Raw genomic sequence first — 72089 nt, 5'->3', positions numbered from 1 at the left:
CCAGGCAAATGTCTCAACATTTCGTTTGAAATTCCGTCTAAACCAACTGCTGTTTTTTTGCTGCTGAGATTTGAGAGACATTCCTTTATTTCATCTGGTGTTATTTCACTATTTATATATAGGTGATTTACGCTCTCTGAACCTTGGTATATTTCATTTTTCTCTTGGCTTTCTCTGAACTTTCTATTTTCTTCTGACAAACCAGTGATTCTACTGTGATTACCAAACATGTCAGCAAAAACTTCTGCCTTTTCAATATTTGAAGGTAGATCTGTATGGTCCAGTTTAATTGGGCATTGTGGCAAATATATTCCATTTTTCATTGATTTTAGTTTTTCCCATACCTTTTGCATATCTTTGTGATTGAAAACTTCATTTGTGCAGAAAGACGACCAGTACTGCCTTTTCGCTTGTGCGTTAACACTATTTGCTTTATTTTTAGCCTTTTTCATCTCTAAATGATTTGGGATGGATTGTACTTTTAAGTATATTTTGAATTTTGACTTCTTTTCTTTCTTTGCTGCTTCACAAGCCTCATTCCACCAGATATTACCAGATTGCTTATGATCTTTAACCGATTTGTACTTGGGTATAGATTCATTTGCAGCGGTGATGACTACATTTGTAAATGTCGAATATAAACTGTTGATGTCTGTGTCGTTTATGTTGCAAATTTGAAACGATGAAAGTAAACTTGTGAATTTATCCCAGTTCGCATGTCGGTAATTATATTTTGGGATCTTATCCTCGTTTGGATCTATTGACTGAGGCATTTTAGATTCAAGTCTTATTATAATAGGCAAATGATCACTATTAAGAGTGTCATCCAGTGTATTCCAGTCACATATTGGTGCCAGATCTGGTGAGATTAAAGTGAGATCTATGGCAGTTGCTCTATGACTTGGATTGTCTGGTATCCGTGTTATTCTGCCATCGTTAAGTAGGTATAAAGAAGTATCTACAATGTTTTCAATAAAACGATTGCTAGTGATCGACTGGCAGTCTTTCTCCCAAAATGGCGAGTGTGCATTGAAGTCTCCCGTGATGAGAACTTTTTTGTCCTGGTCTGTCCGTAATGTTCGAATCCACTCTGTATTAAAGTCATTTGGACCCTGAGGTAGGTATACAGAAATGACAGTTAAGAGTGAAGAATTATACTGGACTTTTACAGCACAAGAATGAATATTTGGTATATCTGGTGGAACGGGGCTGGGGCATGGAGTGTACTTGACCCCTTCTCGAATGTATATAGCTGTGCTGATTTTCTCATTGGTATCCACCTTCTGATGTAATGGCGGAAAGTAATAGTGATCAAATTTAGGAAGTTTATCTCGCTTTACATTTAGAGATTGAAGGGCTAGCAACTGGTAATTATGATTCGCCAGATGCTGCACTAAGTGATCACAGTTTGTACCAATAGATCGACAGTTCCACTGAAACACATTTAAGTTGTTGTTGACCGTCATTGCTCGAGAAAGTTCAGTGATTGTCTATTGTTGATCACAGTTCCAAAAAGTTTACTAATTTAACGCAACACAAAAAAATACATTAAACTATAATACCAAAAATTGTTCTAAAAAGACTTGTTCATTATTGTGAGAAGCATAGTGTAATTCCTGTAAACCAAGCTGGCTTCAGAAAAGGTAGATCCTCCACAGAACATCTAGTCAAACTGACTACACAGGTAAAGCAACAGTTTGCAAGGCGAAAAAACGTACTAGCGACTTTTTTTGATGTGAAAAAAGCATACGACCAAGTGTGGCACGCTCGACTTTTATATAAACTGAAAAATATCGGTATCACAGGCAACATGTATGATTATATTAGAAGTTTCTTATCAGATAGATTTATACAAGTAAGAATAGGAAACACCTACTCAAACCCCAGACAATTACATATGGGGTTACCACAAGGATCAGTAATTTCGCCAATTTTATTCAATATATTATTAGCAGATCTACCTAACAAGCTAGCTAAAGATACAGTCTTGGTTCAATTTGCTGATGACATTTGTTTATGGATGAAGGTGACAATGAAAAATAAAACGCCTACTAGGACACTGAATTACATAAAGAAAATATACCAGCGGGAACTTGATAAAATCAGCAACTTTATGACGGAAAATGGCTTATCATTGTCCTTAGAAAAAACAAATATGATGCTATTTAACACAGGATCAGACCCAGAAAAGCTCCCTGTGTTTACAATAAATGGTTCTATCATCAGATATACACAATATGTTAAATTTTTGGGAGTTTATATTTCTTCAAAGCTTTCGTGGAATTATCATATTGACTATATACTAAACAAAGCAAGAAAAGGTCTAAATTTCCTTAAAATAATTTGTAAACAGCACTGGGGGCAAGATACCAAAGCGTTGATATCTCTCGCAACCTCTCTCGTACGTTCACGCTTGACATACGCTCAAGAGGTATTTTTCAGTGCTCCACTGCATTTGTTAAAGAAGCTGCAAAGCATCGATTGTAAGGCTTATAAACTTGCTCTAGGTGTGCCCATTCGTACATCAAATTTAGGGACCTACAGAGAAGCAGGTGTTTTATCTCTTGATGAACAAAGGAAAGCTTCAGCCGCGAAATTCGTTATCAAATCTTTAGCATATGAAACCTTTTCAAAAGAAGAAGTTAATTTAAGTTCACAAAAAGATTTTGCTAAACGAGCTAAGACGATACAGTCTATGACATCCATCAATACATTTGCATCAGATATCATTAGTGCTACGGAATCAAGAGACAAGCAAATTGCAAAAATACCTACTTTTTCACCAGTCCCTGAATGGGAGCAGTGTAAAGCTACCTTTGACATGGATTATACAGATTTATCCAAGAACCAGTCACCATTTTTGTTAAAACCTGAAGTGCTCTCCCATATAGAAAATCAATATTCTAATTATCTAAAAATATACACAGACGGATCTGTTCTAGAAGATGGTAATTCAGGAGCGGCTTTTGTAATTCCTTCATTTAGATTAGAAAAATTATACTATATTGGTAGACAATATTCCATTTTCACAGCTGAACTTATAGCCATACTTATGGCCTTAAATTATATTTCAGACATTCCGAAAACTGTCAGTGAAATTCTATTATGTGTAGACTCGAAGTCAGTATTAAAAGCTATAGAATCTCCAAATTCAAAGAAGAGAATAGAGATGACAATGGAAATAAAACATATTATTCACCAACTGACAAAACAGGGCATTAAATTAACTTTCTGTTGGGTACCTTCGCACTGTGGAATATCTTCAAATGAGTGGGTAGACCAAGCAGCTAGAAGAGCAGCACGTAATTTCGAAGGCGCAATACAACTTGACATCCAGTTAGATCTACATGAATACATTAGTTGTATAGAAAATGTCTCTAGAAATCGATTTAAGAAATTACTTATAGATTCAAATAATCAATATTACCAATGTTGTGTAAACACAAAGAATGCAGCTAATCCCAAACATTTTCTAAATTTGACACCAGCAGCACATTCAAGACAAATTACAAGTCTAATGTATAGAATTCGTTTAAATGCCTTTCGTACAAAATTTTCTAAAAATATAAAATGTGTATGCGGTAAGCAAATAACTGTAAGTCATCTACTCATTCATTGTCCGAGCATAAGACCGTTAATTCCTAAAGATGTAGTTGATGACTTTTCTTCCAATATTTCATTAGCCACTGAAAAGATTTTGAATGATTATTCATTGCTTAGAATGTTTTCGGAAATTTTAAACTCCAGTCCAGTTGGTATCCTCCTTTGATGTGTTATAATTAATGTTGTTATTTATATTTACATTGTTATAGGTTAATACTTGTTGATATGCATATACATATTCTCCTTCCCATGACACCTCATTCAATACACACCACAATCTCTTTAGACCTTTTTCTTATAATATACTTTTCCTCTGTTACATAACATGAATTTTTTTTTTTTTTTTTTTTTTTTTTTTTTACACTAATATTCACATGCATTCCCTTTCCTTTATCCACTTCTTTACTCCTTTCCGTCTAAAAACACTTATAGTGAATAGACGTTAAACTGAAGATAAAAATACACACACCACACACACACACACACACCACACACACACACACACTCACAATGAAGTTGCTTAAACATACCACACACACACACACACGCGCGCGCGCGCGCGCACACACGCACACACACACACACACACACACACACGCACGAACGCACGCACGAACGCACACACACACATGCACACACACTCACGGGCGCGCACATAGCTAACCAAAACACAGGGTCAAATAACTCGTATTACTGATTTGTCTGGAAGTTTTCAGTTCATAAATTCTAACATTTGTTGTTGGGATATTTTGGCGTTTTTATTTCTTACCCATACAAGTGGGTCATATGTGGCGAAAGTTAGGGGACTGAGCTAACTGGCAGTACTAAGTGAGATGATGCATACATTCACGTTGTGTGTAAACACATACATGAGCACGTGAGCCAAAATATAATCAACTCTTTCTCCTTGAGGCACAGTTCATGTGTCAGCCTGAAGTGGACACTAGTCACACAGAAAAAGGTGCAACACAACCCAGTCAATACGCATAGCAGAACTGAACAGTGGAAAGGATCACTGCACGTGCAAACCATGTTTAGTCTGAACACAAATCAGCCAGTTTGCAAGGTCTTGTGGGTTTTTACAGTCGTGTTTGAGACACACCAACAACCATCCCTCCCAAAACAACAGTCATGTGACGCTGACAGACGGCGGTCAATTACGTGGCTGCAGAAAGGCGAAGAGGTTCGTTAAGTTGGTCACAGTGGAGTGATGGCCTAGAGGTAACGCGTCCGCCAAGGAAGCGAGAGAATCTGAGCGCGCTGGTTCGAATCACGGCTTAGCCGCCGATATTTTCTCCCCCTCCACTAGACCTTGAGTGGTGGTATGGACGCTAGTCATTCAGATGAGACGATAAACCGAGGTCCCGTATGCAGCATGCACTTGGCGCACGTAAAAGAACCCACGGCAACAAAAGGGTTGTTCCTGGCAAAATTCTGTAGAAAAATCCACTTCGATAGGAAAAAACAAATAAAACTGCACGCAGGAAAAAATACAAAAAAATGGGTGGCGCTGTAGTGTAGCGACGCGCTCTCCCTGGGGAGAGCAGCCCGAATATCACCCAGAGAAATCTGTTGTGATAAAAAGAAATACAATTAGAAATAACTGGCAGTCACCCATTCTGTTTTTCAGACTTTGCGGGACCACAACAACTAGACAGGCAGTGTTGTTGACAGAAGAAGATTGGGACGATCACGATCGGCTTCGAGACAACAGGACAGGACAGGTTTGTCGTTCTGTCATCACACTCCGACAAAGAACAGCCACTACAAATGTTCTCTGACTGGGGATAGATCCGAGAAGCCGACCACATCACTGTCGGTGACCAGACGATTCGGAACGGGTTGAGAGAAGCAAACTTGCATTCCAGGTAACCTCCCGTCTTACCTGCCCTGACACAGACTTGCCACTCTTCTGGCCTGGCTTGGTCCCGGCGTCATCTGACCAGAACAAGGCATCAGCGGGCCAGGGATCTGTTCACTAACCAGTCCTGGTGTGCCAGGGCCTTTCAAGATGGCAGACCCCGCGTCTTGCCACGACGACAGGAAGAGCACTACCACAACGCCGCTGTAAAGGAGTGTGACTGCTTTGGTTGTGGGTCCATCGTGGGAGGCGGGGGCGGGGCTTGGGGGGCCGGGGGGGGGGGGTGGAATGGGGATGACCTACAGAACACCATTGCACCGAGAACAAGGCAGCCTGAATGGTGAGGACGACAGGGATGACATCTTGCAGCCTGTCTTACTGCCAGCCCTGCAGGCCACCGTGGGACCGGGCGTCATTGTCCAGAATGACATTGCCAGACCCCACACAGCTTCAGTCGTCAACATCTTCTGGCATCACCATCAGCAGCAGGTCATCCACATGGACTGGTCAGCAGGTTCACTTGGTCTTCATCCCATTGAGCACCTGTGGGACGTGTGGGGCCGCCGAGTCCAAGATAACCATCCTCCGCTAGATGAATTCAACTAACTGTTCCTCCTCCTTCGGTCTGAGCAGCAGACGATTCCCCAGACGACTCAGGACACTGGTTCAGTCCGTGAGACAACGGTGTCTCCATTGCACTTCGGGGCACACACGCGTTTGACCATGTTTTTCTGTGCTGCAGCTGTTCTGTCTTTTGTAAATATGGGTTGTATCAATCAAGGCAGGTCAGTTTCAGTGTCTCAAGGAGGCGTCACTGCGTTCGGACAAATCCATATGCGCCACACCACATCTGTTAGGCAGATGCCAGACAGCAGCATAACCCAAACTGCTTGTCAGGTGTTGAGTGCATGTTTACATATTTGTGTACCAGTCAGAGTGGATTTCTTTTTCTTTTTTTTTTTTTTCTTTTTTTTTTTTTACATCATTTTGCCAGATGACAACACTTTTATTGCCATGGGTTAGTTTTCAGTGCGCCAAGTGCATGCTACACATGGGACATCGGTTTATTGTTTCATCCGAAAGACTAGAGGCTCAGTTTGATTTTCCAGTCAAACTTGGGAGAAAGGGCGAGAGCGGAATTCGAACCCATACCCTCACGGACTCTGTGTATTGCCAGATGAGCGTCTTAACCATTCTGCCACCTTCCTCCAGCCAAAGCAGAAAATATTGTAAGATATTTTGATTTTAACAGTGACTTTTGTTGTTAGTCTTCTGAACAAAGACTGAAGTACAGTTATGTGTGATCGTAATCAACTGTTTATATTTGGGCAGAGAGTAGTGAGATGGTTTCTAACTGGCATTTGCATTGTTTAGAACAGCCTTCTTCTTCTTCTTCTATTTCTTCTTCTTCTTCTCCTTCTTCTTCCTCTCTGTGAAGAGTATTGGGGCGCCGCCTAGAAAAGCTGTTCACCAGATTCTTCCCGGTCTGTTGGTTGTGTGTCAAAAGCCTGCGTTCTCTGCAAACGGTATTTCATGATGCGGTGTGTCTTGGGCGAGTCAGTCAAATCTGGCGGAGCCCATCCCTCTCCAGATCAGATTTTCTGATTGAGTTTACTCCCCACATGCGGGAGGTCGTACTGAGTTACATGAGCTTACCGACAGAGGAGAACCTCTGACTGCGCAGTAATAACAGCAGTTCACCAGAAAAACAAAGTTATCTTGTCTTTCTCTTGCCTACCTGAGCAGTCTTTCACAGTCCTCTCACACTTATTTGAACAAATGCATGCGTTCGAATATACAGACACACACGCATGTACACACATGCACACACACACACACACACAACGTACACGCGAGCACACACACAACGCACACGCGAGCACACACACACACACACACACACACACACACGCACACACACGCACGCACACACGTGAACACATACACAACGTGCACGCGAACATACACACACACACACACACGCACACACACACACACACACACACACACACACACACACACACACACACGCACGCACGCACGCACACACGCACGCACATGCACTCACACACGCTCCCGCATTCAAGAATTATTAAAAATTTTATCTTGAAACACTCATTCACACATACAGAGATACACACATTCAGCACATGCATTCTCTCATAATAATTATACGTATACATTTAGGCACTCATAACTTGCGCGTTTTCTTTTCAACTCACCAATCCGCTCTGGATATTATTCTCCCCGATCAAGTGCCTGCCGAACAGTGTGTAAACTGCTAAGAGAGACTGCGTTATTGCTGGTAAGATTGCGTTTCATTCTGATAATATTTCTTTTTTGGGATCTTCCGATTTGCTACTTGTGATTCTGGTTCCACGTTTGTACAGTTTATGATTTGATTACATATATACGCTGGAATGCTGAACCGCCCTTCCACCATCAATGATGAAGCCATCGACCGACTCCCCCAGGTGCCAGTCAGTGAGTCGTTGGATGCCATTCCAACTTTGGAGGAGACCCAGAAAGCTATCCGTCTGCTATCCAATGGCAAAGCCCCTGGCTCAGACTCCATTCCAGCTGAGGTCTACAAAGAAGGTGGTATGGCGCTGACTGAGAAGCTTCATCACCTGTTCCAGCTCATCTGGCAGATGAGGCAGTTCCATAGGACTTCAAAGACGCTTCCATCATACACCTGTACAAGCGCAAAGGAAATCGTCAGGTCTGTGACAACCATCGTGGAATATCCCTGCTGTCCGTCGCAGGCAAGACTTTGGCCAGAGTGCTACTCAACCGTCTCTTAGCGCACCTTGAGCAAGGTCTCCTACCAGAGAGCCAGCGTGGCTTCCGGAAAGAACGCGGGACTATCGACATGGTGTTTGCTGCCAGGCAGCTCCAGGAAAAGGGTCAGGAACAGAACGCCGACCTTTATTCCACCTATGTCGCTCTGACCAAGGCCTTCGATACTGTTAGCAGAGCTGGCCTTTGGAGAATCATGGCGAAGTACGGATGTCCCAGAAAGTTCATCACCATCATACGGCAACTACACGATGGGATGCTGGCCCGAGTCCAAGACAACGGAGAGACTTCAGAACCATTCCCTGTCTCCAACGGAGTCAAGCAAGGGTGTGTTCTTGCCCCCACCCTGTTCAGTCTCATGTTTTCAGCCATGCTGACAGATGCCTTCAGAGACGCTGACGTAGGCATTGGCATCAGGTACCGCACAGATGGCACACTCTTCAACCTCAGGAGGCTTCATATTAAAACCAAGGTGAAAACAGACACCGTCAACGACTTCCTGTTTGCTGATGACTGCGCTCTCAACACTGCCTCCGAAGCTGACATGCAACACAGCGTCGACAAGTTCTCTGCTGCCTGTGACAACTTTGGCCTCACAATCAGCACAAAGAAGACTGAGGTGATGCACCAGCCAGCTCCAAGAAAGCCTTACGTTGAACCAAACATCTTCATCAATGGGCAACGACTGAACGCGGTGGACAAGTTCACATACCTGGGCAGTACACTCTCTCGCACAGTTGTCATCGACGACGAGGTGAATGCCAGACTCGCCAAAGCCAGCCTTCGGCAGAGTCCATAAGAACGTTTGGAACAGGAGAGGCATCACACTGGAGACGAAGCTCAAAGTATACAAGGCCATAGTTCTCACCACACTGCTCTATGGATGTGAATCATGGACGGTCTACAAACGCCACGCCAAAAAGCTGAACAACTTCCACACCACCAGACTCAGAAAACTTCTCGGCATAAGTGGCAAGAGAAGATCCCTGACACAGAGGTGCTCACTCGTGCAAATTTGCCCAGCATCTACACCATCTTGATGCAGGCCCATCTGCGCTGGGCAGGCCATGTAGTTCGAATGCCAGACCACCGGTTCCCCAAGAAACTGCTGTACGGCGAACTCCAACATGGCAAGCGCTCCCATGCAGGCCAAAAGAAGCGCTTCAAAGACACTCTGAAAGCTTCTCTGGAGGCCTTCAACATCAGCCACGACACATTGGAGCTGAATGCAATGGACAGACCAAAGTGGCGTTCAGCTGTCCACAGTGGCGCCAAATCCTGTGAGGCCAACAGAATCGCTGCAGCAGAGCAACGCAGACAGGCCAGGAAAAGCAGTGCCAGCAAGTCCCCGACAGCCGCCACCATCCCCTGTCCACACTGCGTCAGAACCTTCCGGGCGCGGATTGGCCTGACCAGTCATCTGCGCACCCACAAAGCCCAACCCACCCACCCCCAGGATGACTAGATGGTCCTCGTCGTTCCCGACGGACGAACCACCCCCATTTCCTTTTTGGATCTTCCGATTTGCTACTTGTGATTCTGGTCCCACGTTTGTACAATTTATGATTTGATTACATATATACGCTGGAATGTTCTCATTTCTTTTCTACATTTTTCTACTTTGTTCCCCCTTCTTCATTTCTCCTTACCCTCTCTCCCTCTCTCTCTTTACGTATGTGCTTTACGTAAGTATTTGTGTGTATCCGAATGTCCTGTGTGTACTTCATCATCGTCATCATCACTATCATCACCGTGTCTCTCTCTCCCCCTGACCATTGTATTATTGTGCTCCGTGGAGTACTTCTTTATTTTACAGATTTCTGTATTAGCCACGGGGGACAAGAAAACAATGGTCAGTGTGTGTGTGTGTGTGTGTGTGAGAGAGAGTGTGTGTGCGAGCGTGTAAGTGTGTATGTGTGTGTGTTCCTCCCACGTTTTTCTTCTTTCCCTGTCCTTTCTCCCCCCCCCCCCCCCCGCCCCCCCCTCCCTCCCGAAAAGCCATTTTGAAAGGTGACGGGTCGTTGTTGTATCTGTCGGATCCAGGAAGGCCTAAATAGGCGAAAATTTGACATATCAAAAGCATGTGGGTTGACAAGCAAGCCGTGTGTTCTTGTTTTATTGATGTCAGCAGTCTCCCTGCTGGATCTGAGATGTTTCTGTTGTTGTTGTTTTGTTTTTTCGCTTCAAAGTTATTTATATGTATTCACATCAGCGTTTTTTGTGTGTCTTTTTTTTTCTTCGTTTCCAGTGCCTTGCAAAATAGTTCTACCAGTGATTATGATGGAAGGCACACAGGCAAACCATTCATTCATTCCTTTCTTTAGAATATGTAACATATAAACTTGAGCAGAACAACCAGAGCACCACCACCATTGCAGGGGACTACTATACAAAGTTATCAAAAACAAACTTGTCTACGTGCATGTATCTATAAGTGTGTGTCTGTTTGTCATTCTGCTAATGTTTATTCGTCACAGACTCACATAATTTCATTCTGCTAATGTTTATTCGTCACAGACTCACATAATTATGTTGCTAATATACATATATATGTATATGCCCTTAACAGAATCGTAAAAACTGCCACCAAGATTACCGGGGCTGATCTACCTTCTCTAGAAGATATATATTACAAGCGGCTACTCTAAATAGCAAAACCAATCAGCCAGGACGAATCACATCCTGCTTTTGGGATTTCCGAGATGCTCCCCTTTGGTCGACAGTACAGAAGTATAAGGACGAAAACCAATCGCTTCGCAAATAGATTTTTCCCCAAAGCAGTCAATGCCCTGTCTCTCGAACAAATCCAGTATGATAAATAGAACTGTGCAATCAATAACCATCTACCTGATGATCTAGTCATCAGCCCCATCCACATGTAATGTGCAGCTTCTGTTCAAACGTGTTTGTGTGTGTGTGAGAGATTGAGAGAGAGAGCTAACAGTTCAATTCCTCCACCTCTGTTTCATGTCATAACATGGATCTGTCTGCACAGCAATCCTGAGGAAACTGTTAGTGAAATCCTGTATATAGGGCCTCTCTTTCAGTTTTTCTTTGTTTTCTGCAAAGCGCCAGTAATGAAGTCCATAATTGGTGGCCTTAGTCTCTAAACAGGACGTGAGCAATGGAAAGGATTGGCTTGTCATGTGGGACATTTGCTCTTCTCTCAACGTTCAAAGGTGGAGAAGTAAACTGGAGCATTTTAAGTCTGATTTTGTGGGACATGAATTGATGTCATGCAAGACAAACTGTATGTACCATTAGATGAAGATTCACATCTCTTTGTTCGTTGTTGGGTTTTGGGGTGGTTGGAAATATTATGTCATGTTGAAAATGTAAACATGCTGTCACAAATATCAAACTCTGGATAGTCTGTCATGTATGTTTGTATCACACAAACAGTTTTATCAAACTACACACACTCCTTCTCAGACAAATCACACAGATGTAAATGAGTTGTGTTTTAAAGCCTGAACAAAACAACAACAATACTAGATTTTTTTTCCAGATTGTATTTTTTACTGGTGGTAAATACTTTAATACATTTCCATAAACTTGCAGCCTTGCCATTGCATGTTAAATAAATATAAAAAAAATCACCTAAATGAGTATGAATATGGGGTGATTTGAACTGATACCAATCAATATATGTAAAAAAAAAAAAAGAAAAAAAAAAGCAGCAACAAAACAGTAAGCACCTTCATACAAACATAAAAGAATAAGCACGAAACATGCTGGACGGAATGTTCCAGACCAACCCTTGGAATGAAAGGACCAGTTGTTCCTCTTCAACCAGCAAAGAATCTTCACAAATAAGTCTATTCCCAACATTTTCCGGATGCTTTGTGTTTTTATACTTTTACCAACAGTTTTTGCTTTGGTTTTTTGTTGTTTTTTTTGTCTGACGTTTTCAAACCGCTGAAAATGAAAACAATCAATGGTCTGTATTTGAATAAAAGCTTTCTTGTTTTTCTTTAAAGGGTTATTTAAAGGTATCATTTTTGTGACTGTGGACAAAACAAACCAAATCAAATGAAACTTGAACACTTATTTGGCACACAATGCATGCTATTTGCTGGGTATAAATTGTATTGCATTCTGCAATGTATCTTACACTCATATCAGCTTCTCAAAATACACAAGTCAAGAAATTTCTTAATTTTTCATCAGGAAGAGTGTACTGAAATAATGCAAAATGCCACCTTCTCCACCATTTTTGTTTGTTTTTTTGCCTTTTCCCCTTTTTCTGCTTTCAGGTTTGTTCATCCACAAAGGTGGGTTTTTTTTCAAACTGAAGAACTTACTTTCCTTCTTTCTCTGTTCATGGGCTGCAATTCCCATGTTCAAGCATGCACAAGTGTGGTTTTACGTGTATAACATTCACCATAAAGGCATTCCGTCTTCTGGGGTGTGCATGTTGGATATGTTCTTGTTTATTTCAACTTACCCAATGCTGCCATGGGTAACAGGATCTTTATCAGGAATTTTTTATCTTCTGCATATGTAAACACAAGAAGGGGATCAAGACACTAGCAGTTCTGAACCAAAATGTACCTGGGAGACCAGAAAACCCTCCACAATTAACGCACCAGCACTGACATCAGAATAAAACCCAGGACTCTCAGATTGAAAGTCCCATGCTGTAACCAGCTGGCTATTGCACATTGCCTGCGCTGCAATAATTAGGACCAAAAAACATATCTAAACTGGGTGCATATGCGACCTGAGCAGCACTTAGTTTGCCAGCAGTTAATAATTTTCCTACATCAACACTAATCCCAAAGACTTTCGAAAATTCTAAGTGCTGCTAAGATCGCTTTTGCAACTTGTCACAAGAGACAAAATTTTCCCAACTGGTGTTGTAACACTGAAACCTGTTGCGTTTTAATCAGTCCTATTAAAATGAACTACAATAAACATACATTTCATAGCCCACACATCTCGGTTACAGCTATGAAGATGTAGGGTGTCATTCTCATTGTTCTATTGGTGCTATTCTTAGAAAAACAATAAATTATCAAAAACGTTTATGTTCCTTTCAACCAGGCCTTGTAAAAGCCGGAACATATCTCCCTTCATTCTTGGTCCTTTGCCAGTCCTGATAAAATAAGCTGAAATAAAGCAGTGCTCACTGGCCCTGAAGCCTCTTGCGCTGTGGAGACAAAGGCAATTTTTAAAATCTTTACTTTTCACTTTTCTGGTCACTGTGAAACACTTTCCTCTTTTCAAATTTCCCCATAAGTGCTGAGCGTATGTTGGCCATCATTTACATCTCCCACTTTATCTTATCATCATCAATTTACAACACACCAGTGGTCCATGGCTCTGGCTTCTCTGCTGCTGATGTTGATGTGAACATGCTGATTATCAGATCCCTGTTTCTTGTGGTGGCACCGAGTTCATTACACTCCACTGAGTCAGCAGGCTGACAGGGGTGGATATTTCTATCCTGCAAGCAGGTTCAAACTCCGCGAGTCAAGGGAAAATATTCCATTGTGGCTTGGTCGCAAGAGTGAATATAACCTCTGAGAGAGAGAGAGAGAGATAGAGACAGTGTGTATGTGTGTGTGTGTGTGTGCATGCATGTGTGTGTGTGTGTGTGTGTGTGTGTGTGTGTGTGTTGGTGATTTGTGTCACAGGCCTGTGAAAAACACATGTTTACATAACTTTACAGGTTTTTGTTAGTTTTTGTTGAACGAATGATCAGTTCCTACAGGGGAAACAAACATTTTGCTCGCAATGCACATTATTCAAACACAGGAAAACACCTTTCAAACACTTGTTACATGCAACACAATTGGTTTATCAACATAACTCACGGCAGTTTTTTCCCTTTATTTTTCCATTGATCCCCTTTATGCACACTTAAAAGTGTGAAAAGAGGGCAACACTGATCAGTTCTGCAGACATTGTTTCAAGCCTTTGTACACAGGTCTGGCTCAACTTCAAAATTGTGAATATCGCTACAACTTTTTATTTCTTTAATTTTACAAGTGGTATGTACTGTTCTCAAGTCAGTACTTTTTAAGTAAGACAAACTTCAGCAAACGAAAGCATAACCCAAGGACGTCCAGATCTATGCAACTCGACACTAATAAATAATTTGTTTCAAAAAAGGGACTGATGGTAAGACAGCACCCTGACCCAACACCTCTTTCCTCACAGACATCCTGTGTCTTGATTCCAATTTGAAATTTCAATTTCTCGTCATCATCAACAGCTGACAGTGACCCTTTTCCCACCCTTTCTTATCCAGTTCATCTCATGGGAACAAGAGAATCAAAGACCGATGCACATGAAAGACAGCATTAAATTTCCCATCAGCAGTAAAATCCCCACGGATGGTTGGGAATGTTACCAGTGACAGTTACGCACTCAACCGAGACAGTGAATGGCAACAGATTCCAATGCCACTTCCTGCCTCCTTGATGTAGCTGTTGTCTGTTGTGGATAGTGAATGGAAAGTAGGCAGTGACACCCCCCAGACCCTACCCTCTCACTTCACGTGTCCCCCTGCTGTTGCTGTGGCACTGTGGTGGGCAGTAACACCTGGGTAGCTTTCAACCTGAAACACACACATCATTTTCTATCAGTCCTGCTGTTGAAAAAACAAAACAAAAACAAAACAAAACAAAAAAAGCAACAACTGATGGCCACAGACAGATAAAAGCAAAAAGTGCAGCTAGAGCTGAATACCAGTTTAGAAATAAGTATTTTCACACCTGTACATGCCACAACTTCTGGGCTACAGTCCCCACTATCCACACAATTTACACACAGATTAACACAAGACTCAAGAGATCTGGGCTACAACCACACATCTAAATCATTTTTTCAGTGCATTCCTGTTTTACCACACCCCTGCACTAACTACCTTCCTGCGACTTTTTTTCAGTCAGAAAAATGGAAAAACACTTCACAGCCTAAGACAATCAACATAAACAAGTTGGCAGACAATCAACACAAACAACAAAAAGAACACATCAATAAAACCACTATCAGATGGTGACAGGCAGCCAGTAATGTCACACTGACATTGAAAAATGAAGGTAATCTCTTCTTTAAAAAAAAAAAAAAAAAAAAAAAATCAAGGAAAGTTTGAACAATAAAGGGCTCCAAACCCTCCAGAACAACACCTGAAACTCAACTAAGATAGTTCCATAGTAGACTACATAGTATCATTCCAACCCAAAAATTCCTGGAAAAAAACGTGTCAATTCACAGATTCTCTGATGCTTAACTTTTGCTACCAAGAAACACAAACTATTCCAACATCTTTCTCGAACTGTCTGTGCACAAAGTTCTGGGGTGAATTCTTGTCCTTGTTACAGGGTAAATGCCCTCATTCTATAATGTTAACCTTGTGCAGATAGCTTTTTCAGTTTGGATGTGCATAAAATGGAAAAACAAGATTCAACTATAGATTTCTTTGTGTGTGTGTGTGTGTGTGTGTGTGTGTGTGTGTGTGTGTGTGTGTGTGTTAATTTATTCCTTAAGGATTAATAAACACAACAAAAGAACATAATGAACAAAGAAAGATATGGTTATCTAAGACGCATGCAATGATAAACATAGGTGGCTAGTGTTTTCTGACAGTCATCGCAATTGAATAAATCACTAGGGTTCAGGATGTTGTCTAGCATCTGTCTATTGAGCACACCCGATAGATGATTATATTCATTTATGGTTGTAATTAGATGGTTTCGCAAATTTTTAAATAAAATACACGTATCTAAGAAATGGAATTCATCTTCAACGACTTTACATATATTACATAATCTGACTTTACAGAGAGCTCGTTTGAGAGCAGGATCGATTCTATTAATCAAATAATTCTCAATTTGATAATTGTCTCTTTTAATTTTGTTGCAGAAATCTATCTGTTGTATTCTGTTGTTTTTTTGCTTCCAAAATTGTATATATCTATTTCTTAGTTGTTGACGTAAAGTGAATTTAAGTCTGCAGATACTAAATGTAGACTGATTGATCAAAACTTGACCTAACCCTACACTGTGAAGAATATTCTTTACAAATATTTTGTGTGTGTGTGTGTGTAATTTACAGATGTTAAGTGCAGTGCTCTAACTCCACTCTCAACAATTTTATTACTGAATCAAAGATAAGATTCAGAGTGGAAAATATATGTCAACAGTCTCAGGGAAACTGATTCAGTTTAATGTCTGAACAACCACATATTCCTTTGCTTACTTAAAATTCAAACGACGTGAACAATGTGAATGTGAGAATGGTAGAAAACTGAGCAGACTTAACTTACTATTCTGCTGCTTATATAAAAGTAAGAATAGTTATACAAAATAAAATTTTTAAAAATTTCATGCAAATAAATGTTTAAATGTTCATTCATTATGTCATATGAACGGTTTGTGTCACCAAAATCTTTACTCCCATATTTTCCTGGTGTGTCATGTTACGTTCATTCTTTTTATTGTTGAGCTTTGGAACTGAATATCCATGTATTTCAATTCTAAAATCAACACACAAACAAACAAAAACATATCACAAGTGTGTCATGATGCATTCATTCTTTTTGTTGTTGAATTCTTTTCAGTGTATGCCTACGAATTTCACTTGTAAAATGACATTTCTTTATTGCATATTTTTGTTGTTCACAGCATATCTGAGCAAACAAGGCCAGATCAGGGCTGAAAACTGCAGTCACTGGTCCCCCAGACTAAAAAAAAAAAAAAAAAAAAAAAAAAAAAAAGGCACAGTCACATTTCATGCACATGAACCTAGGACAAGCTTCTAACACTGTTGACCATTCCATGTAATTGTCCATCATATCATTACAAAAAGAAAAGAAAAAAGTACATAGTAGTAGCAGGCCTCCTTCGGTCATGGCTGACCATGGATAGAGTATATCCGACCTAATGTCTAACAGGGCTGTCTGCTTGGACCAAGCAGTGTCGCCTGTGACTGTAGAGACTGATGCGAGAGAGACAGTGTCTGTCGCAGCGGTCACATGTGTAAACTGATGCTGGTCTGTTGGTTGCCGTCCATTTTCTGCGAGCTCGCTTTTCTGCTGCAGCAACTGACAGTCTGTCCTCACCAATCTGTAGCTGATTATTGAGAGTGCTTCTTCAGCTGTTGCGGTCATCTGCAAGGTCCTCCCAGGACTCAGTGTAGATCTCAAGCACCTTCATGTCACGTTTGCAAACGTCTTTGTATCTCTGCTGTGGGCGGCCGATGCCTCTCTGCCCCGTGGCGAGCTCTCCATAAAGGATGTCTTTTGGGATGCGACCATCTTCCATGCGGCGAACGTGGCCCAGCCAGCGCAGCCAACGCTGTCTCAGCATGGTATACACGGTTGGGAGGCCAGCGCGAGTCAGGACTTCAGTGTTTGTCACCTTGTCTTGCCAGGAGATGCTGAGTATGCGCCGTAGGCTTCTCAGATGGAAGGCATTGAGCCTTTTCTCCTGACGAGCATGTGTGGTCCATGCCTCACTGCCATACAGCAAGTTGCTGAGGATACAGGCATTGTATACAGCCATCTTTGTCTTCGTGGTCAGCTTGGAATTTGTCCACACTCTTTGTGTGAGGCAGGCTAGTGTTGTGGCTGCCTTCCCAATCCTCTTGTCGATCTCAGTGTCAAGGCAGAGGTTGCTGGGGATGGTGGATCCAAGGTAAGTGAATTGATGGATGGCTTCAAGCTTGTAGTCATCAGGATGTTTGTCTTCTTAAGACTGATGGTCAGACCGAAATCTTTGCAGGCCTGGGAGAAGCGGTCCATTAGTGACCACAAGTCCCGCTGGGTGTGGGTCACATTTGCAGCATCGTCGGCAAAGAGCATGTCTCTGATGAGGGTTTCGCGGACTTTTGTCCTTGCTCTGAAGTGGGCGAGATTGAACAGCCTGCCATCTGATCTGGTCCGCAGGTAGATCCCTTCTTGAGCTGTGCTGAACGCATGCCTCAGGAGAAGAGCAAAGAAGATTCCAAATAGGGTGGGAGCCAGGACGCAGCCTTGTTTGACACCACTGCGTACATCGAAGGGCTTGGAGAGGTTACCATTAAACTGCACCGTCTTTTTCATGTTGGAGTGGAAGGACTCAATCAGGCTGTGCAGCTTGGGTGGGCAGCTGATCTTTCGAAGAGCCCTGAAAAGGCCGTCTCTGCTGACTAGGTCAAAGGCCTTGGTGAGGTCGATGAATGCGACATACAGGGGCATCCTCTGCTCCCTGCACTTCTCCTGGAATTGGCGAAGGGAGAAGATCATGTTTACCATGGATCTCACAGACAACATAAAAAACAACACAAAAACATACTTATAAAAACATGCCAATAATCACATTATGACAGGGCCTCCCACATAGTATATCTATCTATCTATATATATATATATATAGCAAAACAGACACAGCGGTCAATAAACCCACATGTCCTTGATCCTCTCCACCTGCAGCTGAGTGGAGGAGTCCAGGTTGTCCCAGCCAATGGTGGTGTTGGCAGCACTCACTGCCACAGCCCTCTTCTCTGCCTCCCCTGTGCTGCTAATGCTGCTGCTGCCAGCGCCACTATGAGGGGGAAGAGGTCTGGTGTTGAGAGAGTGGTTTGGAGTGCTGGACAGGCGCCGATCCCCGTCATCATCGGCAAAGCTGGCCATGGTGTCAATGTCATGGTTGTGGTTGTGGTTGTTGGTGGTGAAAGGGCTGAAGTCACCCACATCTTGGCGGATCGGGGAAAAAGTATTCACCAGGCTCCCAGGAAAGTCTTCTGAAAGCAGCGGCAGTCTGCAGCCTTTAAAAGCACTGAATTACCAATGGAACTGCAAGTCATGATCATTCACTCACCTATTTTCATGTCATGTCTGCATTTTCATGTCTGCATCTGAAGAATTCAGTTTATCAAGGAACTGTTTCATTCCACTAATGCAGTCCCATTCCCACTCCCTGTATTTTTTTTTTTTTTTTTTTTTTTTTTTTTTGTGAAAGGTGGTGTCCACGTGTTTCTATCAGATTGTGGAGGTGGTGAGGCAAACATGGGTGGGAGTGAGAGACTTTTGTAATACTGTGGAGTTTGGGGCCACATGGTGGGGAGCTAACTAAAAAATTAAATAATCAATTTTAATTGTTGTCTTTTTTTTTCTGTTGCCAATATGCTAATACATAAATCTGTAAAGTACAAAAGTACTCCATGGAGGACAAGAATACAATGGTCACAGAGAGAGAGAGAGAGAGAGAGAGAGAGAGAGAGAGAGAGAGATTAATCTGAGTTTTTTCATTCATTTACGGACACACTGGTAAAGAGAACCATGCCACCATATATGATCTGTACTCAACTAAAGGACATGCTGCATACAAGATGAAAAAGGATTTTTGACAGTATGGAAATGTATCACAAGGAAAGCTGAAATTTTCATCAACTTTTTTTTTTTCTCTTTCTATCATTCTTTTTATAGACACAGATGATTATATTCTTTTACTGCAGTCATACTTTACCAAACAACAGCCAAAAAAGTTTCATATGTAAGCCCAAGCTCTTCAGTCAACAACTATATAAAACCCAAAGCAGGCCTTGTCAAAGAGTTTCATTTCCAGATTCTGTTTCAAGGAGGCATCAAACCAAACAGACTGATCCATATACATGACACCACATCTGCTGAACCTTTTTTTTTTTTCCTTTTTTTTTCTTTAAGGAAGCAGATACCAGATGTACACATAGACCCAACATGCTGGTCAAACCTTTAGAAAACATCAACCTAAAAGGAAATAGGATAAATATAAAAACTATACATTACAAAAAACAAACTCCACCTGACAAAGCACAAAATAAAAATATTTCACTAATGCAATTCAGAGACAAACACCAAAGTTTGCTGCATGCTTCTTCCAGATTCAGAGGGTCATTCAATCAAGTTATCATGTCAAAACCATGCCAAACTGATCCTCCACCCCCAAAATGTTTATACAACAAACTCAAACACAGACTGGAACTTTTTGTCAAAATTAATGAAATAACCAACCCAACATAATGATAAACAAAAATGAAATCCAGTAAGATTTTCAGCACCATGCAGGGGAAATCCCATTCAAAGTCAATTACTTTTTATGTTGAAGAGAGAATATGTAAATTCATGCACACAAAGCTGTTCAAATATGGAGGCTCTGGGGCAGCTCTTTTCTCATGTCAAAACCCTCATTCGTAACAGTTTGGATCTGAAACCGATGTCGGAGTAAAGATGATACTTTCACAGACCTGCTAACACTGACAAATCTGTAAATTCAATATGAACCCGATACAAGTCATTCTCATGAAATGGTAAACCAAGGTCTGTGTGCAATATGCATTTGATACACATAAAACAGAACCCATGGCAACAACAGAGTTGTCCCTGGCAAAATTCTGCAAGAATATCCACCCTAATATACATGTATGTATGTGTGTGCGTGTGTGTGTAAGACTGACGCCTGACAATGACTGTACAGGAAACGAATGGCGAGGCCTAAAGGCAGCTGTCAGCTGGCTCTAACCAGGTATGCAACCCGTTGTGCAAATGTGTCTGTGTTGGTTCAGCACTTACATGGTCTCCGACAAAGGATAGGTGCTTCATTTCTATCTATATCAATCAATCCGCAATGTAACTGCAAGGATTTAAGTCATTCTGCTCCATGCCTGCACAGACTGGGATGGCAGTGTGTACATTTTCATGCCAATGCCTGACCAGTGCTCAGGCACAGAATCCCAATACATCAAACTCATTTTTCAATCTGTCAACAAAGTGTAGACAATACACAGCTCTTGAAAATCTGACTGGCAACTTACTGACAAAGTCTGGGTGAAGCTCAAGCATTTTGCTTTTTAAGTTGGGTTTTTTAATGACAATAGCTCAGACAGTCATGTTTCATTAAAAAAAAAAAAAAAAACTGTTCTGAGATGTATACTGTGCCACTGATCCTGACAGCAATTTATGATTGTTGTCAATATAGGTTACGTAACGTGATATGCATATAAACTGTCCCATCTTTTTAAAATGTTTATCATCTAGAAATGTCTGCAAAATCCTTGTTGGTGGGGAAGGATGCACAAGCTGAATGGTGCTGAAAGAGTTAAAGAAGTGAAAGAGGTCAACCCAGCTTGGTGTCAGACGCAGCCTGTAATGGACTGTCCATGAATCATTATATTGTGTCATATTGTGTTGTGTCATATTGTGCTGTGTTATGCTGCGTTATATTTTATCACTTTTTTGTTACAACAGATTTTTCAGTTGCGTAGGGCTGCTCTCCCCAGAGAGAGTTGTCACCACAGTGCACAGTCACCTATTCTTTTCTTTTTTTCTGTCTACAAGTGTATCTGCTTTACTATCAAAGTAGATATTTTTACAGAATTCAGCCAGGAACCACACTCTTTGTGCCGTGTATTCTTTAAGTTTTATGTCTGCTAAGTGCACGCCACACAAAGAACCTCAGTTTATTGTCTCATCTAAATGACCAGTGTCCAGACCACCACTAAAGGTTTGATAGAGAAGGAGAAAATTCTAAGTGTGGGATTTGATCACGCACGCTCAGATTCTCTCGCTTCCTAAGCAGACACGTTACCACTTGGCCACCACTCCACTGAACATCAGTCTGGTTCCCACTGACAAACCACAGTTCTGTGTCCACAGTCCTAAGTGCTCTGATATTCATTAAAGGGGTAGGGGAAGATCATTCACACAGTAAGACACCTTTCTGCCGCAACCTAAATTTTGTCACACACTGTACATAACGGTCTGATGGCAGTAGGATGCTCAAAAGCCCAAGTCCTCAGTCCAATGTTTCAATTTTAAGGCACATCATTTAAAGTGTAGACACACAATTTTTCACTCACAATGAGCCCCCTATGTGTCAAAATTCTCATGAAGTCCAGGACTCTCTTGCCTATTTTCAACACACTGGTTGACAACCAATACAATTACAATGAATCAGCAGTCAACTTTTATTTGCTAATCTTACAACACCAAAACACAACCAAAGAAACATGAGGCAAAGCCTTCGAGATTCACTTGTGCTTCGCATTTTATCCAGTTAAGGAATGAGGAGAGAAAAAAAAGAGATTAAAAAATCATTGAAAAGTGCTCTGTATTAAATATGATATAAAAAAAATAAAATAAAAAAAACTCAGGAGAAAAATTATGGGAAAAAAAAGGCATTTGAGCAGGATCGAACCATGCATGTTCAGTTCCAATGCAAGCAGACTAATCCCCAAGGCACAACTGACATCCAATGACTATATTTAAAACTTAAAGCAATGCTGACATTTTCTTCTTCGTGCGATAAATAGATGTGATTGTAGTGGACGTAATAACGCCGTTAAAATCCTGTTTTTTGTGTGTTTTATTATATCTCGATTATTCTTTTGTTTCAGCGGTAAAGGAGATGTTGCTATCTCCTTCAAGCACATCGCAACACATTGTAGATCTCTAGATCTACACAAACCAGTCTACAACGGGCTGAAAGAAATGATTGATTCAATTTTTCGATTATGTTCATTCCAGATAATTCAGTGTCCACTTTAGAATATTTATATGCAGTGAACATGTCAATGGTGTAGTTAGTATCACTGTAAATGTTCTGTCCAGAATTTGTGTTTCTTTCCTTTTGATTGCTAACATTCCAAGAAACATGAGGTCATGTCATCTTTGAACACAACCTTTCTTCTTGTCGGCCAACTCAGTGGAAAGCGGTTTTCAGAATTTTCGGATTTCGGAACGCATGTCAACAAAATAAACCATTAATGATTTGGAAATGCAGCTTAATTCGACTTACAACCTGTTACTGGTATGAATGTGAAGATTTTTTTTTCATACTATGTTTAAGCCATTTTGGTATTGGCAGACAAAGTATTTCCAGAGAAAATGGCAATGTTAAAGTTTACCACGGACACACAGACACAGACAAACACACTGACAACTGAACACCCGGTTAAAAATAAACTTGCTTTTTTTTTTTTTTTATACAAGTGAGTCAAAAAACCAGCAAAGACATAAACATGAATGGCAGTGAAAACAGAGACACTTTTATCCCTAATGCTCACTAAAAACTAATATATAGACACTTTTATCCCTAATGCCCACTAAAAACTACCAGCTGGTTTTGACTGAGGGAACAAAATCTACCGCCTCTCCTGGGAAGAACTTACCCCCTCTCTCCAGAGAAACAAATGGGCAAGAGGTGTAGTCTGCTGATCTCTTTTCATCCAAGGATGTCATAGTTCTGACAGATTCAGGGGGCCCTGACGCTGGTAGCTGTGCCAGACGAAAAAAAAGTTTTTCAAAAACAGTCTGATAGGATACAACTACACCAAAAAGCAAAACAGATGAATCCTTCATGGCTGAAGATTCCTGAAAAAAAGATTAAAGGTCCCATGGCCTTTTTAGGTCATCAGGGCAGAGAGCTCTTATCCACAGTGCCTAGGGCTTGACACAGGAAGGTGGGGCCCTAATCCTCTCCTTTCGCTATCTTTACCTTCCTTTAACCGAAATCAGGTTCCCATTCACATCTGGGTGGAGTGAGGAAAATCAGAGTAAAGACCCTTTACCCATGGACACAGCATCAGACCAAACTGGGGGCTCAAACCCTGATCACTGTTGAATACTGGATCAGTAGTCCAATGCCCTACCGATTCTGCCTCTTATAATTCCTACTGACCAAAAAAAAAAACACACACAAAAAAAAAAAAATGTGCGCTTTGTTATTGGAGAAAGACTCATTCAAGTATATATTTTCTGAAAGGTAGATGAATAAAGAATACAAAACACATGAAGTTTTCCAATTTTATATTTTTCCAATGACATGCAACTGTTTTGAAAACAGTGTCTTGTTTTTGTCACATTTTCAAGTTTCTGGTCATTTGCACAGTAATCTAATATTTTCTGGACAAATGGATAATAACTGTACACACAAAACATACCAGAACAACCACAATAAAAGAGGCATACAAATGACAATTGATATACACGATTCATTTGACTATCTAAGAGATAACAACATAGATGTGATTGTCCAGTCCTTTCTGTCAAATCAGTGTTCCTGAAAAAATCATATGCCCTTCAGTAAAGTCAGACACAAGAACTGTTTCATTTCAAACATGTTTGTATCTGTCCGTGCTGAAAGTCTGGAGTAGCCTACTTTTTCCCACATGCGTGGGTTTGCCTGTACCTGTTGGAGTGTCTGTTGTGCAAACAAACTGGTTTTCCCAACAAATTCCTGATCTAGATTTTCATCTAAAAAAAAACATAAAAAAAGAAAAAGACAGAGAGAGAGAGAGAGATAAAGTCAACAAGTCTATGTCGTGTGGGTCTTTCGTCAGTCTACTGTCACCAGTAAAATCGGCAATAACAAGCTGAATGTTGTTTGTTGGCCCTCCATTGATCCCCTCAAACACAGTAAGGCCACAGCCTCCACCCCCCTCCTCTTCCCCCTCTTTGACCCGGTAAACTTTGTCCTGTTTCCCTCAGAACCCTCACCCTCCGTTGGTTCAGTGTCAAGAATATTGCTCACACTGTGTACTGCTGCTATTTATGTTGCGTCATGGTCAGTCATGTGGTCATCTGCTCTGTACACCCAGCATCACTCACTGTTCGTCAGTCTTACAAATCTCTTCATTGGTCTATTTTCTATCGAATCATCCGATGAAAGCTCATCACTGTCTCCTTCTCCGAGTTGACTCTGCAATTCTTTCTGAGCATCAGCTAATGAAAGTAATTTTGGTTGGTTTTGGTGCAGGTCGATTTCAGAGTTTAAGCCGGGTGTCGCCACTTTGCTGAGCATGCAACAAGCAAGCCAAAACACAGCCAGTAACTCAACCAGAGAAAATGGCAATGTTAAAGTTTACCACGGACACACATACATACATACACACACACACACACACAGATTACCAAACACCTGGTTATTGCATAGACTCATATTGTTTACATAAACGTAAAAAAATAATCTGTGATCCATTTTCAGGTGTTACATACATCACTGCTGACAAGTCAACAAATTATAAATGGAGGATCTGATGTGTTATCCCACTTGAGAATAACTAGATTTTAGTAAAGCCTTCAACACATACTCCATGGTAGGCTTAGCCACAAGTTGACAAGGGTCAGAAAAACAATTCATGGGTGGATCAAAAACTTTCTGACCTGTCACAGGATAAGGGTAGTGCTTGAGAGAAAGAAGTCAGAGGAAATGGTAGCATTATCAGATATTCCCCAAGGGCCAATGCACTGATCTGTGTCCTTTAGCTTTTCTGTGCTAAAAAACAACCTGCTTCAGTCCATTAAGTCAAAAGTACACTTCTTTGCAGACAACTGCCTCTTGTACCAAGAAATATCCTCCTTTCAGGACCACATTGCCCTACAGAAGGACTTGGAGAGTAAAAGAATGAGCACAAGACTGAGAGATGAGCTTCAATGCACAACATGCTAATTCCTATCCAACAAGAACACGTCTTACTTCTACTGACTGAATGGAGTGCTCCTCAAACGTTTATGTCCAGCAGAATAACTATAAAAATGTCACAGTAAACTAACTGCAGGAACATTTCTTTCTTTTTCACAACTTTCTGTGCCCTTCCCAGACACACTCACACACACTGACTACAGTGACCTGAGGCATCATTCCACACACACACACACATACAGATGACAGTGACCTGAGGCATCATTCAACACACAATCTCACACACACACACACACACACACACCTTGTTCTCCAGCAGAGTGACCCTGTTCTCCATCAGCAGCAGACGGGCCAATACGGTGTCCATTTCTTTCTTCAAGTCTGTGGAAAATGTAAGACCCTCTAAGGACCTCACACCGCCCACAGCAGACTCCATCTGGTCCATCCGTTCCTCAATCTTCTGCAACCGGTTCTCCACCGCCTGACCAAAACAAAAATTCCCAGTGCACAGGATGGATGAAATGGCATCAATTCACACACCTTGTTTTGTTTTTTGTTTTTTTTTAAAGCTTATGAGAACAAGAAATTCAACACAGCATTCAAGTTTATGACCTAACATGATTTATTCACTCAAATCGTGTTTGTCAGGTCACTTCATACACGCAACTTTAAAGTTTGCAGTAAATGTTGTGTCAGATGCTAGGTTCCTAAACTTAACCCATCAACGACACTGCTACCTCAGACCATCCGCTTTCCTGGCCTGAGGCTGAGTAGAAAAACTGATTAAAAAACAGGTATTTTGGGCAGACTGGCCAAAAACTTGACACTATTATAGTTGCTATGCCAGTTGATGGAAAGTCACTTTCTGTATCAAATCACTTGAAATACTTCCTCCACAGTATACCTAAGATTTTTCAATATCTTGAATGTTTCAATCTGAACAAAGACTGAAAAACACAAATCAAATGAAAGACCAAAGACTGGTGAAAGGAAGCAAGGGAGCTTCACAATAATTCCTGAGGGAAAATGACAGCTGTTCTCTAGCAAGGAACACTTTTAACAGAACCCAAGTATTCCAGCACACACATGCGCGCGTGTATGCACGCGTGCACACACACACAGACACACATGCACACACACAGACACACACAAATCCTGCACTTAATGAGTTACATGTTTCGAGGACGTATTTCACATCCATCAAAAGGACATCAGTAAACCTTGTACAGATAACCAGAAAACAAATATCATCTTTTTTCTCTAAAAAAAAACAGATATACATCATATGTCATATCTCTGGCATCTGATATTTTTCCTATAGAAAAACAGAAAGTAAAAAACAGAAGGAAAGAAACCATGCACACAAATTCAAATACAAAGAGAAAGAAGAAAAGGAGAGAGAAAGAGAAAGAAAGAGAAAGAGAGAGAGAGAGAAAGAGAGAGAGAAGAAAGCTGTTTTAAGTAATCAAACAGAGAGATGTTGCTCGAGTTGCTCTCTGCATTTCCTTTCCCTTTCATTGTTCTGGCTCAACTCACTCCCTCTCTCAGTCTCACTCTCTCTCAGACCCTCATGCATGTGCATCTTCGCTCACTCTCTCACATATCATATATAAAGCAGAAAAAGCACAAAGTTCATTTTCAAGACATAATGTAGTTAGTGATTGTGACTAAAAGGAAATTTTCTTCTTAAAATTACGTTTAAGTAACATACTTACGTGACCCACTAGTGCAGACTCCGACAGGGGTCTGATTCCTGTCCTGTGCAAACTACTACCCGCCTATGCAGAGAAAACGAAAGTAGCTACGGCCAATAACCTCCCAAAGTAGGTTACCTCCCCTGTGTATCCCTGACTAGTGCCCTCTTTTTCCGGCAGCCATCTTGACTCCTGATCCTGTGCTCTTCACACGGCTAAGTTTTTTCGTATTTCTGTCTGTACTAAAATCATTTGTAAGACTGGGGATTTGCTTAATCAAACACATACACCCAAAGGATGTGATAATATGTATGCATACATACATGCACATATACATTCCAGTATATAAACATACAACTTCATCAATCTAGACAAGCTGAAGCTGAAGGTTTTTCTCAATTTCAAACCATAAAATCTGCACTTGCGGGCCACCAATGCTTCTGAGGTATTCCAACCCACAGAAGACAAAAAATCAGTCCAATTCTTCCTAAACGGAAGTGTTTTTGCTTCCAAACCTGTAAAGTCAGCCTTGGGGGCATGATTTTCAAAATCGTGTCTCGTGTGTGTGTGTGTGTGTGTGTGTGTGTGTGGTTTCAATGCAACTCTGTGAATGTGAGAAAGAGAGACAGACAGACAAAGAGATTGAGAATAGGGGTCGGGCTGGACATGGGAGGAAAGAGTTAAAGTTCATGTATGTACACTGCTTTAAATATAACTCTCTGTGTGTTAAACTCTTTGTGTGAGTGAGTGAGTGAGTGAGTGTGTGTGTATGTGTGTGTGTGTGTGTGTGTGTTTTCAAGGAAGATGTTCTTGGCACACAAGTTTGCACTGTACCAATATAACTGACCACCTGGTCTCTTCAGCTGTAGTCTCTGTTCCACTGACATGCATGTGTGTTGGTTGAGGAAAGAAAGGGGAAAGTGGAATGACTGGAGGGAGGAGGGGGTGGGTCTGTGACTGGTTATATCACTTCAAAGCAGTCAAAGATTCTCAGCTGGAGCTAGTGGTCAATGTCTTGGCTCAATGCCAAAATTGCCAGTGTCATTGACAGTGGTTTCATACCCCCCACCCCCTCCACCTCCCTTCCCTCAGCACTGGTAGGAGACTCAAGAGAGAGGGGAGGGGTACCTCAGCAAATCATGAAAGTGAAGTCTGCAGGAGGGGGGCGGGGGTTTGGGGAGTGACTTTTTTCTCTCTGAAATCAACCCCTCTTCTGCTGAAAGTTCCCCAGCATGGACTCTGTGTGTGTGTCTGTGTGTGTGTGTGTGTGTGTGTGTGTTCAGGGGAGAAAGAAAGAGAGAGAGAGACAGCAAGCGAGTGTGAGTGTGCACACGCGTGTGTATGTGTGGTTTCAATTCAACTGTGTGTAAACATGAGAGAGACAGAGAGGGAGGCAGACAGAGAGGGGAGATGGTAGGAGGAAAGAATGCAAGTTGTATTTGTGCATGTGTATGCACTGCTTTCAAATTCAATAGATCCCTCTCTCCGTGTGTGTGTGTTTGTGTTGGTGTGTGTGTCACTATGAGTGTGTGTGTGTGTGTGTGTGTGTGTGTGTGTGTGTGTGTGTGTGTGTGTGCACATTTGTGTTTTCAATACAACTCTGTGTGTATATGCAAGAAAGAGAGAGAGACAGACAAAGAGGGAGAGATGGACAAAGAGACAGAGAGGGGGAAGAAGGTGGGAGGAAAAAGTGCAAGTTTGTATGTGTGCATATATGTGCATTGCTTTAAATACAATTCTCTGTGTGTGTGTGTGTGTGTGTGTGTGTGTGTGTGTGTGTGTGTGTGTGCATGTGTGCGTGTGTGTGTTCAATTTCTGTGTATTTGTGCTTGAAAGAGTGTGTGTGTGAGTGTGCACGCGCATGTGCGTATTATTAATCTCTGTGTGATTGTGTGAGTGCTCATATTATGTGTGCACATGTGCAAGTGTGAAGGAGAGAGAGATAAAATAAGGAACAGAGTATGTGTATATGTGAACGCATTCATGTGGTGGTGTTGTTTTTTTTTCAAAGTGTGCGTGTGTGTGCGCGTGCACGCGCATTCAATTCAGCTCTGTGTCTGTGCATGCGTGTATAACTTCAGTAATCTGGCTGGCTATTGGTCTCAAATCTAAATACACTGACTCTTGCCATGAACTGTCTGTACTACAGAAGCATCGGCTGTGTCAGAAAAGGCACTGACATCAGTAAGTTGCTACAAAGTTTCTGTTTCAATCCCAACACTGAATGTTACTTGTGCATACAGTGGCAAACATTGGCGGCTTCTGCTGAATGAACAGAGGGTCAAGCAGATGTATCCATGGCCCTTGTGGCTTGACAGGGATGGAGATCACGCGCACTAATGTATCTGTGCGTGCGCCCAAGTTTGTTTGTGTGTGTGTGTGTGTGTGTGTGCGCGCGCGCGCGTGCATGCGTGCGTGCGTGCGTGTGTGTGTGTGATCGACGGCATGTGTGTGCGTTAGGAAACTTTCGGACTTCGATTTTGGTGCTCTGACAAGTCACTGGATCTCCTCTCAAGGGGTCAACAAACGACGCTTTCGAAAGAGCATTCCGTTTTCATTTTTGACAGATCATCGGTAAACGATATAGAACGGCCCACTGGCTTTTTCTTTCTTTCTTTTTTCTTCTAGAAAACGGACGCTCCGTTTTTAATGCAAACCTGAAAACACATTTTCGTGCCTAGACTGAAGAGTTGCACCCATACAATCTGACAGCAATCGCACTTGGCCTTGCCCACGGTGTCAACTTTGTGAATGGCGTCGCCTACCCGTAAAGCTATTTTTTTTATTCTTCACTTCTGTTTTCATGATCTAATCTTGCCAGACCCAGTTCCACTTATTATTCATTCCTTTATCGATCTCTACTGCAAAAATCCTCTAATCCTTTGTGAGTTTTCTCATTTTATCAATGACTGAAGATGATCGTCAAAATCATTGCAAGTCGTGAAGCCCGCGAGCGAGTTTTGTAATCCCGACCGAATACGGATAAGCTGAATGATGACAGAGGAGCAACGGAACACTTATTCTCAATTGGTTCGCTTATCCAAACATGGGGTATTTTAGCAAACGCTGTGGGTCTGTCTTGTCGATCAGTCGGACAACGTTCGTGCAACCTTTGTGGGTCGGAAAAAAAAACCTCACCCCCCCTCCACCCCTCTGATTTTCTCAACGGATTTACGCGAATCTCAAAAATGGCCTCTGGAGCCAATTTTCAGTCGGAAATCCGACTATAGTCGGAAAAATCTCATGCCTGAGTATATGGTGTGTGTATGAACATAAATTAGCGTTTGAGTTAAATTTTACAGCGCAAATAAGCATGGTGTGCATGGAAAGGCACTTTTCAAACAGTTTCAGTTTCTCGAGGAGGTATCACTGCGTTTAGACAAATCCACATACGCTACACCACATCTGCTTGGCACATGCCAGACCAGCAACATAACCCAACGCACTTAGGCCCTGAGTGCATGCATGTAATATTTGTGTACCTATCAGAGTGGATTGCAAGAAAATTTTGCTACAGGACAACACTCTCACTGCCATGGGTTCTTTTTCAGTGCACCGTGTGCTGCACACTGGACCTCAGTTTATCGTATCATCTGAAAAGCTAGATACTCAGTTTGATTTTCCTGTCAAACCCATGAGCGAGATCAGGATTCAAACACAGATCCTCACGGATTCTGTATTGGCAGATGAGCATCTTGACCATTCCGCCACCTTCCTCCTTAAACCATTATCATTATTATATCTTCCCCTGCTCCCCTCCTCCCCCATTTGTGCCATGCAGGTACTGACCTTTATGAAGCTTGTGAGCTGTGTGGGAAGGTCACGTACTTTGGCCAGGATGCACTCCACAGCCCCTGTGGGGTCCCAGTCACTGTGGGGATGGCTCTGGCTATGGATCTCCTCCTTCTGGCCTTTCTGCTTGTCTGCAATGACAATAAACATCTCCACCAAACACAACATCAGGCTCCTGCCAACACTGGTTCATTCCACCATCCTGTGTGGTGTGCAAGTGAGACATGGACCCTCATGGCGTATCTGGAAAGAAGAATTCCAGCCATGGCAATGAGGAGCTGTCACAAGATACAAAACATCACATACAATGATCAAGTCACCAATGAACAAGTGCACCAAGCCATCAAGCAGCATACTGAACCACAGGAAGATCTGCTGACATCAGTTAAGAAAAGAAAATGACCCTGATATGGCCATGTGCCAAGATCTTGCTAAAACAACCCTCCAAGTGACTGTTTAAGGAAGAGAAGACAGACAAAAAAATGATGGATTGACAAGACTGCAGAACAGTTGTGTGAACCATTTGCAGGCAGCCAGGCTTTTGACACACAACTGACAGACCTGGAGGATTCAGGTGAACAGATCTGCTATGTGGTGCCAGAGTTCAGGGAGAAGAAACACAGCAGTCTGCACACGTCACATCCATTAAGTTCCTAAAGCTTACAAGATCTTTACAAATTTACACACACACATGCATGCATGCACGCACGCACACACACACACACACATGCTTGCATGCATACAACTAAGCACAAACACATACACATGCACACACATGTACAATTCTATACACACAGGTACATTTCTCTAGCTGAGATAATAAAAGTTATTCTAATTTTGATTCTTAGGTTATGTCAATGTAATGTTATGTGATCTCTTTTAATAATCAGACAGGTATATATCTTAAGAGTTAATATTGTTCTTAATCAGTAGAGTGCTTATACGATGTCAGCTGTATCCTACAAAAAAGTATTGCCATCGTGCCTATAAGACATCCACTGACGTCCTGCATATGTTCTGATTTTTCCTTTACTGGAGTTTGGTTCAGTTAACATAAACAGACTCTGAACAGTTAGTTTGATGTGTCTGGATTATAAAAATACTATTTAAATGAACATAAATCATGTAGAAGACCCCTTTCTACTCGATAACAATTTGCTAACTAACCATGTGATATGCACATGGAAAAGGGGGTCGCATCATGTGCAAAAAAAAGGCACTGAATACTGTGTCCAGTATAACAAATAGTCACTGTCAGCAGATTTACACAATTCTGAAATCTCTGCTTTTTATTGTGGACAGCTTTTGTGATGGAGAGGGATCTCTCTTGTCTGATGATTGGTTTGAAAACGGTGATACAATGACAGTGATGAAACTGACAGCCCATTTGATCGTAATTCAGTCAGTCCATCTATCCAATCAAACAGCGTTTTTGAACAAGTGGCCATAACTGACAGCATATGTGCAGTGAGCGTTGGAAGACGGGGAGGAGAGGGAGAAGAGTGATGTAAGACGATAGGTCGAATGCCAGCCAGAGTTCATAAAGGGGGCATGGCTTTTAGGAATGAGTGTACTTACATATCAATGCAGACCGTAGGAACTCAACAACCGTCAATGCTCCACGATTTTCACGAAATGCAGGGTGAAACCTGCACTGGACGTGAAACACATGCTTTTTGTTTTTCACTGAATCAGATGGTTGACTTGTTTGAAGAGGTGGTAAGCCGGATACACAGCAGACACTTTAATTGGCCCATGTGCAACTTGAAAGGAGTGAATGTCATCAAAGAACTTCACCCTCTCACTCCCGAACGCTCTTAGCTGTCGAAAAGCTTGCCGGCTCAGTTTCTGAGACAGTGACTGACCTTTTACGTTGACTTTACCCACCTTGTCATTGTTGGGACAGTGATTTACTTACATGTCTGCACAAGCTGTGATTTGTTTTCATAAAGTTAGAGCTTGTTTTAATTTCTTCTACAGGTATAATCTGACAATAGGCATGCTATTTCTAGCTGTATTTTGTTTTTCTTTATGGATGTTATTATGTAGAGGTGGAAATAGACTTTTTTGTTGCACAAAAATTATTATCTTCACTTTACATGCCTGAACATGCCTCTACAATCAACGTAATTCGGAAGAAAAAAAAAACAGAAGCAGAATCTACACTCATTTTCCTTCACAAAAACGTTTACTTTCTTTCTGTATCTCCCATAGCTTTTGTACTAGAATTTCTTGTGATTTATTACCCCTGAATCCTCAAAATTCCCTGGCAAGGGGAAAGCACTTTTTCACAAAATTCTCTGGCACTGAACTGGTTAATACTTAAGGTGTTCATAGATGCATCAATGAAAAATGGGATTAACTTTGTTATTCTATGTGATCTCTCTCAATTACTTAAACACATACCTGTCTTTCAAATGTTTATTTCATATTTGAATTTTGATCATAAGCAATACGACAAACATGAATTTCTCTTTGAAGATAATGAAAGTTAACTTGATTAAAATGATAGTGAAAACAAAAGAAACAACATATTATGGTAAGTAGATTCCTTCCATATGAACAAAGGTACACTACAGATGAACAAACAAACGAAAGGCAAAGCCGTCATGGCTCACATGTGATTCATACAGATTTGTTAAAAAAAAATATAATAACAGTGATAATAAAATGAAGAAGTGGGTAAAAAGATACTCCCCTCTCCTCTCAGATCATGCTGGAAGTGTGTCCTTGCTCAAGTTCACTTGGCACACATCAAATCCATACCTTAATTCTATGGAACATCCAGGCGCAGCACATCTCTGTAATCATGTTTTTGCTACATGTGCGCATTCATTTTCTTTGCTCAGTCAGTTGGGTCAGGATTAAATAACCAATCCCCCCAAAAAAGATCTGTTTCATTTTCTGAAATAATAATATACAAGTCCAGTTAAAAGAAAATGAATTAAAAAATCAAAAAATTATAAATGGCGGAATGGATCCGTTCTCCAACTGAACATTATCATCAACATGGTTATTTCCTCCATGATTCAAGTCAGGGTGATCTAAGAGAAAATTCACTTGTTCACACTTTGACCACCAATGGAACACAGGTATTCTTAGATGCCATCTTTTCTATGCTTCTGGCACCAGAGAGTGTTGCACTCTAAACTGACTAGCAGTGAAGAGGCTATTAAAGTTTATCACAGACACACACATACACACAGGTACAAAGATGCATGGAACTGAAACCAGGGATACATACAAACACACACACACACAGACAATTGAACACTGAGACTAACACTGTTTAACACAAGCCAGTCAAAAATAAATAGAATGTTAATGCAGAATTCCATACAACAGAGAAAGTGTTCCCACCCATGGAACCCTCTGAACATGCCCACCACCTGTGTTGTTCTCCCAGCCCCAGACCCGGCCCCAGTTCAGTCCCAAGCCAGCTGGGACAGGGACACTCACCCTGGGGCATGTCTCCCCCTTCCGACCTGCTCCTCCCAGGCACTGGGGACCGCTGCTCTCCTCGATCCCCTGTCTGCTGCTGCTGCCCCTCCTTCCTGCTCTCCTCTCTGTCCATGCACTCTCGGTAGCTCCTGTGTTCCCTCTGATCCACGTTGGACTTCCTCTGGTCGGGCCGCAGGTAGCCCAACTTCAGCTGCCAGCCATTCTCCCCAATGCCAAGCAGCGTTGACATGGGCTTGCTGCGGAACTTCTCCGATGAAACTTTGCGGTTGGGTACCCCGCCTTCTGAAACAAAAGCATGGTTCTGGTGGTTGGTGGTGCTGCATTTCTTCCCCCCCCCCCCTGTGCCCCCCCCTTCCACCCCCCCCCCCCCCCTTTTTTTTTTTTTTTTTTTTTTTTAGTTGACAGAACTACAAGATTTCCTCCTCCAAAATCATGTGCCTAACTACAGTTTCAGTTTCAACGAGGTACCAAAGAATGTGGACTGATCCATATAGTGATATACCTGCTGTGAACAAAAAAAAATTTAAATGATAAAAAACAAGAAAGGCTGCAGGTAGCCCAACTTCAGCTTCAAGACACACTTTAAAAATGAAAAATTCAAACAATATAGAATGTAACTTAATTTCAGAAAATTTTTTAAATCATTAAAATGTGTTCTGTATTTGATATTATAAAGCTTCAGGTATTAAAAAAAAAAAAAAAAGAAAAAGAAACCATACAGCAGATTCATATTAAGCATGTTAGGGCGAATGGAAACATGAGGTGATAACGCCATTTAAATCATGTCATTTTGGTATGTCTCAGGCATTTAAGAAATTCTTTAAAATCCGTAGTAAAGGAGATGTTGCCATCACCTCAAGCGCACCACTTTCTCCACATTTGTGGCAACTGTGTTCAACAGGCTCACACGCAGCCGGCAGAAACTACACTACAGTCCATTCGATTTCTCTTTTATATATACATTCTAGTTAATTCAGTATCCACTTTAAAATATTTATATGCAGTAAACACGTTGACGATGTAGTGTCACTTTATCTATTCTGTTCAGAATTTGTATTTCTTTTCTTTTAATTGCAAACAAGAAAAAACAAGATCTGCACAGACCAGCCTAGCCCAGACAAGGCTGACCAAAACTCTGAAATAGTTGATTCATTTTTTCTTTTATATCCATTCTAGTTAATTTAGTGTCCACATTAGAATATCCATATGCAGTAAACATGTTTATGGTGTATATAATGTCACTGTGTGTGTTCTGTCCAGAATTTGTATTTCTTTTAATTGTGAAAAAGAAAAATGAGGTCATGCCGTTTTCTTACCAAGCATAGCCTATGTTCCGGAAACTTGGAAGCGTAATATGGGACATACAGACAGACGGACACACTGACATACATACAGACACACACACACACACACATGGAGAGAGAGAGAGAGAGAGAGAGAGAGAGAGAGAGAGAGAGAGAAGCAGGTTATAACATAGACTCACTTTGTTTACACAAGTGAGTTAAAAACATACACAGCAGATGTCTGACCTATCCTTGAACCCAACAGGCTGCTCAGGCCTTGAGAACCAACCCTAGGTTTGCATGAGACATTAGCATGAAATGATATAAACGAAATAAGCAAAATAAAGATGTAAATGCATTAAAAGTATGCTAAAATGAAAAAATATAAAGAAGACAAATGACTGGAATAAAATCATAAAAGCCAACAGATTATACATCTGAAATCTAAATGGCATCAAAACTAGGAGACAAACTGCCCTCCACATGGACAGAGGTTGTTGCACAGACTTACCTTGGCTGGTGGATAAGGACACTGTGGGTCTTCAAATATAAACCTTCATGCTCAATCTTTGAGCCCAGATTTTTGTTGTTTTTTTCCTCAAAAAAAGGTCAGAAAAAGGGTTTCAACAAAATAAACACAAACATTGTAGCAGATTGTTTGAGCTTCATCCATGAGGTTGAACTTATTTTGAGTCTAGTCAAGTCAGTAGCAAGAATGGGGTAAAACTAAAAGGTACACAAACAACAATATACCGGTTCGATTGACTAAATTGTGGTAAATATGTCTACCAAAATTGAATCATGAAGGTTTCTGCATAGCCGCATAATTTAGTTTTGAAAATGAGCTACTTTCATCAGTTTGCAAGTCTGACACAGTGCGATCAATCACCGAAGCGGTTTCGCGTCATCTCCTTGGATTTGGTCGCGAGAGCGGACATCAGCCATAGCAAACAAACATTTCCTAGCTGTCCAGCTTTCTTAATTTCGAGCATATTTCATAAGAATACTTGCTGAGTACATATCATATTGATTAGCTCTAGTTTTCTATTAGCTTTCATGATAATCATTCTAAGTGAAGAATAGTGCAGTGGTATTGTGTATTGTGATCGACAAGCAAAAACTCTCAAACCAAGTCTAAGTATGGAATCTGAAATGCATCGAAATCTGATTTGATTTCTCATGTTCTTGCTTTCTTCTCATTGCTATTTTGCTATCAATATCTCCATAATCATAATTTTTGTTACTGGTATTGTTTTCTTTGACTTATACCATCAACTGTGTTATAATATGAAGTCAAAATATCAGATCTTTGATTAGATTATTTAGATCTGTGAGCAAACCATGCTGCTTTGATCTAATCGAAATATTCTTGTCACTGCAGCTACATTTTTATCAAGACATATTTTGCTCTGTGATCTATATGCCTTGGGGGGGGGGGGGGGGGGGGAAAGGGCACTCTTGTGTTAAACTTAACTGAGCAAAAAGCTGTGGATCACTGTACACATTATTCACTTAAAACAATATAGAAACCAGTGTAAACAGTCTATAAATATCCATCAACAGATTATGAATGGTACTGCCATTTTCTTTTTTGGAAAGAAATGTAAAGAATCAGACCATGAACATTCCAAACAAAACAGAAAAAATATATATTACTCAGATCTCAGAGTGATAAAATGTTGTAAATGAGTCAATGGTATAAAGTGCAAGAAATATTCTATACATTTTATCTTATGATTCTATTAGCAGTATAGGAATGGCAGCAAATGCAATGTGTTTTATTTGATGTGTATATGTGTGTGTGTGTGTGTGTGTGTGTGTGTGTGTGTGAAGGGGGAATTTCAGGGTGGATGGGTTGTTTGAGTCTGTGGGTGAGTGGGAAGGTGTGTGTCCCAACAAATACACAAATACGACAGAGCATCACTTTCAGCAAACTTCACATCCTACCTAATCAACTACAACTTTTTCTGGGGGCTATTTTCAGTGGAAACAGTACAGACCCATAATCATCATCAAGAGCCCCAGCAATTATGCAAGCTGCTTGTCCTGCTGTTCTATATGCCCATTACAGATTGGATTAGCAGTCCTAATGCATCATTGTTTTAATTTCAAGTTCCTGGTGGATGCTTTGTACTCTCTTGGTTTTCAGGTCATAAAGTGTTAAATCAATGGAAAATTTGTTGATCTCAAACACAGGCAAAACATTGGCTGAAATACAAAATGCCACAGGGTTCAGACTTAAGCCCAATTTTATTTACTGTGTTTCCACAGCCTCTTAGCACTATAATTCGTCAGTCAGGTCATTCTTACCATTTCTGTGCAGATGATTTTTAGCCCCACAAATGTTTGACCTTTGACTTTCCAACCCTTGCCTGTAGTTTGAAAGATTGTTGAGGATGTGGCTGAATGGATACATGAGAACAAGTTGTAGATGAACGAGAATAAAACCAAGCTTACTGCAAAAAATCAAAGATTAACCAGGTCACCTCCACACCTATGTCCATCTCTGGTTGTGACATTCCATTCTCCCATTCTGTTAAAAACCTTGGCATCTGCTGACATAAAACACTCTCCATGAATGTGTGTTCTTAAGATAGCAACATCACTGCCCTGAGCACTTCAATGGCTTCCTGTGATGACCAGAATCTACTACATCACTGCCCAGAGCACTTCAATGGCTTCCTGTGATGACCAGAATCTACTACATCACTGCCCAGAGCACTTCAATGGCTTCCTGTGATGACCAGAATCTACTACATCACTGTCCAGAGCACTTCAATGGCTTCCTGTGATGACCAGAATCTACTACATCACTGCCCAGAGCACTTCAATGGCTTCCTGTGATGACCAGAATCTACTACATCACTGCCCAGAGCACTTCAATGGCTTCCTGTGATGACCAGAATCTACTACATCACTGCCCAGAGCACTTCAATGGCTTCCTGTGATGACCAGAATCTACTACATCACTGTCCAGAGCACTTCAATGGCTTTCCGTGATGGCCAGAATCTACTACATCACTGTCCAGAGCACTTTAATGGCTTCCTGTGATGACCAGAATCTACTACATCACTGTCCAGAGCACTTCAATGGCTTTCCGTGATGGCCAGAATCTACTACATCACTGCCCAGAGCACTTCAATGGCTTCCTGTGATGACCAGAATCTACTACATCACTGCCCAGAGCACTTCAATGGCTTTCCATGATGGCTATTATCTACTTCAAACTGCTGGTATCTAACTTCAGTGTCTCTATCACAACAACATGCCACCATACCTTTCAGATCTGTACCAAAGACGCTACGCTCTCCTGACCCCACTTTATGGACAGTTCCTGGCTTCTCCCTTGAGGCATCTGTTAAAAAAAAGATCTTTGTCTTTGTCCCCAATGTCTGGAACTCCCAACCTCTGTGCCTCAGAGAAAATCAATGTTTCTCAGCTTCTTAAAAAAAGAACCTAAAGATATGCCTTTTTTTTTCTTTTTCTTTTTTTTTTTTTTACTCACTTGTGTAAAGAAAGTGAGTCTATGTAATAACCAAGTGTTTGGTTGTCTCTGTGAGTGTATGACTCTGTCCCGCTAGCAGGCCTGTTTTGTTTTTGTTTTTGTTTGTTTGTTTAGTTGGGTTTTTTTTCCAAATCTTATTAATATTTAATATAGACCAATTTTAACTTCTTTTTTTTTATCTTTTATTTCTAATGATTCCTTTACTGGATACAGCACATGTTACAAGTGAGTCTGAAGGCCTTGCCTCTCTTGTTATTTTTTTTTTAAACTTCCTTTTCCTTAAGCTTGAATAATACTTTGTAAATCAAGCTTGAAAAATGCCTTGAAGATGATAGGGATTTGGATCAGTATCAGTATCAGTAGCTCAAGAAGGCATCACTGCATTTGGTCAAATCCATATACACTACACCACATCTGCCAAGCAGATGCCTGACCAGCAACGTAACCCAACGCACTTGGTTATGTCTTGAAAACAACAATAAAACCAGCCAACATATCAAGCGAAGAATAACCATTACTGCAGAATCCCTGGCAATATCTTGAGAGGTTTATTGCTGCTGACATTGCTTTTTTTCTCTGGCATGTGGATTCTGATTACAATGCACCCATTTGTTAATGATTAGAATATGAAATTTTCTTCCTAAAATTACGTTTAACCAATATACTTACCGTGACCCACTAGTGCAGACTTCGGCAGGGGTCTGACATGTCTGTCCTGTGCAAACTACTACCCGCCTATGCGGAAAAAACAAAAGTAGCTACGGCCGATAACCTCCCAAAGTAGGTTACCTCCCCTGTGTATCCCTGACTAGCGCCCTCTTTTTAGAGGAATTCGCCGCAACCAGTGCAGGGAGAACAGAAAGCGGGGAGGAACGGGAGGGTCTTAAATGTGAGTCACAGTAAGAATGTTAGTTAAACGTAATTTTAGGAAGAAAATTTCCTTTTAATTACACAAACTTAACCGTGACCCACTAGTGCAGAATAGCATAAGGTGTATGGCTCGTCTGTTCTATTGTCAGTGCACTGCGATGGCCTATTGTGTGACCACTGCAGAGGCAACACCTCTTGAACCATCATCCCTAAAGTGATAGACGTTCCTCAAGTAGATTTCAATGAAGGTAGCAGGGTTTTTCCAGCAAGCAGCCTCTATGTCTTGTAGCCATGCTTAGTGGGCAAAGGCAAGGGAAGAGGGCCATGCTCTGACTTCGTGAGCTCTTGCTGAGGGGGCATGTGCAAAGGGGTCTGAGTTTGAGTCGGTGAGCTGGCAACACCACTTGCCAGGGGCAATGGGGCTCAGCAATAGGGTGTACTGTGTCAGCTAAGGATATCGGTGCAGGCAAAGAAGACTGAGGCCCACAGATGTATTGTGGGAGAGGTCTGTGGACCACAGCTGTGCTGATAAATGTAGCGAAAAGAGAATTGGGTCAGTGTGATGAATCCACACTTTATTGAGAGCCTTTCCAATCAAAGGAAGGGAAGGAAACACGTACCCTATAGGGTTGTCTCACTCGAGCACAGTTGAGCATAATTGCAAGGAGGTGCACATGTGGCTTGATCTGATGATTCCACATCAGTTGTGGGCCGATAGTGGAAATGATATATGTGTTTGAAGGAAACTGTGGCATGAGACAGAGGTAGCCCACCATGTTGGGCTTGCCTTAGGTGTGACAGCCTGATCTGTAGAGCTCCTCCGTGCGAGGTGACAGATGATGGGTGCTCTCCCCGCCACTTTTTTGTCGCCACCAAAAAACAGCACTGGCATGTTGCCTATGCATTGAATGGTGGACATTTGGCAACAAGAGACTTGAGGTCCCTGATGTCTCTGGGACATGGCTGCATAACTGCCCAGGTAGGTACCATCACAAAGGAGCATACAGAAGGCTTGGTGACTTCCGTACCTGAGTGTGGCATGTTGGAGCAACCTGCAGAAAGTTGTCGGCAGTCAATGGCTGGGTTGGATCAGGCTGTGGGAGTGTACTTCATGTGCCTCCAGGTCATTAAGTCTCATTCTGTGGTGGAATTCCTTATGGAAGAGGGTTTCCATGGGGAAAGTTTTCGCTATAGGTTCTTTAGTGAGAAAGGGGACCGGTTCCATGACAGGCCTCTGGCTGTGTGTGGTGCGCACTAAGTCTTGGATGGAGCCAGGCGGGGACGGGGAGAAAAGTGCCTCTAGATGTGTTGTACTGGCCATTTACATCAAATCAATGATCTGACATACGTTTACAGTATGGCCAACAGCAAAGTGAGAGCTGTATTATTAGTGGTTTCTTAATTGCAAAGGGAAATTGTTTGCAGCTTAGTCTTTCATGAAGGACTATGTCTCTCCCACCAGAAGCCAAATTGCACTGGGACTTAGTGCTGTAGCCACTGGAATGTGGAAGCTGAATCTTGTGGTGAAGAGATCCACATGTGGTTTGTGCCAATGGTCCCAGATCGGCTGAAGTGTCGAGTGTGACAGGGTCCACTCCGTTTGGAGTACGGTGTGGGATCTGCTGAGGTAATCTGCGAGAATGTTCAGTTTGCCAGGGACATGTTGTGCTGTTCCGGACACCAGAGGAGGACTGTCTCCGCACACAGGGGCAGCTGGTGTGAGTGTGCTCGACCGGAGGGTGCAGAGGAAGTGGAGGAGACGGCGGGTTGGCGTTGTTGAGAGGGCCAGGAGTAGAGGGCCCAGAGTGTCGGCAAATCGATTGCGATCACGCCTTACTTTTAGCCCTGGCTGGAGACATAATTTGACAAAAAACAAGAACGCCAGAGAATCGACAGACAGACAGAAAATACAAAAAAAACCAAAAAAACTTAGCCATATGAAGAGCACAGGAACAGGAGTCAAGATGGCTTCCGGAAAAAGAGGGCGCTAGTCAGGGATACACAGGGGAGGTAACCTACTTATGGAGGTTATCGGCTGTAGCTACTTTCGTTTTCTCTGCATAGGCGGGTAGTAGTTTGCACAGGACAGGAATGTCAGACCCCTGCTGGAGTCTACACTAGTGGGTCACGGTTAAGTATGTGTAATTAAAGTTCTCTTTTGTATTTTTCTTGCATTTTCACTGATGGAAACTTTCTTTCTTCTCCTTTATTTTTCTTTCTTTCTTGTATATGTGTGCATTCCAACTATTCTGCTTTCTGTGTGGACACTAAGTATAAAAAAAATCTCTCTCTTTTTTTTTTTTTTTTTTAATAATAATAAAAGTAAACTTTAATCTAAAATAAGATGTAAAGTTTGGGAAAATTGTCACTCACCGACTTCTGCCACCATCTCAGATGAAGACTTCTGTGGACACAAACATTAGAACAGATTAAAACATAACAGAACAGTATATGTCTGTATTACCAAGTCAAGAAGGAATATTGGATTTAGGAGGGGGTGGGGGGTGGAAAGGATAGTTCATAAAATGTGCAACTGGAAATCATATACAAACAGAAATACAGAAGGAATTCATACATGATCTATGAATATGTGTAAGTGCTTGCACATGCGCATGCTGACACTCACACAATCCAACTGGGTAAGGCTGATTTTAGTCATGTTTTGAACCGTGTTAAAGTCTTAACTCCCAAGAGCAAGGTTTCGGTTGCGCCCCTTTTCTCTGCATTCAAATTTTGTATTACGTGTAGCTGACACATTTTGTACTTTCCAAAGTCAATTCAGGTCTAGATTGGAAGCTGCTAGGCAAATCTCGCTCTCTGCCATAAATGAAGCCAAACCGTAGCTTTATTAGGCTTTTATTTTGAATAAACCTTCACTGACGTCACAGTGTCAGACTCTGGTGAGAAACTGGCTTGATTCAAATCGCCCGCCATTTATAGTCCGGTTCAGGCTTTAACTGTGCAGTCAAGTCACACAGCAGACATCACATCCAACACTCATTCTTTGATGACCACTTGTGTTTTGGATCTTTTCTATTCACTTGTTACATTTACATGTAAAGCATTTTTACCAGAACAGTACCATATAAAAACAATGCAGTTACTGACCTTTTTTTCGTTTCTTTGCTTGTTTTGGGGGGGGGGGGTTCGGGGGGGGGGGGGGGGGGGGGTGTTGTTTTTTAATATATTCTTTGGCGAAACTTCCCTCAAATTGCTGTCTCAACTTACCCCACCAATCTTGTTAACCTTCAGTTACCTGTGACTGTACACATGTCACTTTTTTTTTCTCGTTAACAATCAAACCTAAAGTTTAATTTTATTTTAAAACAATTTTAAAAGCATGATCATTAAACATCATGTTTGACAGAGACTGATATTTCATGTGTCTCAATGTGCCCTGTCTTGTCTTAACCTGCCCCACTGAGTGTCTTAACTTGCCCTGGATTGTCTGAACCTGCCCCAAGTTTGGTCAGTGAATTAAAATGTTTATTGTGTCAAAAGTATTGTATGTTTTCATTTGTTTCTTGTTTAGAAATAGCAAACAAAACAACAACAAAACGATAAAAAAATTTCTGCTGAAGCTATTTTCTTTGTGGTTCATTTATTACAGTAGGAAAAAAAATCACTTTTGTGTCTCAACCTGCCCTGGTCTCCCTTATATCACAAACACCTGATATTTCACCCCTCCAACTGAGTTACAAACATTCAGTATTCCAAAGAAACTAAGACAAAGAGAGTGGAACTGGTGCTGTTGGCACCATTCCACCTTGTTTTAAGTATTAGTCTCAACTGAACATGGGAAGACTAAAAATCTTGTGATATACTTTTGTCAAGGATGTCATGTAGATTCAAAACTATGACAGTCACTGAACATATCTACAGATATAACATGACTGAATTTTTATGTTACTCGCAGACATACTGCAAAATGACGTGGCACAGCACAGCGAAGATTCCGTTAGTTCACTGGGACTGTTAATTATAATAACTAATCAAAATTGTCTTGAACACCCTAACCAAGGCGCTCGAGCGCATTAGCAATCCAACAATGAATTTTGCCTAAAAAGATTACCAGCTTGCAGAGAGCGAGCAAGGAACTCATATCCACAAGGAGGGGTTAAACAAATCAACATGGCCACAACACAGAAACACAAAGATGGTAACCAAAAACTCCAACTGCACACCGAAGGAGAATCACTGGTTCACACCAGACAACAACAAATTTTATCTCAATGAAAATAAAGCTTCACAGTTCACCATGGAAACAATTGAGAAAAAAATTTTAAAAATAAAAAAAAAAGATTAGAGAGATCTAACAAACAAGCAGGGAGAGAGAGGGGGGATGGAAAAAAATAGCTTCTTTGGAAAATAACAAACTGAAGGCTCAGCTTGAGGCATCTGGAAAATTGCTAGCTGAGAACCTGAAGAATTAACAAATCTACAGAGCTTGCTGGGGACTGTCTGAGGAGACTGTGAGTGTGAGCAAAGCGACCAGAAACAGCATGAACGACCTGGAAATGTCAGGATGTCTACACACTCAAGAGAAAAGGGAGCAGAGAACAGGAGGCTGAACAAACCCTTTTTATCTTCACCTAGTACCATGGAGATTGCCATCTGAAGACAGCAAGGCCAATTCAGGAATAGAACTGGTATGAAGAGACAGGGTCAGCAACCGCAGCATCCAAGAAACCACCATCAGGTGAGGGCATAGACTGACTTATGATCCAGTAAATCCAGATCTAATAAGATTTATTCTTTCGTTAAATTCAGACAACTCAAAATCTGAATGAAACCAAAACATGTGTCATTAGAAGACAGCCTAACATTAACTGACCCATTAGTCATTGATTAGGCCACACCTCTAGATTCAGGCACACTAATATACCTCTTGAGAGGACATAATTAGTTAACCAGTAGAGTGCCTATAAGACGTCAGCTGACTACCTACAAAAAGTATTGCCATAGTGCCTATAAGATGTCCATCGACGTCCTGCATATGTTCCGATTTTTCCTTCACTGGAGTTTGGTTCAGTTAACATAAACAGACTCTGAACAGTTAGTTTGATGTGTCTGGATTATAAAAATACTATTTAAATGAACAATCAACATTCATCAGGTAGAAGACCCCTTTCTACAGGATAATTTGCTGACTGACCACGTGATATGCGCATGGAAAAGTAGGTTGCATCATGTGCAAAAAAATGCATTGAAAACTGTGTCCAGTAAAGCAAATAGTCACAGTCAGCAGATTTAAACAAATCTGAAAGCTCTGCTTGTGGTTTTGGACAGATTTCGTGATGGAGAAGGATCTCTCTTGTCTGATGATTGGTTTGAAAATGAAGGTGATTGACAATGACAGTGACGAAACTGACAGCCCCATTTGATGGTAATTCAGTCCATCTATCCAGACAGCTTTTATTAAACAAGTGGCTATGACTGACAGAATATGAGCAGCAAGCGTTGGAAGAAGGGGAGGAGAGGGAGAGGAGTGATGTAAGAGGATAGGTCGAATGTCAGCCAGAGTTCATGAAGGGGGCATGGCTTTTAGGAATGAGTGTGCTCACATTTCAATGCAGACTGTAGGATCGACAACCGTCAATGCTCCACGATTTTCACGAAATGCAGGGTGAAACCTGCACTGGACGTGAAACACATGCTTTTTGTTTTTCACGCTTTTTTTTTTTCTTTTCTTTTTTTTTTTGGTGAATAGAATGGTTGACTTGTTTGAAGAGGTGGTAAGCCAGTTGCACAGCAGACACTTTAATTGGCCCACGTGCAACTTGAAAGGAGTGAATGTCAACAAAGAACTTCACCCTCTCACTCCCGAACGCTCTTAGCTGTCAAAAAGCTTGCCGGCTCAGTTTCTGAGACTGTGATTGACCTTTTACGTTGACTGGGTACCTTGCCATTGTTGGGACAGTGATTTACTTACATGTCTGCACGAGCTGCAATTTGTTTTTTATAAACTTATTGCCTGTTTTAATTTCTTCTACAGGTATAATCTGACAATAGGCATGCTATTTCTAGCTGTATTTTGTTTCTTTTCTTTATGGATGTTATTATGCAGAGGTGGAAATAAGACTTTTTTGTTGCACAAAAATCATTATCTTGACTTTGCATGCCTGAACAGTTATCTACAATCAACCTAATTGGGTAAAAGAGCCCAGAAGCAGAATCTACACTCATCTTTCTTCACAAAAACATTTACTTTCTTTCTGTATCACCCATAGCTTTTGTGCTAGAATATTTTGTGATTTATTACCCCCGAATCCTCAAAATTCCCTGGCAAGGGGAGAGCACTGGGTTTTTTTTTAAACAAAATTCTCTGGCACTGAAATGGTTAACCAACTGATCATTAGTTGATCCTGTTATTTAGGTCCAAAGGTGGCCAGGGCTTGATAGAAATCAAATGTGTGTCACTACAATATTACCTATTGTTATCTATTTGATTACTTGATTAAAATGATAATTGCTAATTCATGTTATTGCTGAATTATACTGCCATCTGACTTGACGTTGCGAGAAGGATGAATAACAGATGGCACACGATCACTAACACTCAGGAAAAGAAAAAGTTAATTATAAATTAAGCTTCAAGGTTAAAATGCATACACTTCAAACAAAGAAAGGAAAGAGTGTTCCAAAGCTACTATTCTGTGTGTGTATAATAGTCCTTGCTTGTACTAGCAGGTTTTTATTTTTATTGCTCTTTATTATATTACAATACCACCACTCACTTTCGCCTCATTCTTGATGCCATTACTGTTCACATAACTGATGATATTGCTATGTTACAACTGGTCTCTTTATTATTAACATCATCTTAAATCATCATCACGAATACAATCATGATTGATTGAATGATTGGACAAGGTTTTGTCTTTTTTTTGTCTTTTTTGTTGTTGTTGTTGCTGTTGTTGGATGCTGCTGTTGCTGCTTTTTACATTTTACTTTTGTTTATGTCTTGTTGTTGTTGTTTTTTCACTATGGTGAATGCTACTGTCTGTCTTATACTGTTTGTTCATTCTGTTCTCTTATTGTACACATGTCTTTGCAAAAAATTTTTTTTTAAGTGTGACCAAGCGCTATGCTTGCTCCAATATTTGCCTCACGCACAAGCTGTATTAGCAGACGACAGTTTTCCCCCCTAACCCGCGCACAGTATGTGTGACGTCACTCCGCTTACATCATTGTGTCCTCGCCAGACCACCTGCTGACGGCTCGACCAGTGTCGCGTCGCAGTACGTCATCGGCTGAGAAGAAACTTGTGTTTCTGTTCCACAGTAATTAATTAATAACTCTTTTGTCAGATCAGTAAACTACAAGTATTATATACTGGCAGAATCGTCGCAATTCCATCTTTAAGTCTGTTCCATTTATGTTTGCCTACGTTACACTGATTTAACGCAGTTTGTAATTTTCAGTGACGAGCTCGTTAAAACTGACCCTGTTCAGGTGACTTAAATTAAGATTATAAATTCATCTTAAATAACCAACACTTCATTTTATACTCATTATAAAGTAGGTGTTGAGCTCTTTCTTTTGCAACTTATCCGACGTAAATCGGTTCAGGAATCATTTAGAAATCTGTCACTGAACACCTTTAAACAAACACAATTGTCATCGGATTCTCCGTGATTAGTGACGATCTGCTCGCAAGCACACGTGACAGCCTTTGCGGTCCGCTAAACTTGCATAAATTGGCACAGTGAGTGATGAGTGGTCATTTCATACCTGGTCAGTCATCTGACCAGAGCCTGCTCTCTTGCTGTGTCGCGGGCAGTGTGTCGTGTGTGTCCCCACAACGGCTGACACCTCGCTACATATTGCTGTAAGTACTAGTGTGTAGAATGTGTTGATTTGTAATTTGTATTGTTCGACACAGTACTTGTGTTCATATGAGTATGTTCAGTTATTGCTTTGTTCAGTTAATTCTTTGTTCAGTTATTGCTTTGACATGTTAGTCACAGCTCGGCTATGATTGATCTAGAAATTGCCATGTCGTCATATGCTCGGAGCAGTGTTCCATTTGATTCTTCTTAACGTCACAATCAGTGACGTCTCTGGACACAGATAGTTTGTTCCAGAATGTTCTAGTGAGTGCCTGAAGTTCATTCACCACTTAATGGTTAAGCCATGATGGTGATTCACTTACTATCTGGTCTATCAGTTTGCCAGTATTATATCTAAGCCACTGACTATCTATCTTGTTTGTTATTCAGGTATTATCTGACATGCTAATATCAGTTGTACTGCTACAGTGCGCTCAGTACTCTAAGATGTGTGTAGTATTCTGCTGTTGTGATTACAAGATAGTGTTGGATTAATATCAGTTGTTGGTTAAAACCACCTGATATGTATCAGTCTGTTAATTGTAATTTAGTTGTCATGCTCTCTCCTACATGGCTTACTCCAGTATAGTGCAACATGATAAACTGATTCATTTGAGTCACTTTGACACAATATAAGCTTTACCTAATCTATACTGTCCGTGTACTTTCACCAAATCAGCATTGCTTCGATCACTTTAACTGCACTATTTAAATGTATTAGAAATGTCATTTGATGTCAGCGTTTGGTCTTCACACATATGCATTATGTTGTTGCGTCTCCCAAACCCGAGTGATAGTCTTTCCATGTAATATGTATACATGTGCTTTACTATTCACTTGTGCCGACATATTGTGCTTGTGACATTTGTTTGTGTCATTCCAGGCACTGTCTTCTCTTCTATTCTCTTCTCTTAGGTTTTCTTCTCATCTAATAACTATTGTAAATAAAACAATAGAAAAACCTATTTGTGACTGGCCTCTATATGTTCCTGGCCTGTGCGTGGGATCTTGTCTATCCTTTCATTCAATCAATCATATTTAGTTAAGTCTTTTGTGCCGTACCCTATTAGAACCACTTGGGACACGGCCACATAAGTTAAAAAAAAAAAGGAAAAAAAGGGAAAGAGTGCATTTACACACAAAAGACTATGTATTAACCTTGTCCTTTTCCCATGCTTATACTGGAAACTGTCCTGTTTGTATGTCTGTCATCCAAACGAAAATCAAACCAAAAAAAAAAGTGTGTGTGTGAGTATGAGTGTGTGAATGTGAGTGTGTGTGTGTGTGTGTGTGTATCACATTCACTGGGTATTGTTATTACAGGACAGCATGCGACCATGCTATGTAGTCGAAAATGAACTGGATGAAATAATTTTGACGTTGGCGTAACATCAGAACAAACTGTGATCAGTGTAACAAAATACAGTGAAACAGTTGGCATCTCTGCTTTATGGCTGAATGAATTGAAAAAACAAATTAAAATAAAATGTTTTTTTCAAATCTAACCTTGGTGCAGCGGCGGGTGTCGATAATGGAGGTGACCTTGATGTTGGGGTTGGTGGGGTTGCGAGGGCCCAGGAAGCGGCAGTGGTGCTGAATCAGACGCATCACCTCCACGCACATGATGATCTTGCACTCCGCAAATCCGTTCAATGTGAAAAACTGCTCCTTGGTCACGGAGGGTTTGAAGTGGAACAAATCACGCAGAACCTGTAGCATCAGAGGGAAAACCAGTAACGCAAAGACTGAAAGAGACACCAAAAAACAACAACAAAAAACATGAAAGTACTTAAGTCAGATACCCATTCACGCCCGAGTGGAATGTGGAAAATCTGAGTAAAGTGTATTTTCAAAGGACATAACCCTGTGCCGAAACAGAACTGTGAATCCTATAACTGGATCAGAAATCCAATATCTAACAGATTCTGCAAAGCGCCTCCCAGTCCAACACATCCAAAACTTAAGGTTAGGTGAAAAAGAGAAGCTTGAACAGTATGAAATATAAAGAAAGAAGATCTGACCTTGTAAACTGACTCGATGAAACGCACATCTGACTTTGTGTACAGGTTGTCATCCAGAAGTTCCATGACTTGAGAAGAAAACTGGGGGTTGTAGTTGGTGAACAAATGGTTGTACAGGGGCAGTAGTGCACATGGATGTCCCTTTGTCAACCTGCACACATTATAGCATACCCTTTGTAGATAGTTTACTTACAAGGAGAAAACACAAAACTCTGTGTGGGAGGGTGGAAGGGAGGAGGGGGCAGAGGGGGTGGGGGGGATGGCAATGAATTATTTATAATGTCTGGTATCTTGTGTTCAGTTTTTCCTTTCTGACATTTACATATGTGTGTTCTATTTATAAACGCCTATGGCTTATTTTCAGATTAGGCGTAAATGCTCATAATAATAATAATAATACTTGCTATATGTTTTTCCATTTTGATTTAAAGACCAACTATAACTGTACATGAATGGAACTTTTGTGTGAAAAATGTGAACAGACATAAAAGGTTTAGGTTGCGTATCAGACATTGGTCATGGACGCATATAAATTTGCAATGACCCAACGATGTGGCAGCCAGTCAGTCACTTGACATTGATTTATCAGCAAGTTGGTACACCAAAAAGGCCTTTTGTAGAGTTCCCTGAATCTCCTGCAATCACAATTGCAGTTTCAAATTTAAAAAAATAAATAAATAAATAAATAAAATTAAAAAAATTTTTTTTTAAAAAGGTACTGTAGTTCCTCTGCAGTTCAACGCCAAGCAAACACAGTAAACAACTTGAAAACTTGCACCAAAAACCAGCAATGACTCCTACTCAAAACCACTGTCACCTGTATGTTGTAAAATGCCATGTAACACAGCGCCAGTGTGGCTGTGTATGTGTATGTGTGTGTGTGTGTGTGTGTGTGCATGTGTGTGTGTGTGTGTGTGTGTGTGTGTGTGTGTGTGTGTGTGCATGTGCGTGTGTGTGATACAAAAACACCAAGAACTGATATCTGGTTCAGAGCGTGTGCATCAGCGCTTTTTGCATGCTAATCAACATGGGCGTACAAACTCAATTCAAGTCACATGCACACACACACACACTACTTATCATCACTAAGACACACTGATACCAGCATGTAAATGCACACACATACATACACACACATTTAAAATGTTTCACAGGTGTGTTTGTCACTTTGTGTAAACAAAAGAGTGTACTATACAATGTGTAAATGAAAATACACTTTGTGTGGTGGAAGAAGGGGGTGTGGGGGCTGCCAATATGGGAGGAAGAAACTTTAGAAAGGGATATTTTTCCTGACCCATTAATTTTGAAAAATGGCCCATTGATTTTCTGGTTCACAGGTCAAATGACCCATAATGTGCTGAACCAAACCTAAACTCTGGACAGGCTATTTTTTTTTAAACACACTAATATATGAATAGAGAATATTAATTGCAGCTGAAACAATTGCCTGTATTAGAATATTCATTGTCTATCGGATGATGAAATAAAAATAAATAAAACAGGCTCTTGAAAACATAAATTAAGCCAATATCATTACCTGTGACTCTTTTCTTCTTTTTTTTTCTTCTTTTTTTAAATGACTGTAAGTGTTTGTGTGTAAATGTGTATATTTTCAAAGCCTACAAGTACAACACACAACTCATGTGGCATCTTAGAATAGTGCTCTTTCTTAAATCAGATTTCATTACAACTCTGTGAATGTGGTCAGCTGTGATCAGATCATTTCTGCTTCCATCATGCCAGACTGCTCTAAAGCAATGTTAACTTTCATCTTGCACTTCATGTACACAGTTCTTTTCCTTTGTCTAGCAACAGTTGCACATGTATCTTTTTCCCACTAGAGAGGAAGCCTACATTTAGTTATTTCTGTAATTGCTTTAATTTCGCAAAGAAAGCCTTATCTATAGTTTTACTTAGCTTTCATCTTATCCAACCTTTAAAGTAAATGTCTGATATTTTTAAGTAGTGTGCCCAAAATATATTCAACAGTGCAAAACGTTTGTATTTTCATAATGATGATGATGGATCATGGAGTCTCCCGTCGGTACGACAGATGAGTAGGCAGGCAGGCTTATCTGTCGGTGTGTGTCCTCATATGGGAGAAGAGGCCAATTCTGGATGCACAGCACTTCCCACAGGTGTTGCAAGGGAAAACGTCTCCAGAAGTTGAGCCCTGCTTCCTTCGCTCACGCTTCTCCTTAATGGCCAGTGTTGTCTTGTTTTCAAACGTCTTTATGCCACTAGAGCACAGCATCCTCCAACGATGTCTATGTCACAGTCTTTGAGGTTTGTCTTCAAGGTGTCCTTGAAGCGCTTGCAGGGTCTTCCAAGTTCGCAGTGGCCTTCCTTCAGCTGGCCATACAAAAGCATCTTTGGGATCCTGCTGTCTGTCATGCGGACGTGTCCTGTCCAGCCTAGCTGGCACTGGATCAGCAGGCTTTCAATGCTCGGCAGACCACTCCTGAGCTCGTCGTTCCAACATTAGCCTGGTTGCCTGACCAGCACAGGTGACTTTTTTTAGTGAGGAGTTGTGCAGTCCCTTCTCCACTCTCTCGCCTATCGACGCCACAGTCCCACAGGTGCAGATACTGCCATGTGTAGGATGGCCTTGGCAGGTGCAGGTTTTTTTCTTCGGAGCTCCGTCTCCTAGGGGGACTTCCAGCCAAGGATAAGAGCTCCCCCTGCCCTTTGGTCATCCTCTTCCACCTTCACAGCCGTTGGGAAAGGTTTCCTCCTCCGCCTGGAGGAGTATGTCACACATACTGATATAGGAAAATGGAATTTGAAATTTCATATCTCGATACCTGTGAAATGAAATGTTTAATGATCCATATCATTTTTGACTCACTTGTGTAAACAGAGTCTATGTTTTAACCCGGTGTTCGGTTGTCTCTGTGTGTGTGTGTGTGTGTGTGTGTGTGGTAAACTTTAACACTGACATTTTCTCTGCAAATACTTTGTCAGTTGACACCAAATTAGGCATAAAAATAGGAAAAATTCAGTTCTTTCCTGTCACCTTGTTTAAAACCATATTACACCTCTGGGATGGGCACAAAAAAATAAAAAATGAAGCCTAATTATATGCAAACTGCATTTACTGTTATATTTATATTTTTTGTATTCTCTAAACTTGGCACTTTGATCTGATATTCTGACACAACAACAAGAGCAGTCATTATTATCATTTTTTGTTCAAACAGGAACTTCTTTTGCTAAGCATGGAAGTTTTATTTATTTTGCAAACATTTTGGTGCAGATAGTAAAAAAAAAAAAAGGAAATTACTCTGTAATTAATGCTAGGGGACTTAATTTGCTTTAAACTGATATTTCCATTTTAAACATTACATTTTAAATTATACTCAATACATAAAAAGCTTGTGTGCTTTAATCTCAGTGTACAGGGCTTTCACTATGTTCATTCGCCCAAGTGGTCTTTTTCGGAAAATACTAAAATCAATACGACGAGTGGACTTTACAGATCTGTTGGCCGAGCCCTGAAGGTCATGGGCAAAAAAGGAAATTTTTTATCTAAAATTACGTTTAAATAACATACTTACCGTGACCCAACTAGTGCAGACTTACACATATTTATACACATTCAAAGCGCGTGCTCATATTCTTCGTGAACACGAACGACGCCATTTTGTTTCAAGTTGTTGATCTGCCTGTTTAATCCTATATTCAATGGACAATACATGATAACATGTGATGGAAAGTTGTAGAAGGAGACCGTTAAATATTTATTCAAAGAAAGATTTGTGAACGCCTCATCACTTACTGGATTATGCCCCAAACTGCCATAAAAATATCCACAGAATCAGTCAGAATTCACAGTTAAAAATTGTAAACCATGCGAGTTAATACCCCTGAACTGATCCCGATGAAACGAAAAAATTTCCAGTCTTGACTGTTCTCAAAATGAAGTCCTTTTCACTTCTTACGACGTTTAAGTACTTGTACTTGGCTCTACGTGTTATTAGTTTAACAAAATACTCAATTTTCATACCAACTTTAAAACTATAAAACTAGAATGAACATAAAAGAGAAATTGAATCGACGGTGTCGTGTCGTACTACATTCCCGGCGAGTGTAACTAAACTTGTACATCTATCTAGATCTAGTGAAAACGGCTAAATGTTGCAGTGTGATTGCGGCGATGGCCATTAAAAAGAATTTCTTATTGCCCTTAAAGATTTTCTGAATGCCCAAGATACACCAGAATAATATGATTTAAACAGCGTTCTCACTGTGAATACCGCAATTGATTTATCGCCCTTTAAAAAAGTATGTTCAAATGTTAAATTTTAGAACGTCAGTTTAAGGAGCCACGATAGTGTAATGGATAAGGCAGTTTCTTCTCACCCGAACACAGGGTTCGAATCTGGTTAGGACTTTTTTTTTTTTTTTTTTTTTTTTTTTTAAACACGAAGCTTTATAATAACAAATACAGAACACATTTTAACGATTAGATTTTTTTTTTTTTTTTAAGTGTATCACAAGTGAGTCTTGAAGGCATTGCCTCTCTTGTTAAGATATAAACTGTTACCTGAAAAGCAAGTAATTTAACAACCCAAATGTTGTAAGATTGTAATATGTTGTTCCCTTATAATATATATTCGTTTCTGAGTGTTTTCTTGATTCAATTTCTTTCATGGCTTTTTCTTCTTCATCATGATCATTTCTTCATTCTGAGTACAAAAACTTCTGTACTGTTTTGTTGGTCTAGATGTGCCCACAAGTATGTAAAACCTTACAGTTACAGACCAAACCCATCCCAGGAGAATACTTAATCCACTACATTTATGTAAACTCATGAATCAAACAAAAAGAAAAATCATTGGGGGTGAGGAATATAAACCACAGAGGGGGTGAGGGATATAAACCAGCAAAAAAGAAAGAAAAGCAAATTGTCCAATAGAAGTACAATACAAAATTTACTAACTGCTCTAGAAATAGAAGAAAAATGAATGATGAGCAAAATAACGGTTTCAAATACCATATACACTTCAGAACTTGGGGGCCACAGAAGGAAAGGCATATCCAAATCATATCTTACCCTTCAATGTCAAATTCACCAGTATACCTCATCTGGCGAGCTTCACTCTGCAAAATCTTCACGTTGTTCTTCAAGTCACCAACCGAACACATCTGTCATAACAAAGTTATTGATCCAGTCATTCACAGTCTCTCTCACTGATGTCATATCAGATGTTGAAAATATATCTAATAAGTAATAATAATTAATGTTTAATTTACATTTTTATTGTAAATACATGAGAACACTACATGTAATCAGACAACCACAGACACAATGTCAATGTAACAGCAACTAATACACAAAGGTAATAAATTCATTACTACTACTAATGTTTCCATTGTACTACCAATATGCAGCAATATGTCCCTATGTTATCATCCCCAAATGTGTGTGTGTGTGTTTGTGTGTGTGTGTGTGTGTGTGTGTGTGTGTGTGTGTGTGTGTGTGTGTGTGTGAGTGAGTGAGAGCAGAGAGAAGAGGGGGGATGAGAATTTAGAATTACATTTTTGAAAAGTGTTCAACCTTAAAAAAATGTCAAATACTCCACTCAAGATATGATATTGTCAATAATATTAATATTCATAATACAAAAATTGTACAATCAGTGAATCTGAAACAATAATATTACAATTTAACATTAAACATGCAGTTCATTCTCATGCTTTTTTGTATTGTTATTAATGGCATTAGCTAAGACCTATGTCACGATATTGATCTGACAGAATGCACAAGTTGATACAATAACAAAGTGAAACGTGTCGTTTTCTCGTCTCTTTTGAGTTGGACCAGTGTTCGTTCTTCGAAAGTTGACAGATAAATGTACGACCTTTTTTTTTTTCTTTTTTTTTTTTTTCTTTCAGTTTCGTCTGCGGTCAACTAACTATATCATTCAATCCATAATTAACCACACTTGGCAAATAAAATCAGCTTTACACCACCAGTACTCTTTCTTCTTAATCTCAGTCTCATTTATAACTTCATCATAACGCTACTTCCCGAGCCCTAACCTCGACTCCAAGATTCGACCCGAACGAGGTTGAACAAAACAAAACTTGTCTGGAACGTTACTTTATTCAGTTAGGAACTGTCATTGACTGACAATGACGTTTCCTCAAGGGGGATAACATGAGTTGGAATTTTCACATTTTTTGCCATAAATACCAACCTTGCCACTCATCTTTCTCACAACAAGCTGGAAAAGTGTCGACAACCAAGTGACAACTCAGCAGAGTCGTGCAGAAAATCTTCGACTCGCCGCTTGTCAACTTCGAAATATGGCGCATGCCACAGCGCCTCCTGTTTCCGCTTCTTTGCCGGTTGAGCGTGTACGAATTGCCATGGAGATACGTACGTTTTAGCCTCTTCGGCGGGCGAGAGTTCCAACGGACTGCAAGTGGCAGAAACAATATTCGGCCTATTACTTTGAATTTGGCAGTTGTAGTTATATCGCCACATCGGAAGTGGGAACGCGACTGAAGATAATAAAATAATAGGATACTTTTGTTTTGTTTTGAAATAAAATGGTGGTGGCGGAATGATGAAACATCGTCAAAGTGCAACGTACTCTATCAGTTTTAATGTCGACGAAATGTTTAAACCACACCGATTGTTAATTTCATCTCCCCATATCATCTCAAGAAATATATAATTCTCGATAAAATCAGTCTTATAAATGCCAAGCTATGGGATACCATGAATGATTGTTGTAAACCAGCACGTACAGTATAACGTGACTTTTACTCGAAAAGTGACAGCTGGCTCAAATGCACTTTACCCAAAAGCGGAAACTTATGCTCAGACAAATTAAACGTGTCTCTGAAATAAGTTTCTTAGCTTCACCCCGAAGAGCAGCTACGGGACCCAGTGAGGACACTCATCGGACCGCCGGCCAGCCAGGACTTCCCCCACCCGACAACAGCCAGCCGGGACACAGCGATGACCCCAATTCCCCACCCGGCCTCTCACCCAGTCACCTCAGACCGTCAGCCAGGAATTCCCCCACCCGACAAAAGCCAGGGCGCAGCGATGACCACCCTCGGACCGCAGACCTGGACTCCCCCCATACGCCGACAGCCAGGACACAACGTCGACCCCCCTCGGACCACCGTGACCAGCCAGGACTACTGACACCCCCACAGCACATAATAAATTATTATAAGGACCAACGCCTCGACCACACCACCCTTCACGGAGAAAGACCACTGTGACAGTCACGAACAACTTGACCATAGGGGCAGATCGCCAATAGGTCACTAAACTCACCACAACGTTCTTCGTGTGTTTTTCTGTACTTTGTTTTTGCTTAATTGTGTGTTATATGTGTAAGTAGTGCTAGCAGCGCTGAACTGCTTTATTGTAACTGACATATACGTTACATGTTTCAGTTCGTCAGTTTGTGGCGGCGTAGTGATGTATGATAAACGATGCTTGGAAAGAAAAAGAAGAAGAAAAATGCTTGGGAAAAAAAAAAGCCGGGGAGTACATAACTTCAAGCTGCTTTAATGTGCATACAAGTAATTCAAATAACAGCCATTTGCCTGCAGCGGAATGAACCACGATTGGTCCCTTAATTTCTGTCACTGTTACTGGTCAACCTGGGGGCGCCGCTGCACTGATGAACGCACCACCAGCACATGATTCTTCATTTCTGGCCGCGATCGTGGGATAAGGTCCTCATGAGTCCTAATTAAAAAAAAAATTTTTTTTTTTTTTTTTTAAATCGTCACCCTTCACTTCTCAAGACTGAAAGGGAATCTCTAACACTGCCAGAACTATATGTACCATACCATCAGTGCGGTCAGCAATACTAGCACTAAAGTAATGCTACAAAATCATGCAATACTGCTACAAAATCATTGCCTGTGACGTTTTGCCGATGGTCGGACAGTGTTACGACGACAGTAAGGGAGACCAAGAACATGGGAAATGATTATTTCTTGACAAAAAATAAAAACCAAGTAACAATATCAATAATAACAATCACAACACTGATGTAATTAGAAATGGGCTCTCATAATCATCGGGTTCTCTCTCACAATCATCCGGATCTTTTCAACAGAAGATGACAATTGGTCAAAATGTTTAGACATAATGACATTTTCTCGCGACAGATGAAAAAAAAAATTGTAGATGTCTTCTTTTTTTATCATCCCTCGTGAGAAAACATCATAATGTTAAAAATTTTGACCGATTTGCATTTACATGCTGATGGAAGTTGCCAGGTGGTGGACGGCTTTAAAACAATGCCGTGAGGAAAATCGTTAAAAATGCATTTTTGATATCACAAAGTACAATTCTAGAATCTATGCTATGCATGATTCTTTTTCTACTTTCTTATTGCAGAACTGAAAAGAGAACAGCTAAAATGTTTGCTCCTAAAAAAAAAAAAAATCAAAAATAAGAGAGAGAGAGAGAGAGAGAGAGAGAGAGAGAGAGAGAGAGAGAGAACAAACGAAAATGTTTTAATGAACTTTGGCCATGGATTACAATTCAAAACCAGGGGACTGGGGGTGGACATGGGAAGGGGTATTATAACACTTGAATAGATGACACAATATCATAATGTTCATGGACTTGACATTCATTCTATTTAATTAGGTCTGAATATATGATGTCTCCTATTGATCGCATGGAAAATAAATTTTGATACATGGCAATTTCTCTGCTTGTTGTTTGATCGAAAAAGTGTACTAAGAGACATATTTAAACAGTCTTGAAGAAAGTTTGTCCGCAAATCAATATATACAGAACAAACAAACAACAAATGGTATTCATCTTCTAGTTCACCTTGGCAAAAAGGGCAATGCTTTGGAGATCCAAATCCGCTTAAGTTTGTCCGGATAACTCGGTACATTTGAAACAGGGTGTTTGTGGCACAAAATCAAACCCTACAGTGCTGTTGTGCTGACCACCTTGTTGTACTGCTGTGAAACATGGACGACGTATCGCCGTCACATTCAACAACTTGAGCAGTTTCACAAGAGATGCCTACGAAAGATCCTCGGCATAAAGTGGCAAGACAGGGTCTCCAACCTCCAGGTCCCAGAGAGGAGCGGCCTGCTCAGCATCGAAAGCCTGCTGATCCAGTGCCAGCTACGCTGGACAGGACACGTTGGCCGCATGACATGGCAGGATCCCAAAGATGCTTTTGTATGGCCAGCTGAAGGAAGGCCACTGCGAACTTGGAAGACCCTGCAAGTGCTTCAAGGACACCTTGAAGACAAACCTCAAAGACTGTGACATAGACATCGCTTCCTGGGAAACTGATGCCCTTGACCGCTATTCGCTGGAGGATGCTGTGCTCTAGTGGCATAAAGACGTTTGAAAACAAGACAACACTGGCCATTAAGGAGAAGCGTGAGCGAAGGAAGCAGGGCTCAACTTCTGGAGACGTTTTCCCTTGCAACACCTGTGGGAAGTGCTGTGCATACACAATCGGCCTCTTCTCCCATACGAGGACACACACTGAAAGATAAGCCTGCCTGCCTACTCATCCGTCGGTCCGACGGGAGACTCCATCTGTTTGTGGGACAATATCAAGTGTAACATTTGCTGACGGAATGGTCGCACTGTTACAACCATCCTCACAGTTTGTTACATGCAACCCTGATAAGTATACCTGGGACGACAAATTAAGAATGTGCAGGGATAGACTGGCTTCGCGGTTTCATGTGCAGATCCCCCCACCCCCCGCTCTGAGTTTGCACAAAGTGACCAGTTATAATGCATGAGCATCACGTTTCAACAGACAGAATGTTGGCCATGTTTTTGTTTTTTTCAGCAACTTGTCGGACGTAATAGATCATCATCATTTTAGCAGTTTCGAAATCTGGAACTGCGAAGAGACTGGTGTGACTACTGTCCATAAACCAAGGACCATTACTGCAACAAAGGGAACAAAACGTATAGGTGCAATGACATCTGCCGAGAGAGGAGAGCTCGTCACGTACGTGTGTGCTGCTGTACTTCCTCTGCAGATATTCCAACGAAAAAATTTCAAAGAGTAGTGCCAATAATCTAAGTCTTGACAGCCAGTGACTTTTGAAGTGTGTCCAGCATTTCGCAAAGTGTGCAAAAGCGGCACCCCACCGTCCTGTGTTGTTGCTCTTGGACAGTCATGATTCACACCTGAGCACTGATGTCATCAACTTTGCCAAGGAAAGTGGAAGAGTTCTTTTATTTCCACCGCATTGCTCCCATAAGCTGAACCGCTGGAAGGTGTCAGTGATGGGGCCATATGACGTTTTCTTTTCGCTGCGCAGATTGTGGACCAGTTCCGGCAAGACAATGACAGTCTACGACCATGCCGGTACCATACAAAGAGAATGGTTTCAAGCAGTCATGCCGATCGACATAACAAAAGGATCTGAAGCGTCCTGAGGATCTGCTCTTTCAATAACGATGTTTTCGCTTGGTGACAACTTCCTTCCAGCCTTCTGCACGGATCGGCCACTGTTGGGAGTTCCCACCAATGGAAACATATGCACCCACTCTGCATCTGCCGCTGCTGGAAACCCAACCTCGGATCTGGTCTTGCTGGAAACACGCCCCACCCCCGCCTGCTAGAAACGATCTCTCGATCCCCATGTCTGTTTTCGCTTCCCCCATTGGAAACACCGCCACCCCTGCCAGTGTTTCCGCCTCTCCTGCAAGAACAAGACAAAGAGACAAAGCTGATGTAATACAAAGACAAGAGAAGATACACAACAAACACAGTGGATTTTGCTGTTGCTGCTCTCAGCAATGCACCCCAAACGACTATGTCCACCCATCGCATCGAAGGATACCGTGTCATCAGCAATGCTCAGTCCCGCCCTGGCAGGCTGTCGACATGAGAAATTTATGTGTGTTTAAAAGATGGTGTTGGCGCACACTACAATGCGGTGGTTCGGACCCATTAATCTAAAAATAGAAGGGGTTCGGGCCCAATACAAACATCACACTTACCATCAGAGGGGTAACACCAAAAGAAAGATCGACATGCTTCCAGGGCCAACAACTTCTAGAAACATATCCCAAAGCTAGGTCTAATCCTGGCATCTGTCAGCCCAAAGTTGTTCTCTCCTGAGTTGGTCAGTCCATTTCCCAAAGCACCAACAAGAAGTATATAAAAACGAAACCAAGAGGAGCACGGCCAGGAGAAAAAGTGCGGTACTGACAAAAACCCCTGAGAAATCCCGTATCAAAGATGAACGCTCGAAAGCCGGCAAAGAAAAATGCAGTTTAAAGAAGTAGAAACGGAACAGAGAAGTGTGATGAAAAAGCAAAAGAAGGCTAAATGCACAAAAAAAAAAAAAAAAAAAAAAATTAAGGATGATGAAGAGTATTCAGTTGCTTGGTTTGTGTCGTCGGAACCATACAGCAACAACAGCTAGGCCAAAGAAGAAGTCAATGGATCCAGCCGGTGTTTGGTTGGGTGCGTGTCGATAGAACTGTACGTGTCACTGATTTGTGCTTCGCGTCGTTTGCGCAACCTGCATTATCCCAGTACAACGTGTCGACTGACGACGACGACGATGACTATAATCGTTATTCGAGTCAGCCGTTCACGTCAGTGAGTGTGCCCGATGGCCCGAGACACCGTTGACATCTCCGAGTGATTCAACGAAGGAAAATGTCGGGAAAAATCAACACCAATACAAATGGCATCGGAAATGGAGGGGTTGGGATGGCGTATGGGGTCACGGTCACGGTGGGAGACCGAACACGCGGTCAAGTTCTGCGTATATTCATCCACGACCGACCTTATAAAAAGTTATCATTAATAACAAATTGAGTCTGTGGTATCATCAGCTGACACAGATAAACACTGCCATGGCAGCTGATGCAGTGTTACATTATTGCGTTGGGAAACTGAGCCAGGTAGCAAGCCGGTAGCCTATACTGTACAGACTAGAACTTGAAACGCAACAAGATCAAACGAAGGCATACATCATATAATTATTATTTTATTTTATTTTATTTCATTCATGCATGTCACAGACTGGCACAATGAAGGGCACAATGACAACTGACACGCTACATAATTATTGACACGTAGCGAAAAAAAAAAAAAAAAAGGGAAAAAAAAGAAAAAAAAGAAAAGAAGAAAAAACAGAAAACGAAAAAAAGAAAGAAAAAAAGAAAAAAAAAAGAAAAAAAAGGAAAGAAGAAGAAGCAGTGATATCGACACGTAACACTGTTGAACGTAGGGATAATGGAGGCAGCGCAAATGACTCGAAGCGCAAACGACACGCACCCAACCTGGCACTGACGTTATTTCGTCAGCCAATGTGTGACAGAAAATGAAACTACGATTGCAAGGGAAGCTACTCTCTTTCCATCAAGCAAAGTTCTGCAGTTAAATATTTAATAAACAAAGTAATAAAGAAGTATGTACTGGAAAAATAACCATCATACCACCATTACTAATCGTAAACCACTGACTGACGCGGATATTCTTACATAAAATGGAAACGCTCATTTTTCATTAGTGATTCACTGCGGACTATATACACATTTTTCTACCAGGAATCTTGCGTTGTCTGCGATACGAATTCGAAGTGCTTGTGTCTCGAGCTATACATCATATAAACCGCCAAGATGATGGAACTAGACTTACAACGAGTTGACTACTTGCAGGTTTGGCTACATTATAGAAATCAAATACAAGGTTTTGGTTTCAGCTGAAAAGATTTCTTGTCAGTTTACGGTTTATACTCCCCCTTGTTATGGATCTGGAATGCATTTTCATGTTGCATGAGCAAAATGATCAAAGCAAACTTGCTAAATATTAAAAGCTTGCCAGGAGTGTGATACGTAAAGTATTTATCATTTGCAGCTTTGCCAAGAATTCCCCCCCCCCTCTCTTTCTCTCCCTCTCCTTGAGTCTTTCCCCTCTTGCACGCCCTCACACGCACGCTTTCTCTTTCCAGGGCTAGCCCCCCACACCCCCCTCCAAAAAAACAACAACAACAAAACAAAACAAAACAAAAACAAACAAACAAACAAACAACAACAACAAAAAAACAAAACAAACAAACCAACAAAGCAAAACAAAACAAAACAACAGCAACAACAAAAAGCAGCAAAACAACAACAACAACCCCCCCCCCTCCAAAAAAACAAAAACAACAACAACAACAACAAACAAAAACAAAACAAAACAAAACAAAAAAAAACAACCAAACAAAAAAAACAACAACCCAAAACTCAACAACTCTATTCATTCACCCATTCATACATTCATTCATTCATTCATTCACTCTCATTCACTGCCCCATTCACACACTCAGAATAAACACATACACACAGACACACTCATGCACACACACGCACACACACAAGGTTGAATATCAAGATTTAATTTTCTTAAGTTGCAAACACAAAAACAAAACAAACAAACAAAAAAGTGTTAATTTCACTTCATATGGGAAAAAAAGAGAGACAAAGTTAAAAGTCAAAAGATCAGTAGCGGTTGGTATTAGTCTACAAATGGGGATATAATTATTACATTTTATTACTCATAAAATCTTTAAAACTCACAATGTCGAAAATATGCTATAAACTATATGGTTGAAAAAAATGCCACAATGTGTCATCATCAAAAATGGAAAATATATTGTTGAAAGAATGTCCAGAAGGCAGAAGTTGAAAGTTACACTTACAGGAACATGGCCCATTAGTATTAACAGTTGAAGGATATATGACAAAGCTCATTTGGAAGGATGTATTTCACAGTTATTCAGAATTTTTTGACACGTTGATATGTAATACATGACAAGAAAGATATTTTGATGGAACCATTAATAATTGTTTTGTTTTTTTTGTTTTTTTTTAATAGCAAATTATATAAAACAGATTACAAATTCTTGTATTTTGAAGACTGGATAAGAAGAAAATTATTATGTAAAAGATGAATATATATTGATTTCCAATATATGATTGATACTGAAGTCCCAGTACTGGAATACTTTGGTTACAAGTGTAAACTCAGAAGCTTTTTAGCCCTTTCAGCCCTTTAAGGCTGGCTGCCTGTGTAATCCTCCCAGCCTGGCATGTTTTGGCCTGGCTGCATCAATGGGAAGGGGTGCTTCACTTCAGGCACAAATTTATAGCAGCCACTCAACCAATTGCTACCGAACTTCACATTGTGACTGAAATGTAATTTTGATACAAATTGCTGGTCTCAAGACAAAGGATGTTATAGTGTACTTGTAACTTTAAAGCAAAAACAGAAATAGTAAGATGTCAGCTTTTGATGTTGAAGGTTATGGGCTATCTACTTGATTGTCTACGCTGGTTGCTAATTTCACCTCCTTCACTTTTCCATAAATCACCGAAAGAATTATAAGACAAATCATCATTATCTGGGTTGAATTCACAGCAAGAGTCCATCATAATTTCATTGAGCTCTAAGCTATGCAGTAAGCCTTTTGACATTTTACCATATCGATGCGGAAAACCGGATAAAAAACACACTATTCGTTCGATTTTTGGAGCGAAACTTCACATGCCAGTGAGGAAGGAAGTTAAGTTGGAGTTACTTCCCTTACATAGCAGTTTAAAGCATATTAATGAGCTGACGAACCAGTTTAAATAAATGGGTTTCCTTGCCAGCCTGTCAGGTGGGCTCAGGCTGAGAACAGTGATCAGTGGCGCACACCTCTCAGGCGGGTGCAGGGTTGAATGAGTTAAGAGAAAAAAATATTGAAAACAATGATCAGAACAGAGCCTGCTATAATAAAGCATACTGTAATGATGAAAGCTCCAAGAGGAATGAAATATTTTTATGATATACTAATTGGAAAACTAGAACTACTTAATTTATTAGTGAATGCCTGTAGAAACTTAAACATTATTTTTTAAACAAGCTTGAATAGAGTATCTTGAAAAACAAACAAACAAAAAAACAAAAACAAAAAAAACCAAAAAAACAAGAAAGATACAAGAGATAATATTAAAATGGTTCCAGATGAAAATTAATTATGTTCTTGTGACAAAATCTATTTTGATGAACATAGGAGTACTCTCAGACAACAAGTATAATTTCTGCTAGGATAAAAAATAAAAACAAAAACTGAAAGAACAACTCTACATTATCTATGGGAGTGTAATGATGTGCAACATGTTTGGACAGAGTTTGAAAGATATCTAAAAGAAAAGTGTTTATGTGATAGACTTGCACTTAATGATGCACTGTTGCTTTTTGGATATAACAAAAAGTGATGGATGTTTCTCACATACTATATTGATAGCCATATTCTTTTTATACAAATGTAGAAACAATACAGTAAAGCCAACAGTACAAAAGTTCTCAAATGATCTGAAACAGGAACATGAAGTGAACAAGTTTGCTTTTAACATAACTATGGAGCATAACAAATTGTGCAAAAATGGGCACAATACACGCCTGGTACAGGTTTGAGCTATATATATACAATGCCATGATGGAATCAATATTATGTGGTGTTCAGTATGTATTTGTATTGTTCTGCATATATTATTTTGTTGTGCAGAATTGTCAGTATTTAGAATATCATCATGTCTTGACTATACATAAAATTGATATAACCCTTGCTTGAATAATAATATTGATAAACAAGAAGAAGACTGGAGCGATAGCTGAGCTGGCTTTGAATCTGGGGATCTTGGGTTCAGTTCAGGCAGCACTTCTATTTCAGCTGATTTGTGTGTATGTGCATGTCTGCATATATGTGTGCACATGTGTGCCCATGCACGCACTTGTGTGCATGTGTGTGTGTGTGTGTGTGTGTGTGTGTGTGTGTGTGTGTGTGTGTGTGTGTGTGTGTGTGTGTTTAACATTGATGTAATCTGTTTTAAAGGTGGGGACAACAAACAAGGGGACTATGAGACTGATGCCTATATCAGGAAAATTGCAGAAGGTGCGTATTCATAATTTCACACATTTCTTTATTTCTGCCCTTTACAAACATACCTTTAAGCCAGTCAAGGGCACTAAGCAGCAGAATAACATGGTCAGGGTCTAAGTGTATATTCATGTGTATAGATTTTATGTACAAAATTAAGATAGAGCTAGTATTATGCATTGTATATATTTTTGCATTCATCTGTATCTGTCATATGTATACCTTTGTTTAATTACACACTGTAATCTTACTATTGTATAAGTTTTCAGCTAATTTATCTTTACAGTAGTATGTATGATTAAAAAAACAACAACTTTTGTTTGCTTGCTACTTGGATCTAAGCACAAGCCAAGTCGTTTAGGGAAAAACATGTTATTTATTATCTTTAAAAAAAAAAAATTCAAGAATACAGATGGAATGAAATTTTGCTATGTCTGGTCATTCAGATTCACTATATGAAATGTATTCAGTATATTGTGCTGGTTGTTTTTCTGCAGATTGCTGTGGCAGACAATGATGGCGTGATACAGGTGTTTGGCATGAAAAAAGGAGAGGTCCAGGTATGTGGCATTTGTATTGTATTTCGTCAAAGTTCAAGGTTTGGGAAAATCTGGGAACTGGCCTGTTCATATTCAGATCAACATTTTCCTTTTGACAAAACAGAGAAAAGAAAAGTAATTTTCTGTCATATTAGATTATCAATGCATACAGTGTCATGGTCATGTGCTGGGAATTTGATTAAAACTCATGACCAGTACCATTGAACAAAAAATTTGACGCATTAAAAAAATTGAAAAAAACAAACAAAACCCAAACAAAAATACAAACACACACAAACACACACACACACACACACACACACACACACACACACACACACACACACACACAAAGTGATGAAAAGTTAACATTGACACCAGGATATCCGCCAGTCTCTTTCATCAGCAGTGTACCAGACGAATTTTCGATTCAGTATGGCTTTGCGTTTAGCTAGGAAAAAATTCAGTCTGGTGTGGAAAAGGTCTGGAAAAAAGTACAAAATTTTGTTTGGTCTGTAGGAACTCTGACCACAGAATGTGTTCATTCATTCTCTTTATTCATGAGGTTATCTGTGTGTGTGTGTGTGTGTGTGTGTGTGTGTGTGTGTGTGTGTGTGTGTGACAGAATGTGTTCAAGGCCACCGCACCTCATCAAGTCACTCGTCTGACTCTTGGGGGACAAGCGGGCGCTGTCAAGGACCGCATCTTCATCAGCACAGGATCTGAAGTTAGAGCCTACACCAAGAAAGGGAAGAACTTTCTCAACTTCAACACCAACATGTCGGAACCCATCCGCACCATGTGAGGAGACATTGTATCAGAAAATTTTCTTTAACGTTTTTTTTCTCACACTGTTTTGGGACTTTTCTTTTCTTGTTACTTTTCTTCTCTGTTGTTTTCTGTATTTTTATATCTTTTTGATTTTTTTTTTTAGAGGGATTTCCTTTCGCTTTTTTTTTTCCTTTTTATTCATTGTTTTCTCTTTTTTAATGTTTATATTTTGATTTTTGTTCTGTTTTATTCTTTTGTTTTGTCACAGTTAATTACTTCAATGTGCATGTTATGAATCTGCATATACATACTAATGTTCAGGCAACATAGGGGAATGTGAAAATATGAACCAGACATTAAAATGGTACAAAGAAGTAACAATTATCAGCTTTGGGAAGGATGAACATCATAGCATGCCCTAACCTTTCACTTTGTCCTTTCCATGTTCAAGATGATATTGCACTTGGTCTTAGTCAAACCAGTGCACCGTCTTTGCATTGATGAGAAGTGATAGTCATGAATATTTACTTAACTTTATCATGTGAAGTGAATTAATGACCCTTGACTGTGTGCTCCCATCTTCCCATTTGAGCCAATAGCACACTCAGCTTTGGTTAGGATCCAGCTGCAGACCAAAAAAAAACAAAACAAAAAACAACGACCACAAGTCCACTTCTGATAAGGCTTGAACCCACATCCTCCCAGTCATCAGTCTGCTGTATTTACCACTTTGCCTCGACATTTTTTGTGTGTGTACTGTTCAGAGCGGTGGAGGGGGCGGAGCTGTTTGTATGCGGCAGCTTTGTGTACAACCACTACCATGACTGCAAGGACACACACTACCTGCTGAGCGGGGACAAAATCAACGATGTGCTCTGTCTGCCCACCGACCGTGTGCAGGACCTAACACCCGTCCTCGCCTGTCAGGATCGTGTGTTGCGTGTGTTGCAGGTGAGATATTAATTTTGCCCTGCCCGCTGGACTTTTGCCAGCTTAGTGCTGATCTCTGATCACTGTGTTTATCTCTTACACCACCAGAAGCAACTTTAGTCAGTTAGACTATTCACTGCCACAAGAGACTTGAGTTGACATCAAGCATAGAGCTTCAAGAAGATGCGCTATACCAAGAAGTCTTAATAAATAAATAAATAAATAAAGGGGTCATGTTAAAAGGACAATTTTTCACATTGTAACAAAGCTTGACATCTGCAGCCAACTTTCCCATGCAATAAAAAATTGACTTATCTAATTCCTTGATCAAGTTTGATGTCAACAAACCCACTGTGTTGTTTTGACACACAAAATGAATCCCGTGACTGAGAGCATTGAGTCTAAAATATAAATGTATTTCTTGACCAGTTATTTGGCATGGCCATTGTAACTGATTGTGAGTACAATATGCCAGATGTGTTTTGTAGTCTGTTGTAGTTACATTAAGTATGTAGCATTTTCATGTCTTGTCTTGTGTGGTAAGGTGATTTGTCAGTATTGTACTGGACATTGCACAGGTCTGAAGTGTGTGAAGTGTGATGAAACAATGTGGTGTCTGCAGAACTCAGAGCTGCTTTATGAAGTCGAGGTGCCAGGGCCACCCCTGTGTTTACAGCTGGCACAGAACAATGGAGGTCAGTGTCAACAGAAAGCCACGTGTGTGTTGGTGAGGGTGTGTGTATGTGTGTGTGTGTGAGGGGGTAGGGGTGAGGCATGGGATCAGAGCTGGGGTTTTTGTACAAGCGATCATAGCAGTGGCAAGTTTGCATAGCGTTAAGATAGTTCTTGCACATACAGAAGTAGCATAGAGTCCGGAAAATTCTTAACTCTGGCAAACCTTGCACTGTGAAGATCGCTCATGCAGCCCAGTCCATGTGTCAGATAACAGCATTAAAAATTGTTGTTCACACAGGTTTGCTATTGTGTGTGTGTGTGTGTGTGTGTGAGAGTACGCATGTGTGTGTAGTCCACTGGATATGGTCCATGTATTCTTGAGTTTGATTTCAGTCATTTCCCTTCAAATTTTCTTTCATTTTATTACATTTAATGTATATCTGAATTATATTTTATGATATATTTCAATTTTTTTTGTGCTTCACAGGCCTTCTTCATTGCCAGAAAGCAAAAAAAAAAAACAAAAAAAAACCACAACCCCCCCCCCCCCCCACACACACACACAAAAAAAAACCCACACAAAAAATTTTTTTTTTCTTTCTTGTTTTCCTTTGTTTGTTTTTTTGTTTTGTTTTTTCCTTTTTTTGTCTTTTTTTCCCTGCACATCAGTTTTCCCATTCATGCGGAATTTCTGTTTCCCAGGTATTGTTCTAAGTGTGCATAACAGAGTATATATATATTGTTTTAAAAATATGTTCAGTTCTTTGTCTGACTTGTGATTTCTTGACAATTTCAGTGGATACTTTGGAATGATATATGTATGAATATGTTTGGGTTTATATTGTTACGCAGGCGAGGAAGGCAACGAAATAGTCTATGGAACATCAGATGGCAGGGTGGGTCTGGTGCAGATTGGGAAGTAAGTCCACTGTGTTTTTTTCTTCTTTCTTCTTACCTCATTGTTTGACAGTCTCTTTTTTGTGTACTTTGTGTGTTTAATGTGTGTTTGTGTGTGTGTACTTTGTGTGTTAAGTGTGTGTTTGTGTGTGTTTATGTGTGTGTGTGTGTGTGTGTGTGTGTGCAAGCTCATTTCAGACTATGAAAACTTGCATCAATGTGTAAAATGCAACCCTTTTTATGGGAATGCTTTTCATAACTTGCGTGCTCCAAATTTATCATAGTGATCATGAAAACAACACACAAAATAGTGGTTATTTTTATGATATTTTCATTGATGGTGTTTCTCTCCAAGATTTACATTGCTGAAACAAATTGCTGCCATTCAAACTTTGTGCAAAGTACAAGTGTAACTAGCAGTACATGGAATTATTTATTTATTTTTTTCCATTTCAATAGTTTAGTTTTCTTTCTTTCTTTTTTTTTTTTTTAATTATATATTGTGAAATCATTATGCACTTATATTTGAATATTTCAAAATTTTCTGTTTGTATGTCACAGATTAGGTCCAAGTCATAAGTGGGAGATGCCTAATGAAAAGCGGAATGGAGGTATGTGATGACTCAGTCTTTCGTATCAGTAACTTTCCAATATATTCAATTAACCCCTTGATTGCTGCTGCTGAGTACGCTTGTCACTGAAATGAAACTGAGCTTCCAGGTGAGGATGTCACTCACCTATATAATAATGATAATAATAAAAGGACATTTGGTGTCATATACTGTACCATGTCAAACTGATGCAAACTAGGCCTATTGGTTTGCTCTGCTTGGCCAAATTTCGCGCGGCTAACAGTGAAAAGATGGGCCCACCGCTCTCAGCCAATCAAACGCCTCTAAAAACTATAAGCGCTTAATCATTCCTTTGGCCAAGGCTCTCCACGCCATCTTGTCAGGTTTACGCTCTGTCTCGTCTTACGCTTTTTTCGGCTGTTCAGCGTATCCTTTTGGCCTTATTTTGCTAGCGCGGCGTGATGCCATTTTCAGCCTCTCTAACATTCCTGTGGAGGAGAGGGCTGCCCTGCGGTCCATCCCAGCACAGCAGCACTCCCTCTTCGGCCAGTTCCCGCTCCATTTTGTCAGCCACAGGGCAGAGACAAACAGGGAGGTGGCCTCATATTTGGCCCACACCTCTCATGGGCTCCAGGGTTCTATGCCATTGAAGAGACTGGCCACCAGGGCCCCTCCATATACCACGCCGCCTGTCAAGGCAGCGTGTGCCGAATCAGTGGCAGAGGAATAAACCACCTTAGGTCTGTCCAAGCCGACCGGCCATGCCCAAGGCCAGAAGGCAGCACCCCCAATGGCTGGGCCCCGATTCAGCACCGCCAGTCGTTCAGCCCCTCCAAGTAGGAAACTTGTCCCGGCATGCACATCAGTGGTGTGCTCTGGGACTCAACGACGGGATTATGTCGGTGCTAGAGTCGGGGTACATGCTGTCTTGGGTGGAGGATCTCCCCCCTCTAAAGATCCACTCTTCCTCCTTAGGTGCCCAGCTCGACGGAGCAGGAGAACGTCCTAGAAAAAGAGATATCGCACCCACTCCTCATGGGGCTATATCTCAACTCTCGGACCGGGCCCCGGTTTTTACGGCTGGTTGTTGGTGATTCCAAAGGTCTCGGGAGGGTGGAGACCAGTTTTGGACTTGTCCCCCCTCAACAAATTCCTCCCCAAAATCAAACTCAAGATGGACACACAGGCACAGATTCGGGAGACCATCCAACAAGGTGATTGGCCTACCTCTATCGATCTGGAAGATGCTTATTTTCATATACTCATCCATTCGGCATCCCGTCGGTACCTGAGGTTCGTGTGGAGGGACAAGGGGATCCAGTTCCCGGCCCTCCCATTTGGTCTGTCCCTTGCCCCTTTCCTGTCTACCAAGGTGGTGCGGGAATTGGTGTCCATCGTCCGCTCAGAATCCATTTGTCTCTGTGTGTACCTGGACGACTTGCTTATCCTGGCCCAGTCGCAGGCCCGGTGCCTGAGTCATACGGCCAGACTTCTAGACCTTTGCTCCCAACTGGGCTTCCTCATGGACCAGCAGATATGCGATCTGTCCCCATGTCAGTCCTTCGACTTCTTAGGGATGAGATTCGACATGCGGTCTATGATAGTCTCTCTGGCGCCAGATCACTGGTACCGTCTGGCAGGCCTCCTCAGCCACTGGCGCCACTCCTCCCAAGATACAGCGCAGACACT

The 72089-nt window shown here is 40.8% G+C and overlaps 2 protein-coding genes across 5 annotated transcripts in view; one reads left to right on the top strand and one right to left on the bottom strand.

The window, feature by feature from the left end:
- Positions 1–14084: 14084 nt before the first annotated feature.
- LOC143298963 (uncharacterized) lies at positions 14085–56448 on the bottom strand. 4 transcript variants are annotated; one of them, XM_076612017.1, is made up of 11 exons: positions 56314–56448; positions 55167–55258; positions 50111–50261; positions 49596–49799; positions 42631–42661; positions 34596–34880; positions 31134–31267; positions 25955–26131; positions 23399–23504; positions 18658–19018; positions 14085–14828 (listed from the first exon to the last, which is right to left on the bottom strand). In XM_076612017.1, exons 1-11 carry the CDS (start codon positions 56323–56325, stop codon positions 14765–14767), a joined length of 1617 nt encoding a protein of 538 aa, XP_076468132.1. In that variant the 5' UTR covers positions 56326–56448; the 3' UTR covers positions 14085–14764. The 4 variants fall into 4 exon arrangements, with proteins under 4 accessions (XP_076468132.1, XP_076468134.1, XP_076468135.1 ...); XM_076612019.1 differs by having other exon boundaries at positions 18658–18994; XM_076612020.1 differs by having other exon boundaries at positions 18658–18991.
- Positions 56449–62637: 6189 nt separating this feature from the next.
- Positions 62638–72089, top strand: part of LOC143298484 (BBSome complex member BBS7-like) — a 30831-nt gene continuing 21379 nt past the window's right edge. Inside the window, exons 1-8 of the mRNA XM_076611295.1 lie at positions 62638–62768; positions 65972–66031; positions 66514–66576; positions 67181–67356; positions 68091–68277; positions 68879–68951; positions 69784–69850; positions 70390–70439. Of these exons, the coding sequence (XP_076467410.1) occupies positions 62730–62768; positions 65972–66031; positions 66514–66576; positions 67181–67356; positions 68091–68277; positions 68879–68951; positions 69784–69850; positions 70390–70439 (715 nt within the window). The 5' untranslated portion in view covers positions 62638–62729. The remainder of the gene's footprint in view (positions 62769–65971; positions 66032–66513; positions 66577–67180; positions 67357–68090; positions 68278–68878; positions 68952–69783; positions 69851–70389; positions 70440–72089) is intronic.

Source organism: Babylonia areolata, chromosome 24 (assembly GCF_041734735.1).
Source record: "Babylonia areolata isolate BAREFJ2019XMU chromosome 24, ASM4173473v1, whole genome shotgun sequence".
NCBI classification, from domain to species: domain Eukaryota; kingdom Metazoa; phylum Mollusca; class Gastropoda; order Neogastropoda; family Buccinidae; genus Babylonia; species Babylonia areolata.
Note: the sequence above shows the minus strand (reverse complement) of the source record. Positions and strands in the feature narration are given on the sequence as shown.

Bases quoted from the DNA above. Each gene is read 5' to 3' on its own strand.
- LOC143298963 (XM_076612017.1), bottom strand. The intron at 50,262-55,166 runs GTAAGATATGAT...TAATGTGTGCAG, and splicing joins GGTGAATTTGACATTGAAGG to GTTGACAAAGGGACATCCAT. The intron at 31,268-34,595 runs GTGAGTGTCCCT...TTGTCATTGCAG, and splicing joins AGGGGGAGACATGCCCCAGG to ACAAGCAGAAAGGCCAGAAG.